Source organism: Megascapheus bottae, chromosome X (assembly GCF_031878675.1).
Source record: "Megascapheus bottae isolate mThoBot1 chromosome X, mThoBot2.hap1, whole genome shotgun sequence".
Lineage (NCBI taxonomy): Eukaryota > Metazoa > Chordata > Mammalia > Rodentia > Geomyidae > Megascapheus > Megascapheus bottae.
In genome coordinates, this window is record NC_143547.1 from 10,604,167 (window position 1) to 10,676,022 (window position 71,856).

The 71,856-nt window shown below is 42.4% G+C and overlaps 2 protein-coding genes and 1 pseudogene across 7 annotated transcripts in view; 2 read left to right on the forward strand and 1 right to left on the reverse strand.

Moving 5' to 3' along the window:
• The window catches only part of Prdx4 (peroxiredoxin 4), an 18,523-nt gene extending 13,437 nt beyond the window's left edge, over positions 1–5,086 (forward strand). For 2 of the 4 annotated variants that reach the window (XM_090325974.1, XM_090325971.1), the window contains exons 5-7: positions 1,015–1,145; positions 3,150–3,184; positions 4,973–5,086. In XM_090325974.1, coding sequence (XP_090182100.1) covers positions 1,015–1,145; positions 3,150–3,184; positions 4,973–5,023 — 217 coding nt within the window. In that variant the 3' untranslated portion in view covers positions 5,024–5,086. Of the gene's footprint in view, positions 1–1,014; positions 1,146–3,149; positions 3,185–4,671; positions 4,723–4,972 lie in introns of those variants that run through there. The other 2 variants (XM_090325972.1, XM_090325973.1) reach the window with 2 other exon arrangements.
• Positions 5,087–13,907: 8,821 nt separating this feature from the next.
• Acot9 (acyl-CoA thioesterase 9) lies at positions 13,908–46,629 on the reverse strand. 3 transcript variants are annotated; one of them, XM_090326860.1, is made up of 16 exons: positions 46,471–46,629; positions 39,939–40,033; positions 38,413–38,436; positions 37,468–37,513; positions 35,275–35,445; positions 35,001–35,038; positions 32,360–32,443; positions 31,658–31,761; positions 26,279–26,352; positions 17,781–17,848; positions 16,519–16,630; positions 16,300–16,390; positions 16,038–16,123; positions 15,032–15,119; positions 14,761–14,911; positions 13,908–14,195 (listed from the first exon to the last, which is right to left on the reverse strand). In XM_090326860.1, the coding sequence occupies exons 1-16, from the start codon at positions 46,488–46,490 to the stop codon at positions 14,113–14,115; spliced, it is 1,335 nt and encodes a 444-aa protein (XP_090182986.1). In that variant the 5' UTR covers positions 46,491–46,629; the 3' UTR covers positions 13,908–14,112. The 3 variants fall into 3 exon arrangements, with proteins under 3 accessions (XP_090182986.1, XP_090182985.1, XP_090182987.1); XM_090326859.1 differs by having other exon boundaries at positions 38,413–38,439; XM_090326861.1 differs by lacking the exon at positions 38,413–38,436.
• Positions 24,684–24,780, forward strand: LOC150040469 (U6 spliceosomal RNA; annotated as a pseudogene).
• Positions 46,630–71,856: the final 25,227 nt, after the last annotated feature.

Below are 71,856 nucleotides of genomic sequence, written 5' to 3' on the forward strand. Positions count from 1 at the left end.
GCTTTGAACTGCAATCCTCAGATCTCAACTTCCTGAGTAGCTAGGTTTACAGGCATGAGGCACTGTGCCCTGCTTGGATTTTTTTTCCCAGTCTGGGGTTTGATGACTCAGCCACCATGCCTGGCTAGAAGTAGCTATTATTTATGAGCTAGAAAATACAAGGTTTAGTCAAGAAATACTACATTGGCTCTAGTTTCCGAAATGTAGGTATTCTTTAATAATTCATGAGTGCCAACACTGTTAGAGCAAGAAGGTTTAGGTCAATCCAGTCTTTTACAGATAAAAGAGACTGAGAATTCTGTGAACTTAGACAAAGTTATACGATTAATGGCAGAGTCCCAAATTGTTAATCTTTTTTTCATCCCAGAAAGACTCCACTAATTGTTTTTCTAAATGCAAATACAATATTTAACAAACCTGTGTCTTTGGAGTGGATAAATTAAGGTAATGTCTTACTGCTAGTTGAATTCAGTTACTGCTAGTTGAATTCTTTTTAAAAAAAAGGCAATTTTGGTATAAAACGGTTGTGGAACAATAATCATGGAATGTTATCTACTAGTGTGGGAGCTATTTTATTTGAATTAGTATTTTCTTCTTTATTTTCAAAGTACTGTATACAGGAAGTAGAGCTATGGCTCAAATGGTAGAATGCCATCCTTGAGGGAAAAAGCTGAGGAACAGTACCCAGGCTCTGAGTTCAAGCCCCAGTCCTAGCACAAAAATAAAATAGTCTCTACAAATTAATTTTGAAGTCACATTATGTTAAGCAGCTATAAATAATACAATAGATTTCATAACAGCAGATTTTTCAGAGCTATCCTTTTAACAGTGATAGTCCCAAATTATATAATAGTTGAAGGGAAGAGTGAATATGTGTGCCTGTGTGTGTACCAGCAGAATTGGTGTCTAAAGGTAGGTATTGTTTGTTTTGCATTACATCCTTCTGTGTAGATGGCAGGTAGATTCACATTAACCAGTACTCAGGTTAACTGCCACTATTCTTGTGTTTCACAGAGGTCTCTTTATTATTGATGACAAAGGGATCCTAAGACAAATTACTCTGAATGATCTTCCTGTGGGGAGATCAGTGGATGAGACACTGCGCTTGGTTCAAGCATTTCAATATACCGACAAGCATGGAGAAGGTACCTTACTCATTAAAAACTTTTGGTTTTGTCCATGTGAGAACACGAGTTTAGTTTCTTAACCTAACAATAATTTGTACAGTTCCAAAGTTGAATTTGTTAGGTCCTTTTAAGAAACCAAATTACGTTTTACAGGGTTGAGTGGGTTTTTGGGCCAGTCTGACTGAGACTTGACCTCAGAACCTGGGCACTGTCCCTGCGCTTCTTTTGCTCAAGGATAGCACTCTACTAATTGAGCCACATTGCCATATCTAGCTTTTTACTGAGGAATCGAACCCAGGGGCTCATACATGCAACGCAAGTACTCTACCACTAAGCCACATTCCCAGCCCTACAGGCTTTGTTTTGGTGGGTTTTTGTTACTGTTTGTTTTGTTTGGTGATGTTCCTGAGTTTTTTTGTTTTGTTTCTTTTTTTTTGTTTTGCAGTCCCTCTTCCAGTTTTTGTGTGGTTAATTGGAGATGATAAGAGGATCACACTTTCCTTTTCTGGCTAGCTTAGAACCATGATCCTAAGACCTCAGCCTCTTGAGTAGCTAGGATTGCAGGTGTGAGCCATGAGCTTCCACCTTATGTACAGGGTTTAAACAAAAAATTGCTAACATATTCTGCTTATTTATAAGATGCAAAAATGTTCATTATTTGCAATGTTTTCAATAAACTCAAGAAAATCTTCTCTTGGTACTATTTTCCACATTGTTTCTGCAAACTTAAAATGGGCCATATAATATTTTAGATAATCCAGTACTGCACTGATAACCTTATCACTTCACCCATTCCAAGTTTTAGCAGTAGTGGAGCTAAAAATAGAACATGTTATGTGTTCCTTTAAAAATGTAATCCAGGCCAAGCTCTGGTGGCTCTTGCCTGTGATTCTAGCTACTCAGGAGGCTGAGATATAAGGATCACAGTTTGAAGCCAGCCTATCAGGAAAGTCTGAGATTCTTATCTTCAGTTAACCACCCAAAAATCAAAAGTGGAGCTGTGGCTCAAAGTTGGTAGAGTGCTAATTCTGAACAGAAGAACTCAGGGACAGCCAGCGCGCATACCTGAGTTCATGCTCCAACACCACCACCAAAAGTAATTTAGTCCTCAAATCAAGGAACTTTCTAAAGTTTTCTTGCTAACAACAAACGCTGGCATTAGTATGGAGCACTGTAGGATACAAAATAGGTAAGCTTAATACAAGTTTCTTTCTGCTCAGGCTCTTCTTTTTTTTCTTTTTCTTTTTTGGTGCGTTTTAGGGCTTGAACTCGGCCTAGGCTTTGTCCCTGAGCTCTTCAGCTCATGGCTACCGCCTTACCCCTGAGCCAAGCCCTACTTCCCATTTTCTAGAGGTTAATTGGAGATAAGAGTCTCAGGTCCTTTTGTGCCTTGGCTGGCTTTGAACTTTGATCCTCAGAGCTCAGCCTCCTGAGTAGCTAGGATTATAGGAAGAGCCACTGTGCCCAGCCATGCTCAGGCTTTTCTAAAAGTTCACCAGATCTCCAGACTTCCAACTTTCTTTTTTTTTTTTTTTTGGCCCCTTTCTCTTTCTGGCCCCGCTCGCTCCGGCCCCGCTCGCTCCGGCCCAGCTAGGCCCCCTTTCTAGCTCAGGCCCCGCTCGCTCCGGCCCCGCTCGCTCCGGCCACCACTCGGTTGGGCTCTGTTCACTTCAGCTCAGCTCGCTTCTTTCGCTCTCTGTCGCCGTCGCAGTCTTGTCTCTGCCACTTTTCCGGTTTGGTTGTGTCTCGTCTCTGCCACTTCCGGCTTGGTTGTGTATGTGGGATACCGAGGAATCGAACCCGGGTCTTTGTGCATGGTAGTCAAGCACTTTAACCGCTAGGCCAAACTCCCGGGCCCCAGACTTCCAACTTTCTTAGAGTAGAAGTAAGGGAAGGGGTGACATTATCCAAAAAGAAATATTTTTGTTAATATATTCTATTTTCACAGGGAAACAATACTAGGAGTTGCTAAAAACTAAAAACTGTTTTTAAACTGTCCTTTACCTATTTCGTTTCTTTTAGTGTGCCCTGCTGGCTGGAAACCTGGAAGTGAGACCGTAAGTCATCTTGATTTTCTGTTAAAGGAATGGCCCGGTCCAAAACATAGGCTAACCTTAGGATAGTCTTTCCTGTCCTTGTATAAATTGCCCTAATTCCATAAAGGAAGTAAACATTGCTGAGTAGAAATAATAGAATACAGATATTTTGAACATGAAATGTATCTAAAACTAGAGAAAGCAAACTGTAGGCTAAATATCTAGAGAAATGCACAGATTAAAGAAGTAAAAGCCAGGCAGGGAGCAATGGCTCACACCTGTAATCTTAGCTACTTAGGAAGCTGAGATCTGAGGATCAGGTCCAAAGCCAGCCCAGGCACTAAAGACTGAGAGACTCTTATCTCCAATTAACAACTAGAAAACCAGAAGTGGCGCTGTGGCTCAAAGGGTAGGGGATGGTAGCCTTGAGCTGAAGAGCTCAGGAACAGAACCCTGGTCCAGAGTTCAGGCTCCACGACTGACCCCCCCCAAAGCCAGTTTCATAATTTCTTCTGAGTCTAAAAGTCTGAGGACTTGGGAAATAAAATGTTATAATTTTTTCTTTTTTCCTTAATGCTAGGTTCTCTACCACTTTTAGCCACAGTTCCACGTTTGGTTTTTAGGTTGTTAATTGGAGATGGTTTTTAGGTTGTTAATTGGAGATAGTCTCAGACTTTTCTGCCAGAGCTGGCTTCAAATGGTGATCCTCAGATCTCAGCCTCTTCAGTAGCTAGGATTACAGATGTGATCCACTAGAACTCAACATGAAGGAGCACATGGGGTTTTGTTTGGTTTGGTTTCTGGTCATGGGGCTTGAAATCAGGGCTCCTGGACATTGTACCTGAGCTCCTTAGCTCCAAGCTAGTGCTCTACCACTTTGAGATACAGCTCCACTTCCAGTATAATGATGGTTAATTGGAGATAAAGAATTTCAGGGGCTTTCTTGACCTAGCTGGCTTGGAACTATGATTCTCAGATCTCAGCTTCCGGATTATAGGCATGAGCCACAGTGCCCAGCTCCGTGAAGGAGTACTGTTTTTTGGGGGGGCAAGTCCTGGGGTTTGACTTCAGGGCCTGAGCCCTGTGTCTGAGCCTCTTTATGTTCAAGGCTAGTACTCTACCACTTGAGCCACAGCACCACTTCCAGCTTTTTCTAAGTAGTTTATTAGAGATGAATCTCACAGACTTTCCTGGTCAGGTTGGCTTTAAACCACATCCTCCTGAGTAGCTAGGATTATAGGTATGAGCTACTGGTGTCCAGCAAAGAGTACTTTTAATTTCAGAGTATTTATTAAGTTTAGTGAAAGTAATACTTGTTTTTTTTAAACATTGGAAGCTTTAAAGTAAAACCTTGCTTCTTAGATACCCCAGAAATTCACCAAATAAATCCTCATTTGACACACTTCACCCTAGTCAGCTTATGGTGCCATTACCATCATTTAATCAGCAAATGATTGAAAAATACATTAACATCTGTAGCCTTGCTACCAATGTATTTGTTTAACTAGATCAAACCTGAAGATGCCATGAAAGCCTGGTGGCCAAGAGAAGAGCTGTAAGTAAATCTTGGATTGCTTGAGTACAGATGTTAATTTATTAAAAAATAAATTTTCTTCCCGTCAGGATAGCTGAGATTAGGGAAAAAGCTGAGTAGGGAAAAATGTAGTTTTTCCTCAGTATATAGGATGGAATTTGGTATACAAAAATCACCTTTTTAAGCCAAGAACACAAATCTAATGTCAACTAATATAAAATTACTCATGATGTACATTGGATTTAAAAATGAATAATGTTGTGTTTTTTTAACAGATAATCCCAGATCCAGCTGGAAAACTGAAGTATTTTGATAAACAAAACTGAAAAATACTTCATCAAGTTTTCATGCTTGAAAGTTCTCAATAAAGACAACACACTTGTGCCGTAGCAATTTCTTGAATATATAAATGCACATCATAATCCAAAGATGTTTAATACTCAAGGTGTATAGAGTAATGTCAATAAGCAGCTACTTAGGAGTTATTACCATTGGTGCCACACACACCGTCATCAAAGCAATGATAGAAGGCCTAAAATAGGTGGATATAGCTCAGGTACAAACCCAGGAGTGAAGTCCTTTGTGAGCTGTTAACTCTGCACAGTGGCTTACCCCTCCAAATCTCTGAGGGTAGCAATAAGAACAAGATACCACAGTCCCTTTCCACAGCACTTAGTAGAGATACTTAATGCCATAGCTCCCTATCACTCTTTGTTTCTTGAAATGGTGTCATGCTATATAGCCCATTTCAACTACTACCAAATTTATAAGTAGCAGGTTGATGTTTATTTTCTTTTTTGCCAGTCCTGGGGCTTGAACTGAGGGCCTGAGTGCTGTCTCATGATAGCAGTTGAGCCATAGCTCTACTTTTGGCTTTTTGTGTGTTTAGTGGGAGATAAGGGTCTCACAGAATTTCCTGCCTGGACTGGCTTTGATCCACTGGGACCCACAGATCTCAACCTCCTGAATACCTAAGATTAGGCATGATCGATCCACTGGCGCCTGACATGTTTAATTTTGTGTGTGCATGGACTGGGGCTAGAAAGCAGAGTCTCATGCTGTTGCTTAGCCTTGTGTGACTACATGGGTACTAGGGTTTGAACTCGGGTCTTTAAGGTTTTTCTTTTTATAAAGGTTGTTGCTCTTCCATTTGAGACACAGCTCCACTTTTGGCTTCTTTTTCTGGTTAAGGAGATTCATGGCCCCAGGCACTAATGGCTCATACCTGTAATACTAGCTACTCAGGAAGCTGAGATCTGAAGAGCAGGGTTCAGAGCCAGTCTAGGCAGGAAATTCAGTGAGAGCCTTATCTCCAATTTACCACCAGAAAATAAAAAAATGGAATTCTGGTTCAAAATGGTAGAGCTCTAGCCTTGAGCAATAGGTCTTGGGGACAGGGCCCAGCCAAACCCGAAATTCAAGCCCTAAGACTGACCAAAAAGTCTCCAAGATTTGTTTTGAGGCACAATACTCAGATCTAAACCTCTTCAGTAGCTGTGATTATAGGCATGACCTGCCAGTGCCTGACAGTATCCTTCTTTTATGGAGAAAAGATATTAATCCTCTACCCAACTCTCAGGTCTACATCGTTATAGACAAGCTGAGACCTCAAGTATGGATAGTTCAGCTAGCACTGCTTCTCAAATATACTGCCTGTCCAGAAAAAAGCATGCGAAAATAGATTACCCCTAAGTCTACTTAGACTTACTTGTCAGATCAAAATAATTTCATGACACATTAACTTCTTGTAGAAGCAATATGATTACTAAAGGATACTTAAATTTCCCCCAAATTTCATGGGAGGTGTTGGTGTTTTGTTTCATGCCCATCCTGGCACTTGAAAATTTAGACATGGTCCCTTGAGAGCATTTTTTTTTTGCTGAAAGCTAACACTATACCACTTGAGCCAAAACTCCGTTTCTATAATGGCTTTTTATAGTTAATTGGACATAAGAGTCATGAACTTTTCTGTGCAGGAAGCTTCAGAGTATGATCACTGGTGCCCAGCTATGTGGATTTTTTTTGTCAATTTTCTTTATTGTTCGGATAATGTATAGAGGGGTTACAGTTACATTTGTCAAGTGTAGGCGCATTATTTTGCATACATTGATACCGTTTCTCATGGTTGTTTTTTTTTATTTTTATTTTGTTCTATTTCTTTTTTTTGCCAGTCCTGGGCTTAAGCTCAGGGCCTGAGCACTGTCCTTGGACTTTCTCAAGGCTAGAGAGCTCTACCACTTGGGCCTCAGCACCACTTCTGGCTTTTTTCTATGTATGTGGTACCAAGGAATCGAACCTTGGTCCTTGTGCATGGTAGGCAAGCACTCTACCACTAGGCCAAACTCCCAGCCCCTCATGGTTGGTTTTTTAGTGTGTTTACTTTTTTTTTTGGCCAGTCCTGGGGCTTGAACTACAGGCCTAGAACTTTCTTTGAGCTTCCTCAAGGCTAGCACTCTGCCACTTGAGCCACAACACCACTTCTGGCTTTTTCTATGTATGTGGGATTTTGGACTAGTGGGAAGGTGCTTGTCTAGTATGAATTGAAACCCCCGATTCCGTTTCTCCATACCACATATATAGAAAAAGACGAAAGAGGTGCTGTGGCACAAGTGGCAGAGCGCTAGCCTTAAGAAAACCCAAGGACAGTGCTCAGGTTCTGAGTTCAAGCCCCAGGACTGGCAAAAAATAATGACAGGATCTCACAATAAAGCAATATGGCCTTCAATTCTCCTAAAATTATACTGTTCATGGGATTCAAAATGGCAGTCCCCACACAAGTTTTTGCTTTATTTTTGGACAGGCTCTAGATTTTGACTATAGCTCCTAGCAACCTTATATATAAATATTATAATGTATACCACCATACTTGTTTGCTGACACAGAATTTGGTTAACGTTTTCTAGGAGCTTCTATTTTGCTTGATCCTACTCATTTCAGCCTACCAAGTAGGTAGAATTAATGAGGCCTGAGGTACCATGCCTGGGCTTGAATAAAATACCATTAGCTTTATATCCCATAAAATTAAAAATTAGATAATGGGTGGATGGAACTCATAGTTGTAATGTATGCACTCCAAAGGCTGAGATCTTAATATAAACATTTCAAACCAACTTGGGGAAAAAAAGTGAGGGGCTCAATCATAAACATTAAAAAATAGAGCTGAACATCAAATACTAGAGCTCTGGCCATAAAGGAGGGATAGGGGACAGTTCTTGAGTTCAGGTTGCAGTAATTTCACACACACACACACAAATGAACAGGTTGATAATACTCCAAGTTATGAATTTGAGCCTGTTCTTAAGTTCAAAAGTTGGCGCCAACTGCCGGTGGTAAACAGACCCGAGAGGGGGAGGACTGAGAGGGCCCTTGAGGAGCACGGGGAGTGTGGAGGCGCCAGAGAGTCTGGGGTCAAAGGGGCAACGCTCTACTGCACCGGAAGGTCGCAAACGCCCACGCCCAGCGCTCCAATCAGCTGTTGTCACTAGGCAGCGCCTCAACGGTGGCCACGGCAGCGCCTCGGCAGCGCCTCAGCAGCCCGACAGCAGCTCCCCAGACCACCAGGGCCTCCGCAGTGCTGCCCAGCCCGCGCCCCCAGCACCTCAGCCACCCCACAGTGGCTCCGCGGACCCACAGGACCTTGACCGCCTTCCACTCTGGTCCACTCAGCTGAGCGCCCACCGCCACCCACACAGCGACGAAAGATGGCGCAAAGCGACCCGGCCACCCCGGCCCTGTCGGACTTCCAGTGTTTCATCTGTCTGGAGATCCTCGTGGAGCCCGTGACGCTGCCGTGCAAGCACACGCTGTGCAAGCCGTGCTTCCAGTCGTCCGTGGAGAAGGCGAGCTTGAGGTGCCCGTTCTGCCGTGCCTGGATCTCCTCGTGGGCTCGACACCACAGGCGCACGGACGCGCTGGTCAACGTGGAGCTGTGGCAGCGGATCCAGACCCACTACCCACGGGAGTGCCAGGACAGGCTCTCGGGCCAGGGCTCCGTGGACTGGGCCGAGCCCAGTCAGCCGGTGCGCGTGCTGAGCGAGCCCGGGGAGCTGAGGCGCGAGTATGAGGAGGAGCTGCGCAAGTTCGAGGCCGAGCTCCAGGCCAAGCGGGAGGCGGAGACCCGGGCCAGCCAAGATTACATCCAGAAGCTGCTGGCCTGCGAGCAGGAGAAGGTGGCGGAGGAGAAGGCGTGCGGCCACCAACTGCAGCTGGACGACAGGCTCCAGAAGTTAAGGAGGCGCAGCCCGGACCCCAGGCCCAGGGCAGCAGCCGCGGCCTCGGAGGAACCTTCTAGAAATGGGGAGCCCGTGGCCCCCCGGAAATGCAAGACCAAACGGAAGCACTTGGAAAACCTGCCCAAGGAGAAGCCGCGTCCACATGTTCAGCCACGAGGCAGCAGAGGCTGGGCCCCCGGGCCAGCGCCGCATCCCATGAGGGAAGCCGGCCGGTGCCTCGCAGGAGAAGCCATCCCGGGCCCCTCGAGGGAAGCCACCCCGGGCCCCTCGAGGGAAGTAACCCCGTGCCCTCTGAGGGAAGCTGGCCCTCGCCCCGAGAGGGAACCCCACCCGGGCCCCGTGAGGGATGCAAGCCCACATTCCGCCAGGTGGGAAAGCTCCCCTCGCCCCTCCATGGAAGCCGCTCCAAGACTGCAACTGCGAAAGCCGAGGGCAGATGCAGACCACCAGTCCAAGAGGCAGAGGCCAAGTCCATGGGCGCCTGTGCCAGGGGTGGCCGCAGGCCCCGCACGAAAACCGGACCCTCGACGCCAAGGCCAAGCCGCACCGAATACCTTCGTCAAGCAACTCTTCATCCTGTTGCACCGACTCGAGGCACAGGTCCCCAGCTCTGACCAGGAGGCCGCCATGGATCCTGGCAAGGACGGCAGCAGGCACAGCAAGCCAGCTGACACGTCAGGGGCGCCATCAGCGACAGAAATGCCAGAACCTGCTAATGCCACAGCTGACAGTGAGTGCCACCTGCGGTCCCCGCGTGAGAGCGACCACGTCGCCGCCACACCAACACACACATCTCCAGCCTCCAGTGAGCCAAGATCCTCGACAACAAGCCACATCGATCCCCAAACTTCCTCAGATCCACAGAAAACCATCACCGTCACCGCCATAACCCCCAACCAGTCAGCCTCAGACCAGGAACAGCAGGAACACGACAGGGCATTCGCCTTACAACTGCAGAGGCAGCTGGATCGCCAGATCACCAGGGATGAGTACCTGCTGCGACCCAGGTCTCCTCCCCTGCAGCCAGAGAATGCTGCCAGGAATCCAAGAAGGAGACCTTCTAGAAAGGCAACTCGTCGCACTTGAGAGATGACCATTCACAACTTTTCAGGTTCAGTTAGTAAACTTAACATGTTCCTTTGCTATCATTTCCAGTTCATACAGAAGTGTTTGCCAGAGGTTTCTCAGGCACACCAAGGAAAGCATGTGTGCCATATGACTCATTAAAACTGAATAGTGAAGCTGTCTTTCCTATCAGAGACAAAGCTTTAAAATTGGATCTAAAATGTTTAGAAAACTGCCATATGCTCTAGATTGCATTTATCTATTTTGGATGTTTTGCTTTTTTTTTTCTTTGTTTTTGAAGGGGATAAAATTTCACTGGTTTTGCTTAGTTCTTAGGAGTGTGTATGTGTGCGCTGGACCTGAGGCATGAACTCAAGGCCTAATCTCTGTCCCTGAGCTTTTGGCCTCAAGGCTAGTACACTAAGTTGAGCTATAACTCTACATCCATCATTTTGATGGTTGATTTGAAATGACATTCTCATGGACCTTCCTACCCTGGCTGGCTACAAACCTTGATCCTGATATAGCAGATTCCCCAGTAGCTAGGACTTCAGACATAAGCAACTGTTGTCAGGCCTTGTTTGGGGGGAGGGTGAAGGGGGACAAGGTTGGAGTTGCTGTTTTGGCCTTGCATGGCAAGGCCTCCTATAGCCCAGTGTGTGTGAGATCCTCCTGTCTCACCCTCTGGAATGCTGACATGACTTTGCAGGTGGGCCCCATCACACAGGGCTAAACTGAGTCATCTTTCAAGGACTATGTGAGTCCAGAAAAGAATATGTAAGTGTGTTCCTTTCCAGTGTTAATAGTTGTTCTGTGAATAGGTGGATTGAGCTAAGGTTGACCTTCGTTATACATTGAAAATGCTTTGGAGCACTACTTTTCTTCTATTTTTTTTCCTTTTTTTGTATCTTTGAGCAGTACTTCTTCAAAAGTCTCCTGCTCCCCAGATCATGGTTTGTTAATGTCTCAAATGGGTGTGCTAGAAGTATAACTTAGTGGTAAAGAACTTCCCTAGCATGTGCAAGGCCATGGGTCAGATTCCCATCATTGCCAATAATTTTTCTGAAGCACAATGTACCAGCCAGAATTTCCTATGGGTGAATTACAGCACATTATCTTGTGTTATAAAGCCAAAAACAACCACATATACTTCAAATTGTTTATATAGGCAATGACTTATTTTATTTTATTTGCAGGATATTGTATAGAAGGGTTATGGCAATGACTTTTGTAGGTACACATACTTCGGAACAGAGCAGGAGGGTGCATGCCTGCAATTCTAGGATTTTAGAGGCAGAGGCCAAAGGATTATAAATGCCAGCCCAGTCGACTGCAGTTTTACCCTGTCTCAATGAAGATAGACAGATAGAGATACATACATAACTTATATAGATAATCCATAGATGATAGATACATAGATAGATAATGGTAGAAATGCTAAGACAAAATTTATTTACATGGTAGATGATACATATAGAAATGATAGACATAGAACATGTAGATTAGAAAAGGAGATACACAGACATAGAGACAGATCAATTTGTTTTTTCCTGTCTCATCTGGAAAGTTAAATTAGAAGGCAGTGTCTTATTTTGTGAAATTAGTCAAAAGGCAGTTGGTCTTATTTAAGAGTAAGAATTTAGAGCAAGCAGGGGTTTTTTTTGTTTTTTCTTTTTTTGTTTTTCTTGTTTTTTTTTTTTTTTTTTTTTTTTTTTGAGTCATGGTCTTGAAGTCGGCCAGGGCACTGTGCCTGAGCTCTTCAGCTCAAGGCTACCACCCTACCCCTGGACCTGGGCACTGTCACTGAGCTCTGCATTGCAAGGCTACGGCCATACCCTTGAGCCAAGCCCTACTTCCTGTTTTCTAGCGGTTCATTGGAGATAAGAGTCTCAGGTCCTTTTGTGCCAGGGCTAGTTTTGCATCTTGGTCCTCAGGCCTCAGACTCCTGAGTAGCTAGGCAGCCACTGCCTGGCCTTAGCAAGCAGTTTTAAACCTTCTGTTGTGATGGCTACTCTTCCATTGAAGGTTGAAATAAGATTAAATGTCTGGGAGTGAATTCTAGCTGATAATGGTCAGTGTTTTACTTTACTGTCATGATGTCATTTTTCCCTGAACTTTGCCCCTGAAAGTGTTCATCATTGTGGACATAATGGAATCTATATAAATCTTGAGCAGGATATTTTGGAGTAAATTCTGATGCTACATATCTTGTAAAGCACAGATTTAAACTCAGAGCTTTTGCATATGCCAAGCAAGCCTTCCCCCACTAGGGCTAATTCAAAGTTTGGGTTGCCCTTGCTCTAGAAAAATTAATTGCCCTTGAATTAATGATTGGGGAGATATGACATATACGCACAAATTTACATTTGTTTAAAACAAAAAGTATTTTGTTCATTTTTTCATTGTTAGAATTCCTTATAAGTAATCATCCTGAAAGACAAAAATAGCCTATAATGCCAAGTACTTAAGATTTATTTAACTGGGAAGACTGACAAATTGATTTTGACATAAATTATCTTGATTAATCTTTTCCCTGATCCCATGACATATATGTTTCTGCAAAAACTATCAGCAAGCTGTGTATTTACTGTCAGAGAATCCTTTTTTTTTTCTCATATTGGTGGAAGAGCATGAAACTGTAGCCCCTCTGAAGGTACTAAAGCTGTACAAAGTTTGAGAATGTGAAAATAAAATTATTAAAAATATCAAATTGCCCATTTATTCTTTAAGGACATGGACAGAATTCAGTATACTAACAATCCAGAAATTGATTGTATACTATTGGTACTCATCCTCTTAATTTTTTTTGTGAGTCCTGGGCTTAAAGTCAGAGCCTGAGCACTTTCCTTGGATTTTTCTCAAGGCTAGTACACTATCACTTGAGCCTTAGCACCACTTATGCCTTTTTTTCTATGGATTTGGTACTGAGACATTGAACCCTGGTCTTTGTGCATGCTAGATAAGCACTCTAACATTAGGCCAAATTTCCGGTCAAACATCCTCTTCATTTTCTTAAATATTATTAAAAATAATATTGTTGCCTCATGCCTGCAATCCTAGCTACTCAAAGAAACTGAGACCTGAAAAACATGGTTTCAAAGCCAAACTGGACAGCAAAGTCTGGGAGAGTTCTGTCTCCAGTTAACCACCAGAAAACCTAGAGTGCTGCTGTGGCTCAAAGTGGTAGAGCTCTAGGCCTCAGCAAAAGAGATAAGGAATAGCACCCAAGCCTGGAGTTTAAGCCCCACAACTCACACACACACAAAAACTAAAATCACAGTCAAGTGCTAGTAGCTCACACTGCTAATCTTATCTATTTGGGAGACCAACATGTGGGAGACCATATTCAATGATCCAGGACCCCTTTTCAACTAATACTTGGATGTGGTGGTAGGTGCCTCTTTTCCTAGCTCCATGGGAGGCTGAGATGAAGATCACAGTTCCCAGCCTGCCAAGGCAGAAAAATCCATGAGACTTCATCTCAGTTGCAAAAGCTGGGAGTGCTGGTTTGTACCCATCATCCTACCTATATAGCTGGAAGCCTAAAATAGGTAAAACATAGTCCAGTTGTGTAACATCATAGAGCTAAGTTTTGGTGGCTAATGCTTATAATCTCAATGACTCAGGAAGCAGAGGCAGGTGATCTCAAATTTGAGGGCTTGACAGGTACGTTAGTTACCTATGACTCCAAAGCAAAAAATCACAAAGGGCATTCTGGGAACATGTTTTGAGGACCCCCAGCTCAATCCTAAGACCCGCTGGAAAAAAAAAAGTTAGCCAAACACTTTGATCTGAAACTCTGTATAGTGACAGTTGCAAAATAAGAAAAAAAAATGTGTCTGTATCAAGAGCCATTCCTCCATTATTTCTTGGCAAATGTAGGAGGGTCAACATGGGAGGTTCACCATTAAACTAGTTTGGAAGTTATTTATTTCTTTAATAGCTCATCCGCCCCTCAACCCATCCAGTCACTCTCTTTTCTGCCTTTCTGGTTATCCTACCAGCTGATACCTTCTTCTCTAGGGAGGATGCTAAAAGTAGCATGACTTGCTCAATCCTTTGGCAGGCATTAGAGGTCACTGCAAATGGAGTGCTGGTTTATAACAGGTGAGGTTTTCCTAGGGCTCCACAAGGTAGTCCTTTTTCACTGGGGCACTCATGGAGTGGAAATGCCGCTGCCCGTCCAAATACAACATGGATTCTGAAACACAGGAAAGACAATCCTAGAGAAACTCAAAGTATCTTAGAAAAATCATTCAAACTAACTTAACTATTTGGGACCACTGGGACAGCAGTGCACATGAAAAGCCAGCAATAGGAATGCAGTGCTGGGCTAGGGTCAGGGAGCCTTCCAGAGCAATCAAGTGTGGATTCCCATCATTGTCCTTTACCAGGCCTAGTCTTCCACCTCCCCTGGTTGCTTATAACTATAGTCTTTCTTGCCATAGCCAGGTGAGCAGAGCAGCGACAGCCAACTGAGGTCATATAACCTCATTATCCTTCAAGGCTCCACTTAACCACCAGAAACTAGAAGTAGTGCTGTGGCTCAAGTGGTATAATGCTAGCCTTGAGCTGAGGAGCTGAGGGACAAGCCCAGGCTCAAGAGTTCAAGCTCTGAAACTGACAAAAAAAATTTAAGAGAGGGTTGGATGTATAGTTCAATGGTAGAGCATGAGGCCTTGGGTTCCATTCTCTATATAACACAAAAGAAAAAAGAAAAAACCCAGTCTGCTCTATGTTAGAGAGAAGCTATAACTACTGCTTACCTCCATATGTTCTGGGGAAAACCAAGGGCACCTCATTTTGTGACACAAATGTAAAGTGAAAGACGTTGGTGGTCATGTGTTCTTTATTGTGAAGAGAGGCCACTTCACTATGTACTCGAACTTGAATGTAATTGTTCTGAGTAAAGCAGACCTAATAGATTGTATTAGGGAGGGGAAAAAGAGCTGTAAGTCAAACAGTGGCTTCAGAACATAAGACAACTTTCTTCTAAGCCCACAAGACAATAAACATCATTTCTTAGCGCACATTTACCTGAGAGGAAAGAAAGAGCAATGACCCTACTTCAACTGGCTTTTGGAACATGATGTCATCCACCGTTACAACAAATGGTCGGGAACCACTGTTGGAGAAGGAAATGAGAGAAGGTGGGGGAGACAGAGAGAGGGGGGAGGAGGGATAGAGAGGAGGGAGAAAGACGGGGGGAGAGGAGGGAGAAAGTAGGGGGGGAAGGAGGGGAGAGAGAGAAGAGGGAGGGAGGTAAAGAGGGAAGGAAGGAGAGAATGAATACATCACATCAGTAACAAGAGATGCCACTGTAGCCACATAGGGCCCCAAATCACTTAACACCCATCAATGTTTTTTTCTCAGTAGATTTTTGCTGGGAGAGGGGCTACATTGGGGTTTAGACTCTGAGCCTTGTACTTTCTAGAATGGTGTTCAATTACTTGATCCATACATCAGTCCCTCCCCCTTTTAAAGTTTACTTACTTTCTCAATAGAATCTTGTACTTTCTGCCTGGAGCCAAACTCAAACCATGATCCTTGTATCTATTTCTTCCAGGAACTGGGACCACAGCATGTACAACCATGCCTGTTTTTTGGGTTATGCAGGGAGGGGGCCACAATAACTTCATACCTAGGCTGGCCTTAGAATCATGATCTTCTAATTTCTGTTCCCAAGTATCTTGGATTATAGGCATGGGCCACCATGCCAAGACCTCAGTAGGTCTTTAGTGTACTAACTTACAAAGTCAAGGCAACAGTATTCAAAAATGAAAGTCAAACTTAGCTTGTATGGCAGGAGCTTAAAAAATAATATACTCCTAAGTGGGAGGATATCTCAGTGGTAGAAGACTAGTGTAAATTATATAAGGTCACTAGATGGATGAATGGGTAAATAGGATGGGTGGATGGAATGAAGATATAGACACAGAAATCCAAAGATGCACAAATAACACTATTTCTAAACACAACAAAGCACAAAGCTGGCTCTAAACATCAGTGGAATGAAACTAGCACTGCCTTAAATTTCACTCACCCAAAGCTACAAGCAGTAGCCCATGCAAGCTCATACGCTTTCCTCATAATAAAACCACCAAAGATCCGATTGAAAATGTTCCGCTCCTAGAGACAGAAGAAGTATTAATATATAGCAACTCAGGACTGTTCTAGAATACAGAATAAGAGAAATAATAATACCACAAAAAAAGATCAGTTTAAAGGTGCATTGAAATCTTGAGACAGATAATCATGAATGTGAGCTGTCCTATTCAAAAGATTTCCCACCAAGTCTCAATTACCTGAGGATGACAAATGTCCAAGCTCTTCAATTTTGTATCCTCCATCCACACTGCATTGGGGGGCAAAATGCGACTCTGAAAGCTTATAGTCCTGTATAATGGAGGTAAATGAAACCCTGTTAATAGTATAGTTTCAATGCGGAGAAGGAAAACATTTACAAACAATTCCCAGTATACTCAAGCAAGTCAACCTGCCAATCCTTTTCCATCCTCACTTACTTGGGATCCAGCGTGCTGAGAAACATGTCATGTATGGTGTTCCGCTCTTCAGCATCGGGAGCCATTTTCAGTAAAGAAATGGAGCTCATGGAGATCCTTCTCCCCTTGTTCACTGGCCCATGAGAGAATGAGACATGAGACTCCCAAAGGCTACAGTACCACCCAAAGGACCCGACCTGCAGTACCTTCCAGCCTACATAATCAGTACTTAGGAATTTTAAAAACCCACTATCACTTAGTTATCTGTCTAGGAGAAGGCTGCAGAAGCCACATCAGATTTCAGATTCAAGACTGTGGTGATAACTCAGACTGGGAGCACTTGCCTGGCAGGCTCCAGACCCTGGGTTCCAGCCTTTCTCAACTGAATTTCTCCTTTCTGATGGAAATTATTCAGTTTACTGTATGGCTGTTAGCTTGATCTAGAGCCCTGACCAACAGCCAAAATATTCTGATTATTTTTCCATTTCATTAAAAGTGAGATAACAGCCCAGTGCCTGTGGCTCACTCCTATATTGCTAGCTACTCAGGAAGCTGAGATTTAGGGATTAAGGTTCAAATCTAGTTTCAGTAGAAAAGTCTATGAAATTCTTTTCTCCACTTAAGTACCAAAAAAGCCAGAAGTGGAGCTGTGGCTAAAGTGGTAAAGCACTAGCCTTGAGCAAAAATGCTCAAGGACAGAGTCTAGGCCTGAGTTCAAGCTCTAGGACTAGGGGCTTACATGCCCGAGCACGTGTACACATACGCATGCATGTGCATACACGTGTACACACACACACACACACACACACACACACACACACACACACACGAGAAAATAAGCTGGGTGCTGGTGAGCCTGACCTGTAATCCTATCTACTTGGGAGGATGAGATCTGAGGATCATGGATCAAAGCCAGCCCAAGCAGAAAAACTACAACTAACCAAAAAACCAGAACTGAATGTGTGGCTCAGTTATTTTTCTTGGTCTGGAGGAAAACTGAGGGAAGGTCCAACACCTGAATTCAAGCCCCAATACTGGTATAAAAATGGAAACTGCTTCACTTAATCGATGTTGGCTGATCAAAAACATCATTCAAAAACATATATTCCAAGGTTCTAAAAATGAGGTATTTTCCAAGGTTCTAAAAATGAAGTATTTTTAATTTCAATAAATTCTGGGCATTAGACATTTGACATAAAGTCTACATAAAATCTTAAGTAATCTCTTCTACAGTATAAATAATATGCCTTTTCAATTTAATTAATATAAACAAGTTAATATACATTCTCCTTGTTTAAAGAGCTCTTCCTCTTCAGGGGTTTCAGGGAGGAGTGGATTCACAAATGCTGGCCTAGAAAAAAAAAGAATTCAGTTTAAGACATATTATCTAAATGTAGTATGATTACAAATTTAATTCCAGCAATAGGGAAATAGGGAAGTTAAGGCAGCAAGATCAGAAGCTCAAGGTACACTAGGGCTACATAATGAGTTCAAGGCCACCCTCAACTGTAAGGTGACACTCTGCATCAAAAAATGCTATTATGCTGGGTGTGTGCGGTGGCTCACACCTGTAATCCTAACTATTCAGGAGGCTGAGATCTGAGGATCACGGTTCAAAGCCATCGGGGCACAAAAGGACCTGAGATTCTTATCTCCAATGACCCTATAGAAAATGGGAAGTGGGGCTTGGCTCAAGGGTAGGGTGGTCTGTAAATCATGGAGATTGAACAACACATTGTTGAATCACCATTGGGTCATCAAGGAAATCAGAACAGAAATTCAACAGTTTATGAAATTTAACAAAAAGGAGCACACAAAATACCAGCTCCTTTGGGAAACAGCAAAGGCAATACTCAGAGAAAAATTTATAGCTCTGAGTGCTTAACAAATTGGAAAAAACGTAAACCAACAATTTAATGTCCCACCTTAAGCTCTTGGAAAAAGAGCAACAAACCAACCCTAATCCCAGTAGAATGAAACAAATTATTAAAACCAAAGCAGAACTAAATGAATTGGAGTCCAAAAAAACTATAGAAAGAATCAACAAAACAAGGAGTTGGTTCTTTGGAAAAAAAATTAACAAAATTGACAGACCCTTAGCAAATCTTACCCTCCCCAAAAAAGTGAGCACACCCAAATAAACAAAATCACAGGTCAGAATGGTAATATCATGATAGAAATTACCAAGATCCAGAGCAGCATGAGGGAATACTTTTCAAACCTTTATGCCAACAAATTTGAGAATCTTGAAGAAATTATACATTATGATCAAACAGGATTCATCACAGGGAGGCAAAGCTGGTTCAACATACGTAAATCAATTAATATAATTCAATACATCAACAGGAACAAGGACAAGAATCATATGATTGTCTCAATAGATGCAGAAAAGGCATTTGACAAGATCCAACACCTCTTTATGCTAAAAGCTCTGGAGAAACTAGGAATCCATGGAACATTCCTCAATGTAATAAAGGCTGTGTATGACAAATCCACAGCTAGTATTATACTTAATGGCAAAAAGCTAAAGCCATTCACTCTAAAATCAGGAACGAGACAAGGATGCCCACTCTCTCCACTCCTCTTTAACATAGTATTAGAATTCCTGGCCAGAGCAATAAGGCAAGAAGCAAGCTTTGGGATCCAAATAGGGAAAGAGGATTGAAACTTTCCCTCTTTGCAGATGACATGATTCTGTATTTAAAGAACCCTATAGACTTCACTACCAAGCTGCTTGAGCTGATTCAAAACTTTGGAAAGGTATAAAATTAACCCTCAAAAATCAACTGCCTTCCCATATGCCAACAATGAGAGGAATGAGGCAACAATCAAGAAAGCAACTCCTTTTGTAATAGCTTCAAAGAAAATAAAGTACATAGGAATTACCTTAACTAAGAATGTAAAGGTCCTTTTTGATGAAGACTTTAAAACCCTGAAAAATGAAATTAAAGCAGAACTGAGGGAAATGGAAAAGCCTCCCATGCTCCTGGATTGGAAGAATCAATATCATGAAAATGACAATCTTGCCAAGGGCTATCTACAAATTCAACGCAATACCCATCAATATCCCAATGTCATTCTTTAAAGAAATAGAAGAGGCAATCCAAAATTTCATATGGAATAATAAAAGACCCCATATAGCAAAAACAATTATTAGCAGAAAGAACAGTGCAGGAGGAATTTCAATGCCAAACTTTAGACCCTATTACAGAGCTATAGTGACCAAAACAGCTTGGTACTGGCACAAGAACAAGCCTGAACACCAATGGACTAGAACTGAGGACCCAGATATTAAACCACAGACCTATGGCCAACTAATCTCTGATAAGGGAGCCAAAAATAGAATGGAAGAAAGACAGCCTCTTCAACAAGTGGTGCTGTCAGAACTGGTTAAACACCTGCAGAAAACGAAAGTTGGATCCTTCTTTGTCACCCTGCACTAGAATTCACTCCAAATGGAACAGAGACCTTGAGGCAAAAGCAAATACACTGAAAACTTTACAAGAAAGAATAAGAGATACACCAGGTCTCCTTGGCATAGGTCGAAACTTTCTTAATTAGGACCAAGAAACACAACAAATCAGAGTAAGTCTGGATAAGTGGGACTGCATTAAACTGCAGAGCTTCTGTATGGGAAAGGACATAGCTAGCAAATTAACTAGAAAGCCTACAGAGTGGGAGAAGGTCTTCACTAACCATACAACAGACAAAGGCCTCATATCTAAATATATCAACAGCTCAAAAAATTGAATCACTCCAAAACTAATCTCCAAAGAAACAACCATCCCATTAAAAGATAGGCCAAAGACTTAAAGAGAGTCTTCTCTAAAGAAGAAAGAATGGCCTATAAACACATGAAGAAATGCTCAACATCTCTGGCCATAAAAGAAATGCAAATCAAAACAACTCTAAGATTCCACCTCACTCCAGTTAGAATGGCCAGGATCAAGAAAACTAATAACAACAGATGCTGGCAGGGATGTGGCCAGGAGGGATCACTACTACACTGCTGGTGGGAGTGTAAAGTTGTTCAATCACTATGGAAAGCATTATGGCAGTTCCACAAAAGACTAAACATAGAGCTCCCCTATGACCCAGCAATTCCACTATTTGGCATTTACCCAATTGTCCAGAAACAAGGAAATACTAAAGCCACTAGCACAATGATGTTCACTGTAGCACTATTTACCATAGCAAAGATATGGAACCAACGCAGATGCCCCTCAGTTGATAAGTGGATCAACAAAATGTGGTATTTGTACACAATGGAATTCTACGCTGCTGTCAGAAAGAACGACATCTCCCCATTTGTAAGGAAATGGAAAGACTTAGAAAAAATCATATTAAGTGAAGTAAGCCAGACTCAAAGAACATAGGCCCAATAATCAGTAGAAACCTTGGGCTCTCCTAGCAGAAATTTACAGTAGAATAAAACCTAGATACATAAGGCCATATAGGATGATGCTAAATGAAAGGACCTCCAGGATATTGAAACAAAAGCCATATAACAAGTGATTGTTTTCCTTAATGTACTATGTTATCTCTCATTCCTTTTCTGTTCCTTGGTTATCTCATATTGTTACAGTATTTCACCTTGTTATCTGATATATCGGATATATTTGTATTTGGTTATTTGAAATTGGATAGGGAAGGGGGGAAAACAAGATGAGGGGCGGGGTAGAGGGATGGAAATGGGGACCAAGACATGAGAAAGGATATCAATGTATGTGAAGTAATGTACCCTCCATCTGGTGAATATAATGCAACCCTTCTATTAGTTACAATAAAAATATATGGAAAAAAATAATATACACATTGAAAAAAAAGGGTAGGGTGGTAGCCTTGAGTTTAAGAGCTCAGGGACAGCACCCAGGCCAAGTCCAAGACCCATGACCCACATACACACAAATGCTATTATAAGCCAAGTATTTGTAGCTTGCACCTGTAGCCCTAGATACTCAAGAGGCTGACAAATGAAGATCCTGGTTCAAAGCCAGCCCCGGCAAGATATTCTATGAGACTCTTATTTCCAATTAATCACCAGGAAACTGGAAGTGGTACAGTGGCTCAAAGTGTAGAGCACTAGCCCTGAGCAGAAAGAGCTCACAGACAGCACCCAGGTCCTGAGTTCAAGCCCCACAACCAATAACAAAAAACAAGCTAATATGTAATTTTAGTAACTGCTTACTAGATTTTCTTTGCAGTCATGGAGCTTGAACTCAAGGTATCACAGGGCCTTTTCTGTCCAGGTTGGTTTCAAACCATGATCATCAGGTCTCAGCCTCCTGAGTAGCTAAGATTATAAGTGTGAGCCTCTGGCACCCTGCTGCACAGCAGTTATGCTACTTGATTTAGGTTCATTACACATGAACACTGAACAACATAAAAAAGCCTTCTTGCCATAAACACTAGAAAGTACACACTATAAAAAGGATTCTGGCAATTGCACAATATTTTAACTTGATTCTCATCATAAGGAAACAGTCAAATATGGGCTATGGAACATTTTGAGGGAGTCTCAAAATTTTCAATGCCTGACTTGGAAAAAAAATCATATTAAGTGAAGTAAACCAGACCCAACAGAACATAGGCTCAATGATTTCCCTCATTTGTAACTATTAGCACACACCTAGGTCTCTCCTAGCAGAGGATTACAATAGCTCAAAACCTAGATACATAAGGTCATATAGGATGAGACTAAGTGAAAGGAACTCTAGGATATGGAAACAAGAGGTTTATCTTGTGTGATTGTTGTTCTTACATGTTATTTCTCTTCTCTTTTGTTGCCCTTTGGTTAATCTCATATTGTTACTGTATCTGACTGTGTTACCTGGCATATTATATATATATATATATATGTTTATTTGTTTATTTGAAATAGGAAAGGGAAGGGGGGAAACGAGATGATTGGTCGGGGGTGGGGAGAGTGAAATGGGGACAAAAAGATGAGAAGGGGTATCAATGAGTGAGAAGCCTCACTGGGTATAAGTTGAGACACCATCTTGAAAATTACCAATACAAAAAGGGACAGAGAGTGGCTTCATTGGTAGGGGACCTGCTTAGCAAGCACAACTCCTGACTTCAAACGGCAATACCACCAAAAGTGAATGACAAATGTCTTAAAAGACAGAAAACAGTGCAAGGAGTGTAGCCTACTGATAAGAGTGCTTGCCTAGCATACATGAGCCTCTGGGTTTGATTCCTTGGTACCACATATACAGAAAAGCCTGGAAGTGATGCTGTGGTTCTAGCCCTGAGAAAGCCCAAGAGCAGTGCCCCAGCCCTGAGTTCAAGCACCAAGACTGGCAAAAAAAAACTTGGTAGCTTACAGCTATAATCCTTGCTTCTCAGGAGGCTCAGATGTGAGAATCATGGAGCAAACCCATGCCTGGACAGACAAATCCAAGAAAGTCCATTTCCAATTAACTAGCAAAATGCTGGAAGTAGATGTGTGGCTCAAATATTAGAGCACCAGCCTTGAGCCAAAAAAAGTTAGAGAAAAAGGTCCCAAGTTCAAGCCTCAGTAGCAGCACAGGAAATAGAAAATGAAAATGGCAGGGGACTTCTTGTAATCCAACATAATAATCAATGTAATATGATTCATTAGATCCTAAATCTAGAAAAAATGGTATTAAGGTTAGTTTAGGGTCATATAATGACCCATATTGCTTTACCAATATGCTTTTTTTTTTTTGGCAGTCAGAGGCTTGAACTCGGCCTAGGCATAGTCTCTGAGCTTATTTTTCTGTTTTTTTTTCCAGTTATGGGGCTTGAACTCAGGGACTGAGCACTATCCTTGGACTTTTCTCAAGGCGAGGTCTCTACCACTTGAGCCGCAGCACCACTTCCAGCTTTTTTCTATGTATGTGGTACCGAGGAATCGAACCCTGGTCTTCGTGCATGCTAGGCAAGAACTCTACCACTAGGCCAAACTCCCGGCCCTGTCTCTGAGCTTTTTGTTCAAGGCTTGTGCTCTACCACTTTGAGCCACAGATCCACTTCCAATTTTTAAATGGGTAATTGGAGATGGGTCTCACAGACTGTCCTGCCTGGGCTGTCTTCAAACCATGATCCTCAGATCTCATCAGCCTCCTAAGTAGCCAGATTTATAGGCACAAGCCACCAGTACCTGGCTATATTTCTTAGATGATTCAGAAAGTCATAGCAAGCTGGGAGCCAGTGGCTCACAGCAACTATCCCAGGTAAACAGGAGGCTGAGATCTGAGAATCATGGTTCAAGGACAGCATAGGGAGAAGTCCGAGATTCTTATCTCCAACTAACCAGCAAAAAAACAAACAAAAAATCTGAAATGGAGTTGTGGCTGAAACAATAGGGTGCTAGCCTTGAACAAAAAGACTAAGAAGACAGTGCTCAGGCCCTAAGTTCAAGCCTCAGGACTGGCAAAAAAAAAAGGAAAAGAAAGAAAAGAAAAGCAGCTTCTAGGAGCAGCAGAATTAGATGGGTGCTGGTCCTTTCTCAGATTCAAATTAATCAAGATTTTTCCTCCTCTTTATTTTAAAAATAATGTCAGGTACAGTATTGAGATTTGAATTCACAGATTCAAATTAAGATTTTTTTCTTCTCTTTTTTTTTAATAGGGGATTTGAACTCTTGGCATTTGAACTCATGACCTCATGCTTGCTAAGCATGCAGTCTACTGCTGAACCAAGCATTACTTGCTCTGGTTACTTTTGAGATAGAATGCCAGTTCCTTCCCAGTGCCATCACTTGGCTTCTGACCCATCTAGTTTAGGCTCTCATCAGGCCCAGCTTCTTCCCAGGCTGGAACCACAATCCTGCTGATATTAACATCCCACAGAGCTAGGGTGACAGGCATGTGCTACTGGTGATGACTAAAGTATTTTTTTTCTTTTTTTCTTCCTGTGAGAATAGGGTCTCGCTGTGTAACTCAGACAAGTCTCAAACATGAGAGGATCTTTCGTTAGCCGCCTCAGTGCCATACTATGTGTGACATGAGGTAACTGAACATTTCTACATAAAAAATGTCTCATTGATGATTCCTAAATCAAGTTCCCGATATACATAAAGACTTTCTACAGGCTGCCAAATGGTCCTGTCCAAAGAACAATCTAGTAGCATCCCCTCCTCTACCAAGAATACAGTTTTCTCAGTTTGACTGCTTTGGGCATAAATGTTGCTAGAAACCAAAACTGTATTGCTTGAGTATTCACTTTAGCAGCAATATACTAAAACTGGTGTGAAGATTAGCATGGTTCCTGAGCAAGGATGACACACACATACGTAAAGTGTTACATATGTCTTTAAGGAAAGAGAGGGAAAGGAGAGAGTTGGCCAGGAGGGGTAGGAATGTTCAAAGGGATTGAACAAAATGCATTGTTTTCATAAGCTGCTTTTGCTGAACGGCAACTCTTTTGTACAACTACTTAAAGATATTTTTTAATTCAATGCTTGAATAAGCACAGGGATCATGGCATCATCATTGAGGTAAAATATGCCTCCTGAAATGATACACCTGATACAGCTTGAATGCCACAATGATACTGTGCTGAAACAGAACTGTGCTTAAATAAGCTCACACGGGCTGCAGATCCAACTTCCATCAGTTAGTATTAGGCAGAGAGATCCACACAAGAACAAAAGCAAAGTCAGGTGCCACTGGCTCATGCCTATAATCCTAGCTACCAAAGAGGCTGAGATGTCATGACTGCAGTTTAAAGCCCAGGACAAATACAGGAAACTCATCTCCTATTAAACAGCAAAAATCTGGAAGTGGAGCTGTAGCTCAAGTGGTGGAGTACCAGGTATGAACAAGAAAGGGGAAATAGTATACAAAGCCCTGAGTTCAAGCTTCAGAACATGCATACACACACACATACACTGAAACATACACACACAGAGAAATACAATCAAGTGCGGCAACAGATAGAACTAGAGGATATTAAACTAAGGGAAGAACGCTAAACAAAATGAGAGCTTCTACATATGTAGAATCATATGTAGATTTTTTGAAAAGCTGACCTGAAAATAAAATGGTGATCCCTAGAGCCGGCAAATGTGTTGGATTTCATCCATGCTTATTGTGATTGTGTGGAAGCATTACAACAAACCCCAATAACATGAATGTGTTAACACATAAATGAATAGCCTCTTTTTTAAAAGATGCCTAAATTGGGCAAGGAGTATAGCTTTGTGGTAGCGTGCTTGCCTAGTATGCCTGAAGCCCTGGGTTCAATTCCCCCAGAACCACATATACAGAAAAAGCTGGAAGTGGCGCTGTGACTCAAGTGACAGAGTGTTAGCCTTGAGAAAAGTGTCCAAGGACAATGCCCAGGCACTGAGTTCTAGTCCCAGCACTGGCAAAAAAAATACCTAAATTATATACAAGTAAAATACTGTATCTGAGATTTGTTTTAAAATATTATACTATTTTTGAGGGAAGGCAGTACTGGAGGTTGAACTCAAGGCTTCACCCTTTTGGTTTATGGCAGGCACTATATCGCTTGAATCATGCCTTCCATTCTGGCTTTTTGCTGTTTAACTTGAGACAAGAGTCTCCTGGATCTGTCTGCCTGAGCTGACTTCCTCCAACTGCAATCCTCAGATTTCGCCTGAATAGCTTTGATTATAGGTATGAACTACCAGTGCCTGGTTTGTATGTTTTCTTGAAGAAATAGACAACAGATAAATCTGCCAAAAATGATATTGAAGATATTGAAGTCCAAGGGATGGGTATATGGAAATTCATTGTAGTCTTCTCTTTGAAATTCTTCAAAATAATTATGAAAAAATAGCAGTTACCCTTTATTTTCAGAATCACGAGCCACCATTACAAACGTTGCATCCAAAACAGGACAAAATGCACCATCTTGAAACTAAAGAATAAAGGAAAGAAAATAGAGATATAAGAACTGCATTCTTGAGGATCACCTACTAAAACTCTGAGGGCATGCCTGCTTTGTAAAAGTATGAAAATGGAAAGAGAGAGCAAGCAAGAGAGAGATGCATTCATTCCCCACCATTCACACAGGATCTGCCATAAGCCAAGACAGCATAAGGCTTAGAGAATGGCAAGATGACCATGGAGCCTTTCAGCCAGTGAAAGAGAAAGACAGCTTACAACCTAACCATGGCACTATGTGCCAAGTGCTAGGAAGGTCTTTGGAGATGGGATTAATGGGGGCTCACAGATAAAGGCCACAGAAGGCTCTTCAGAATCAGCGGCTCTGAACTTACCCACATCATGTGGACTCTGAGCTTCCTGCCAGGCTCCTGACAGCTTCCTCCTGACAGCATATCTACCAGCTGGACCTCCCACTGCACTCACAGACACTAACACTGTCAGATGGCTTGCATGCCCTCTATAATCCCACAGCCATACCTCCTCCTTAGCCCAGCATAGGAGCTCCCAAGAAACGGTGCGCCAGTGCTGGGAATGTAGCTTAGTGGTAGAATGCTTGCCTGACATGCATGAAGCCCTTGGTTTGATTCTTCAGTACCATATCAACAGAAAAATTTGGAAGTGGTGCTGTGGCTCAAGTGGTAGAGTGCTATCCTTGAGCAAAAGAAGCTCAAGGACAGTGCCTAGGCCGAGTTCAAGCCCCAGGATTGGCAAAGGAAAAGGTGGACCAGTGAGGAGTTTATGGATTAAGTTAAATATTTACAATGCATTTGCCTTGGACGTTCTTGAGTATTTGTTTCTAGAAGCCTGTACTTCTGAGAGGCATATCATAAAAATAAAATAGTGAGCCAGGTGCCAAGTATATGCCTATAATAATCCTAGCTACTCAGGAGGCTGACATCTGAGGTTCAAAACCACTCTGGGCAGACAAATCTAGACTCATTTCCACTTTATCAGAAAAAAAAAGCTGGGGGGCCAGGAGTTTGGCCTAGTGGTAGAGTGCTTGCCTAGCATGCAGGAAGACTCGGGTACCATATACATAGAAAAAAGCCAGAGCTGGTGCTGCAGCTAAAGTGGTAGAGCTCTAGCCTTGAGAAAGTCCAAGGACAGTGCTCAGGCCCTGAGTTCAAGCCCAGGACTGGCAAAAAAAAAGAAAGACAGAAAAAAATCTGGAAGTGGAGCTATGTCTTAAGTGGTAAAGCTCTACCCTTAAGCAAAAAGGCAAAACAAGAGCACAAAGCCATATTTCAAGCCTCAGTTGAAGCATACATGTGTATGCACACACGTACACATGGTAATTAAATAAACTACTTATAACCCAAAAATGTGTCACTTCCCTCCTCCGCAGGTGGTACAGGCCCTTATTGTGTTTCCCTTTGACAGTGGAAGTCTCACCTATGTCAGTATGCCTCTACCCTCAATCACAGCTTCCAAGAGGGCCTCATTTCTCCCAGCACCTGGGTTGCAAGTCTTCAACACAGTGCATGACTGCTTGCCAGCTATTCACAAACAATGCCTTCACGCCTCCTCCTGTCTTGCTATCTGGGCCAGTGAGATTATCTGGACGTGCAGGCTGTGGATCCACTCCCAGACATGCCTCTGCCTGATGCCCTTTCACTGGGCCTCATGCTTCCAGATACTGTATTTTCCCCCTGCTCCATGCCTGTTTTCAAGAGCTCACCAAGTCTACCCTTCACTGTGCTTCTCAATGGGAGAGGTAGACACTATCCATGTGGGAGGGATCCAGGTGTGTGCAGAGCGTTTAAGGGCACTATAGTGAGAACCAGAAAGCTCAAGTTTATAATGTAGAAGAAAAGCCTTCACAAACAAAGAACTTTCCTGTACAAAGTGCCAAGTGTCCTTGTTAGAAATGATGATGATTAAAAAAAAAAAAACAACTATTTTTTTGCTTGAACTCAGGGCCTGGGCACTGTCCTTGGACACTTTTTGCTCGAGGCTAGCACTTTGCCACTTGAGCCACAGTGCCACTTCTGGCTTTTTCTGTGTATGTAGTATGGAGGAATTAAACCAAGGTCTTCATATATGCTAGGCGAGCCCTTTACCACTAGGCCAAACTCCAGGCCCCCAAAAAACTATATTTTTATGCTGTTTCTAGGGCTTGAACTCAGGGCCTCACACTCTTGGTTTAGCTCTTATCGTAAGCCACTTCCTGCTTATTGGTGGCTAATTCCAAGAGTCTCAGAGACTTTCCTGCTCGGGCTGGCTTTGAACCACAGTTCTCAGATCTCAGCCACATGAGCAGCTAAGATTATAGTTGTGAGTCATAGGCACCTCGCTCATTATAATCATTGATGTGTAAGGCTACCTTGCTCTGTAAAATGAGCTCCTCAGAGACAAATACTAATTTTCTCCACACAGAAAAGACTGGCAGACAGCATATCTCCCAAATTGGCTGATGAATCAATAAAGTTGTACCAGAACATAAATTCCAAAAGAAAGCAAATTTTGTCTTGCTCACTGTCATGTACCCAGCACAGAATAGGTACTCAATAACTGCCAAATCAATGGGTGTCAAAAAGTAGGCTAGGTAACTTAAATTTGGGTCCTGGTATTAAGGATTCTATTGTCTAGAGGAAGAGAAATGATATGTTCATAACCTGTGGTGTGCGAAGGGGTCAAGCATGAAGCATATTGAGAATGCATATAGCAGGGTGCCAGGGCACAGGGAAATTCGGGCAAAGGCAAAAGCAGAAGAAAAAAGACTTATTTACTAAATTATGCTTTGTTTGGATTTTTTTTGTCATTTGTGGGGCTTGAATTCAGGGCTTGGGCACTGTCCCTGTGTTCTTTTTGCTCAAAGAAACCATTCTACTACTCTGGTTTTTTGGTGGTTAAATGGAGACAAGAGTCTCATGGACTTTCCTATTTGGCTGGCTTTGAACCATGATCCTCAGATCTCAACCCCTTAAGTAGCTAGAATCACAGGCATAAGTAACTAGCATCCAGTTTGAATTATGATTTATTATAATGAACTTACTAATGCTAAGCGCTGGGAATGTAAATACACATAATCACACCCTACTGCTAGTACTCAGAGGTGAGTACTAGGAAAGGTACATAAATAGTGAGGGGAAATGGCTGGAAAAGTAGATTGGACCTAGTTTATGGAGCACCTTGGGCTCTCACACATCAAAGGTTCAGACTTCATTCATAGATGATTGTCATAGATGGTTTCTGAGAAGGGTAATGATGGAATTCAAGATCAGCTTGGATGTTGGGTGCTGGTAGCTAATGTCTGTAATCCTAGCCACTTAAAAGGCTTAGATCTGAGGATAGAGGTTCAAAGCCAGTCTGAAGACACACCCAAGAGACTTTTATCCCCAAATAATCAGCCAAAAGTGGAGCTGTGGCTCAAGTGGCATAACACTAGCCTTGAGTGAAAAACAAAACAAAACAAAACAACTAAGTGACAGAGCTCAAGCCCTGAGTTCAAGCCCATGGATGGGCATGCACACACAGGTAGATGAGTAGATGTGTGTATACACGTATGTATACATACATACATACACACACACATACACACACACTCTACATGGGAATTCTGACCCTGACCCCAGATCTATAAGACTCATTTTCTTTGGAAACAGGGTCACTGCAGACATAATTTGTTCAAATGAGGTTATGCTGGAATAAGTTGGACCCCTAATTCAATGATTAACATCTTAATAAGAGACACACTGAGGAAATTGCAATGTGATGACAGAGGCAGTGAAAAGGCAATCTCTTACAGACTTCAAAGTCAACATGGCACCAATGACATCTTCATTTTGGACTTACAGTCTTCAAACTATGGTACAATAAATTTTAGGGGTGGGAGTTGTTTGATGCTACTAAGGTTTGAACTCAGGACCTTTGTGCTTGCTAAACAGGCACTCTACTACTTAAGCCATCCCCCTAATCATTTTTTGCTTTATTTTTCAGAGAAGGTCTTGTATTTTTGCCTAGGCCACAGCTAAAATTCCAGTTCATGTGCCACCATGCCTATCCTGTTTGTTGACATGAGAACTTAACTTTTTGCCCAGCCTGGCCTCAAACCTCAATCCTCCCAACTTCCACGTGCTCAATGCTTAGAATTTTAGGCGTTCACTATCATAGCCAGGAATTTCTGGGATTTATATATGTGTGTGCCGGTTATAGGGCTTGAACTCAGGGCCCAAGCACTGTCCTTGAGCTTTTTGCTCAAGACTAGCACTCTATCACAGCACCACTTCAGGCTTTTTCTGTTTATGTGGTACTGAGGGATCAAACCCAGGGCCTCATGCATGCTAGGCAAGCACTCTACCACTAAGTCGCCTTCCCAGCTTCCCTGAGCTCTTTTCACAGAAAGCTAGCACTCAATACCACTTGAGCCACAAGTCTACTTCCAACTCTTTGGTGATTAACTGGAAATAAGAGTCTCCCAGATTTTCCTGACTGGGCTGGCTTCAAACCACAGTACTCAGATCTTAGCATCCTGAATAGATTAAGTGAAAATCCCCTATGCCTGGAAATTTCTGGGATTTTTTTTCTAGTCTTGGGACTTGAACTCAGGACTTTTTGCTCAAGGCTAGCGCCCTGCCACTTGAGCCACAGCACCACTTCCGGCTTTTTCTGAGAATTTAGTACCAAGCAATCAAACCCAGGGCTTCCTGCATACGAGGTAAGCACTCTACACTAGGCTATGCTCCTGGTCCAATTTCTGTGATTTTTTTGGTCCACCAGTTTATGGTACTTTGTGGTACAGCATTCTTAGGAAAAATAATATAGCGAAACATATTTACATGTAACATAACTCAGACTTTTGAAATCTTCCTTGGTTAAAAAAACAGAAACATGGGGCTGGGAGTTTGGCCTACTGGTAGAGTGCTTGCCTTGCATGCACGAAGACCCAGGTTCAATTCCTCGGTACCACATACATAGAAAAAAAAAAGCTGGAAGTGGTGCTGAGGCTCAAGTAGTAGAGCTCTAGCCTTGAAAAAATCCAAGGACAGTGCTCAGGCCCTGAGCTGAAGCCCAAGACTGGCAAAAAAAACCCAGAAACAGGCATCTTGATGTTATATAGGATTACAAAGTAACAAATATTAAAGGTAAAACATCAAAGAATGTATCTATGTTTGTCCAAGAGGAAGATATTAACCCATAGTATATATGTCATGAACTGTCAGTTGTGTTATCTAGCTCTTATGAGCTACACATCTGTATATGGATAAATTTATTCTCTGCCACTAAGAATAGCTGCTTATATTTAAACAGGAGATAATCTTCAAGTGTATACATACCTGGAACATTTTCATCTTCACTTCCATGGATGTCTTCCCAACCCAGCTCACATGGCCACTTAACTTAATGTCCTGCTCTGGGCTTAAGCTCTGCTTACACATATCTGAAAAATAGAAAGTGAATTGACATGTAAACCCTATCAACATTTTTCTGTACTACAAATGAACACTTATCATTGGAAAAATTGGCAAATTCTAGTACATTCATTTCTGGTCTTCAACACTAAATTTTAGGACACATAAAATAAATGTTTTTAGAAACTGTGAATTAAAAGAGTAGAAAAATGAACCTGGAAGCCAGGCATGGTGGCTCATGCCTATAATCCTATTTACTCAGGTGGCTAAGATCTGAGGATCATGGTTCAAAGCCAGCCTGGGCACTAAAATCTGTGAAACTTTTATCTCCAATTAACCACTAGAAAACTGGAAGTGGTGCTGTGGCTCAAGGGGTAGGGAGGTAGCCTTGAGCTGAAGAGCTCAGGGACAGTGCCCAGGCCCAGAGTTTAAGCCCCAGGACCAAAAAAAACCCACTGGAATTATGCAAAACCCTTATAACTCATTATATAAATACCTTGCTATAATGTATTCGAAATATTTTCATACACACACACACATTCAAGTTCCCTGTAAGAGTACTTCCTCTCATCTCAAAACTATCTTCTAACTACTAAAACTTTTAGACTAGAAGTCAATACTACTTACCAATTTTATCCACGAGGGCGGTGACTATGGATAGAGGAGACATCTTAACAGAGTGATTTTTGGTGTGCATGTAGCAAATAAGAACTGTAGAAAAATAAAATATCATGTAAGATTAAGCAAAATTACTTATTTATACTACCATCTTTCTACCTGAAATCCATAAAAAGTCTTATGTTACTAAATGAAATCTTACCATGTTTTGAAAACTAATATTCCACTAATTATCTTATCATGAAGCACTTAGGATTACATGTGTTCACTACTAAGCCTGGCATCAGAGACTTTTATAAGCTTAAGAGATCTGGAAATACTCCAGTATGCCCCATCAATTTCAGATTCAGTGAAGAAACCCAAAGCCCAGCACCAAGTGGCTTGTTACCATTCAAGAAACAATGTGTAAAGTAAAGCACAGTAAGAACCTAGTATAAGCCTGGTGCAGGTGGCTCACACCTGTAATCCTACCTACTCAGGAGGCCGAGCTCTGAGGATCGAGATTCAAAACCAGCCAAGACAGAAAGATCGGTGAGACTCTCATCTCCTATTAGTCACCAAAAAGCCTGAAAAGGAGCTGTGGCTCAAGGGGCAATGGTAAGCTTGACAAGGGTAGTTTTGATGGCACAGGAAAGCAGAAGCCACAACACAAGAGGCCAAGAAATAACAAGTAAGGACTGTGAGAGCAATGACATCCAATTCTTTCTAGAAAGTCAGCAAAGAATTTGAGAATGTTGTGAAGGAAGGGAATTTTGCCTATTTTTCATTGTAAAATTGAGAACCTCACTGGGTACCGGTGGGTCATGCCTGTAATCCTAACTACTTCAAGAGGCTGATATCTGAGAATTGCAGTTCAAAGCTAGCCCAATCAGGAAAGTCTGTGAAACTCTATCTCCAATTAACCACCAGAAAGCTGGAAGTGGCACTGTGGCTCAAGAGGTAGAGTGCTAGCCTTGAGCTGAAGCGCTCAGGGACAGAGCCCAGACCCAGAATTCAAGCCTTACCATGAACAACACACCAAAAAAAGAGAACTTTGATATGTTTGTAACTTGAGGGAAAAAGTTGGGGAAAGGCTTGTGACATTTCTTGTTAGAAGAAATGGAAGTAACGGAATCAAGTGAACAGATAAAAAAGGACTGATCAGTCAGAGGTAATGAGAACAAAAAAGGCAAGAGCAGAGGAATTCCTACATATAGTCACATAAAGAGACCAAAGTAAGATATGCAAGTATAACTGTGTTTATAGTGTGAAGACCAATATGTTTTTTTTACTTCTCTAGAGAAAAAGGTAGTTATGTGTATGCATAACAATCGGTATTTCCAATGTCATGAGGGGTTCTTTCAAAATCTTTTCCAGAAGTTCAGTTAAAAAATCATTGTGTTGGAGCAAGCAAAGCAGCATAGAACAGGGTGTGGTAGCCCAAGCAGGGTAAGGAGAGTGCCTACAAGGGGTACTGGAGCAAAACCCAAAGTCAACTAATTAAAAGTGAGTGTGATGGTATGTGCCTGTCATCCCAGCTACTCAGCATAATCAGGAGGATGGTAGTCCAGGCCAGCCTAAGCAGAAACTTTGGACCCTATTCAAAAAACAACAACAACTAAAACCAAAAGGACTGCGGCCATGACTCAAGTTGTAGAGCGGCAGGCAGAATATCCTAAGTTCAAACAACAAAACAGGGGAGGAAATGAGGCACCTAAAAAAGAACTGGCTTGTAATCTCAGGGAACATTCCAAGCAACAACTACTAAGTACAAGATGTGATTCAGAGCACCATCTGTCATCTGTGAGCAAGCAAGCTGAGCCTAGGTTCAAATTCCAGTGGGGGGAGGAGGAGGGGGAGAGGGGGGAGGAGAGGGGGGAGCGGAGGGGGAGGGGGAGAGGGAGGGGGAGGGGGAGGCAGTAGCAGCAGCAACAACAACAACTACTACTGTTGGTTCATTTGAATGAGATCTAAGAATAGACAGTATAAGATATTAATTTCTTGATTTTGATGATTGAAGTGAGAGATTACTTTTTTAAATTGTTTGATTGGTCAGGGTGCTTGAACTCAGACCCAGGGCACTGTCCCTCAGTTCTTTCACTCAAAGCTAGTGCTGTAACAGTTTGAGCCACAGTGACACTTCTGGTTTTCAGGTCATTAATTGGCAGTAGAGAGTCTTACAGACTTTCCTGCCTGGGCTGGCCTCAAGCTGTGATCCTCAGATCTCAGGCTCCTGAGTAGCTAGGATTACATGTGTGAGCCACCAGTACCTGATGAGATTACACGTCTTCATAGGAAATACACTTGAAAATTTTGGGGGGTAATATAGCAATTCCTTCTCACAATTCAGGGAAAACACAATACTTAAACTTGGGCTATAGCTTAGTGGTAGAACTTCTTCTTAATATGGCTGAGGCCCTGAGTTCAATCCTTGACAATCAAAACAAATTTTAAAACAAAAATAAAAACTTATTAGGAAGAAGACTTATTCAAGTTATAATCTAGTAAATCGAAATCTTTATTTACAGTGGAAAATTATAACAATCCAAAGCAGTAGATACTTTTTTGTACTTTTAGAATATTTTAACTGTGCAAGTTGAGTCAAAAGACCATTCCAATCATATGAATTAATGTGCAATTATGTATTAAAATACTAAAATAATACCAGTACCTCCCAAGCTGTCAAGATCCTCAAGAATCCTGCCAAATCTGTGAAGTAAAGCAAAATAAATGTGATGAATAACAGGAGAATCTCTCTTTAAAAATGCACTCTGTGGCTATGAAAGAATTCTAAAATGGATGCCATGATGTCATGCAATTCGCTACGTATATTAAAGATCATAGGATTGTCCATTTCAAATAAATGAATTATAGTTGGTATATATGTCAAAGAAATTGCTTAAATGCAAATACAAACAATAGAAAGGAAGACATTGCCATGTTACCTTACTGTGTTCTGAACAGTCAAATATTTTTCTCGTAATTCAGGTTCACTGCCCAAAGGCAAGAGAACTTCAATATAACTGTCCTTCATTTTTCTAGGATGTAGTGCTTCCTGTGACTTAGCCAAAAAACCATGAAGTAACTTCCTCTCTTCCATTGCTCTCACGTGGTCTCTGAGAAGAAAAGGTGACATTCATAAACAAGGCCGGTCAATACCAGCAAAGGTGAGTAGAAGGCTCCAGAAGCCACTTCACCTTCTTCTTCCTTTCCCCCCCACAATATGCTGTAATTGTACTTGTCCCAATCAATATCTCCCTCCCTCTCCCTCTCCCTCTCCCTCTCCCTCTCTCTCTCCCTCCCTCCCTCCCTCCCTCGCTCTCTCTGCCTTGAATTACAGGTAAGAGAGACAGAAGAGGAAAAGTAGACTGTATATTCAAGCATATGTAGAAGGAAGAATAAACAGTAGAGGAAGATTGTTTTTAAAAGACAGAATAGCTGGGCACCAATGGCTCATGCCTGTAATCATACTCTGGAGGCTGAGATCTGAGGACTGCAGTGTGCAGCCAGCCCAGGCAAGAAAATGTCTGTGAGACTCTCATCTCCAGTTAACCACCTTTTAAAAACTGGAAGTGGAGATGTGGCTCAAAGTGCTCGAGTGCTAGCCTTGAGCTGAAGAGCTCAGGGACAGTGCCCAGGCTTTGAGTTTAAGGCCCCATGTATGAGAGAGTAAGGGGGGAAGAAAAGGAGGAGGAGTGGGAAGATTAGAGAAAAAAGAGAAACAGAGATAAAGTACTGAAATGACAGCATCATTAAGATGTCTTGTCTTTTTCTTTCTTTTTTTCCTTTTTTTTTTGGAGACAGTCTCTCTATATAGCCCAGTCTATACAATGGAAAACTCCATTGTATAGCCCACCTGACCTCAGTCTCCCAAGTACAAAGATTGCAGGTATGCCCCTCCACACCTTAGCACTGAAGTATCTTTCTAGTCTTGAGGAAGCAGGACAAGGGACAAATAAGGATGTATGCGGTGGAAGTGCTTTCTATTTAGATAAACTCAACAATGAAGCATTGTGGAGACAGTTTTACAATTAGGCAAGGGATAAAAGAATGCTGGAGGGGAATGAGATCCATTGGAATACATGTGTACATGTGCAGAAATGTCCCAATGAAATCTCTTGTTAGCTGGGCACGGTGGCTCACGCCTGTAATCCTAGCTACTCAGGAGGCTGAGATTTGAGGATCACGGCTCAAAGCCAGCCTGGGCACTAAAGGTCGTGAGACTCTTATCTCCTATTAATCACCAGAAACCCCCGGAAGTGGTGTGGCGCTGTGGCTGAAGAGCTCAGGGACAACACACAGGCCCAGGGGTAGGGTGGTAGCCTTGAGCTTTTTAAAAAGCTCAAGGACAGCGCCCAGGCCCAGAGTTCAAGCCCCAGAACTGGGGCGGGGCGGGGTGGAGGAAGAAATCTCTTGTGTAACTAATGTATATTAAGGCGTATGCTGTTACTTGCAGTATCTCTCAGTCATTTATCTTAAAGTTACCTCTGAAGCACACTCCTTTAAAAGTAAGTTATGCAGGGCACTGATGGCTCATGCCTATAAAACCCTAGCTACTCAGAGCTGAGATCTGAGGATTCCAGTATGAACCCAGCACAGGCAGGAAATTCCATGAGACTCTTCTCTACAATTAACAACCAAAAACAAAAGCTGGAAGTGGCAGTGTGACTCAAGTAGTGGAGTGCCAGCAAAAAAAGCTAAGGGACGATGCCCAGGCCCTAAATTCAAGCCACAGTAAAGACATACACATAAAATCCTGTAGTCAGGCAGTGGTGTCTCATGCTTATAATCTTAGCTACTCAGAAGGCTGAGATCTAAGGATAGCAGTTTGAAGCCAGCCAGGGCAGGAAAAGTCTTTGAGACCCTTCTCTCTAATTAAACACAAGAAAACAGGAAGTGGCGTTGTGGCTCAAAGTGGTAAAGCACTAGCCTTGAATGAAAAAGCTCAGAGACAGGGCCCTGCATTCAAGTTCCACAACTGAAAAAGAAAAGTTGATCTCTTCCTCCAAATAAAAAAAAAAGAAAAACACCTCTTAATGTATCTCCAAACAGGATCCTCATCCCACCAACACATGCATGTACAGAACCAAAAGATCACTGAACGTAATACCTTCCAGATGAAACACCAAAGGTCTTACCTCCAGTTTGTGGATACTCCTACTATCTCTCGCAACTTATCCCGAACTGAAACGAAAATAAAGAGGTCACTCTATAAAAAGGAGGTCACTCTATGAAACAGACCTATGAGAACTGGATTAGGGCAATGAACTTAAGAATTATAAAAAGCAATTCATGCACTGATTCAAAGACTCCTGAATTCCCATGTAACGCAGCTGCTCCCTGAAAAACCTGAAATAATGACAATGTCTTCTTAGTGCAGGTATGACTACCTTTGTGCCAATCGCTTGAGCTTATTTAGAAACAAAAAATAATTTTAAAGTATTCATCTCATGAGGCTTTCTCAACATCAGGGGTTTAGTTCATTCATTCATTCATTCATTCACTCACAGTGTTTACTGGACTGGCTTCAAACCACAATCTTCAGATCTCAGCCATTAGCACCCAGCTTCAGTCCCTTCATTCATTTTTATTGCCAGTCCTGGGGCTTGAACTCAGGGCCTGAGCAATGTTCTTGGGCATTCAAGGTTAGTGTTCTACCACTTGAGCCACAGCACCACTTCTGGCTTTTCTGTGCATGTGGTACTGAGGAATAAAACCCAGGTCTTCATGCATGCTAGGCAAGCACTCTACCACTAGGCCAAATTCCTGGCCCCTTTAGTCCTTTTATAATAGAGATATTACTACAGGATCTCCACCCATCTTCTTATAAGCATAGTACATAAAAAAACCTTAGTTCAAGGACTAATACTTGTATCTAAGTCTAATTACAATTGATTTCTCATATATTTATACTATCCAAATTGCTAGAACTACTTAAGCCAGAAGAGGAATAAAGGAGAAAAAAAGCAAAGTAAGGCCAAGAATGCAAGTGAATTTTAGTTCATGCTCGCCATGCAAGACAAAATTAATTTAAGACAGACAAGAAATGCTCAACAGAAAAGTTGATGCTAATTACCACGCACCATGATTCACATGTAGAGATGAACCTGCTATATGGATAAAGGGAAAATCAATTAGATATCATCAAAACTTCAAAACGAGAAAACAAACCTATAGTCTTCCAAATGTTTTTCTGTCATTTCAAAACATATCTCAGGCATGGGAAATTAACAACAGCTACCCTTAGTCCATCGATAACCATATGAGACAAACCAAATAGATTAACAAACTTTAGGCGACAAAGTTGATTTTCTACCAGACAATTATGTATACACCAAAAATTCAGTGTATTTGGTATAACTGGAGTTCCATCATAAAGAGCTGCAATAAAAGGAAAGTTAATGTCATTTCTGGTAAATTAGTCTTGCTAGTTTTTGTGTTTTAATAGTCTAATTTTACTTTCTGACTTCCTTGAATACAAGAAAGGATAGTTAAACAAAAAACCTCAGAGAATATACAAATAACAAAATGACAGTTATTCCTTTGCTTGTTTTGCTAATTCCGGTGTTTGAACTCACAGTCTGTATGCTGTCCTTTAGCTATTTCCACTCAAGGCTGGTGCTCTATCACTCAAACCACACCCCCACTTCTGGCTTTTGGGTGATTAATTGGAGAAAAGTGTCTCATGGACTCCCTGCCCAAACTGGCTTCAATCTATCATCCTCAGATCTCAGCCTCCTGAGTAGCTCAAATTACAGTATGAACTACAGATGTCCAGCTCTATTACAAGTTTAGGCAATATAAACAGAGGCAAATGTTATCAAGAAGGAAAGCAAAAGTTTTAATCTTATTTACATATATGTACTTATTTACGTGAACCCTTGGATGTAATGCTAAATGGATGAAGGAAATCCATTCATGTTAGTAAATGAAACAAACTTTAATTCAGCCTAAAAAATGCATTAGGAATATTTTGTTAGTACATCTTTTTGTTTGGTTGGTTTTGGTCATGGGGCTTGAATCCCAGGCATGGGCACAATCTCTAATCTCCTTTTCTCAAGGCTAGCACCCTACCACTTTGCACCACGGTACCACTTCTGGTTTATGAGTGGTTAATTGGAAATAAGAGTTTCATGAGACTTTTCTGCCCAAGCTAGCTTTTTTTTGGCTAGTCGTGGGGCTTGAACTCGGGGCTTGAGCACTGTCCTTGGTCTTTCTCAAGGCTAGAGCTCTACCATGAGCCACAGCACCAACTCTAGCTTTTTTCTATGTATGTGGCACTGAGGAATCGAACCCAGGTCTGGTACATGAGCTACCAGTGCTTGGCAAAGTACATACAACATCTCTTTTCCATGCCACTCCCATGTCTTCAGCAAGTGGGAACACCCTCACTGAAAGACTCAGGGCCCAAGGCTCCCAGAAAAGACAAACATTATGAAGGTAATTTTTTATCCAAAGTTATTAATCAACTATTCTAAGAAATTCTATCAATGTTTATGAAATGTCTACATTTCACTAGTTCAAAACTATCATTCTAGATAGACACTTCCCAAATAAAAAGGAAAACCAGATTTTTCTACATTGGCACAAAGTCAACATCCATGCTTGCCTTCATTCATGTAGATTCTCTGCTTGCTGGCACCCCAAGAGTCACTGTTCAGTCCTCTGCCAGGCATAAGCAGCCGCTTGCTCAAGGCACAAAGTCTGTAAAACAACATAAAACACACTTGAATGAGGGTCCATAGCCAAGCACCACTAGCTCACCACGCCTGTAATCCTAGCTACTCATGAGGCTGAGATCTAAGGATTGCAGTGTAAACCTAACTTACCCAACAAAGTCTGTGGGACTCATCTCCAAATAACCACCAAAAAGCCACAAGCAGAGCTGGAGGTCAAGTAGTAGAGTGCTAGTCTGAAGCAAAATGTTCAGGGACAGTGCTCAAGCCCTGAGTTCAAGTCCCAAAACTAAGGAACAAATAAGAAGGTCCAGGTGTATTTTCCTGGCAACCCCAAAGCCTTGCCTCATTTTCAGAGTATCTGGCCATGCCACCTCCTTCACAGACACTAAGAGACTGTTTTATAAGTGTGTTACAGCTGAAAATAAGGGGCTCCATGAATCATCTCTCCCCACCAAGTATTGCTTGGGAGTAAAAGCTAGTTATATAATTATCTCCAATATCTTACTTCAGCTTTGTCACAGTTTCAATTTCTATATTTTCACACATTTTAGTCTTTTTTCGTTTTATTCCTTTTTCCATCAGTCGTGGGGCTTGAATTCTGGGCCTGGGCATTGCCTCTGAGCTCTTCAGCTCAAGGCTACTGCCCTACCCCTGGAGCCACAGCTCCACTTCAGATTTTCTAGTGGTTAATTGGAGATGAGTCTCATGGACTTTAGTGCCTGGGCTGTCTTAGAACCAAGATTCTCAGATCTCAGCCTGGTAAGTAGCTAGGATTACAAGCATGAGCCACTGCGCCCAGCCACATTTTAGTCTTCTTGATCAACATTCTAATCTTCATTTTCTGAGTACATAATTTGAATTTTCTACACTTTTTTCACCATTTCATGTTATGCATCTTCTGTAGGTTCGAATCTTCCTGAAGGAAATGGGTTATATATTTCCTAAACATTCTGTATGTTAACACCTCCAGAAGAACACACTGGGGAAAAGTCAATCCTTTCCATGGCTACCATTAGCTGAAACAGGAAATCAAGCCAAAACTAACATAAGTTAGCAATCATAATAGAAACAGTGAGAGGAACCAGTGTAAGAAATGGACTCTTGGCTGTGAATGGCTAAATATTTTGAATTCAAGGTTGGAGGTGAAGTGTCCCTCAGGTAGTAAAGCATCAGTCAATGAAAAAGTAAGTATCAGATACCTTTGAGGGGGAAGGGCACAACAAATACTTTGAATTCTTACCACAAACTAACAAGAGCAATGTAATCAACTGCCCATAGTGGGATAAGTACAAATATGTCCAGCATTTTTGTCCTGTTATTATAATGAACAGCATGATCTGAACAGTATGAACACCATCTCTGCCTGGGAGAGGCCGTGTGGTAAAGTGACTAAGAGCCCACCCATGTTGCTTAAATGAATGACGTTCTCTAACCAACTTGAGCCTGTTTCTTCATCTATAAAACAGGAAATAATAGGTCCTATCCCATAGCACAATCATAGGAAAAAAGAAGGTAATGCATATTAAACTCTTAGGGTTGTCCAGTATATTTCCAAATCATCAAAAAGATTTAGTTACTATTATTCTAAAAATACTTTTTTTTTGCCAGTTCTGGGGGTTGAACTCAGGGCCTAGACACTGTCCTTGTACACTTTTTGCTCAAGGCTAGCACTCTCTCACTTGAGCTACAGCATCACTTCTGGCTTTTTCTGTGTATGTGGTACCAAGGAATTGAACCCAGAGCCTCGTGCATGCTGGGCGAGCACTCTTACCACTAGGCCGAACTCCTGGCCTCAGCTTTTTTAAACCAGTCCTGGTGCTTGAATTCAGGACCTGGGCTCTGTCCCTGAGCTTACTTTGCTTAAGGCTAGAAGTCTACCTGGAGCCATGGAGCAACTTCTGGCCTTTTCTGTTTATATGGTACTGAGGAATCAAACCTAGGGCTTCATGCATGCAAGGCACTCTACCATAGAGCCACATTTCCAGGCCTAGAAATTCATTTCTTTAAAAGTGGTTCTTTCTTAAAGCTTCCTCTAAAGACCAAAAGAACAGGGCTGAGGATGTAGCTCAGTGCTGTTTACCTAGCATGCACAAGGTCTAGATTTGATCACTAAAACGGTATTAAAAAAAACTAGAAATTTAGAAAGTAGGCCAGGTACTATTATGAACCACATCCAAATGCAAAACAGTGAAGCAGGGAGTTGATGAACACTGAGAAACACTGGGGCCAATTTATGTAGAAAACTATGGCACTGAAGCCCCATTTTTTTGCACAATTCCAGGTACTTTGACTCCCTAGGCAAGCCGCCATGGAGAGAGAGAAATTGGGAAATATACTCCTGTGGGACAACAAATATCTAATTTGAAAACATTTTTTAAAATCAAATATACTCTGATTATAATAAATTTCTAAATACTATAAACTTAACATTCAAGTAGTAATAGCTTTTTGTAACAATTTGGTATCCCATCTACAGATAATCTGGTAAAAACTACCGATGCTGAAGCCAGGAGTCACAGGAATACATCTCTGCTACACACACAAATGGTACATACTATCTCAAGAGTTTCATGGACCATGCCCTTTCAACAGTCCCAAGGGCCCTTATATTTCACTTTTGCTTTTCCTGGTGCCAGTATTTGGGCTTGAACTTAGGGCCTGCACAATGTCCTTCAGCTTTTTCACTCAAGTCTATCATTCTACCACTTGAACCACAGCTCCAAGTCTAGCTCTTCGGTAGTTAATTGAAGAATCTCGAAGATTCTCCTGCCTAGACTGGCTTGGAACTGCCATCCTTAGATCTCAGCCTCCTGAGCAGCTAGGATTATAAGCATGAGCCACTAGCACCTGCTTAATTATTTTTTCCCATCTTGGGGCTTGAACTCAGGGCCTGGGCCACCGAGCTTTTTTTTTTCTCTAGGACAGTGCTCTGCCTCCTAAGTAACTAGGATCATAGGCATGATCACCATTGCTCAGCTTTTATTTTATTTATTTTTTGCCAGTCTTGGGGCTTGAACTCAGGACCTGGTCACTGTCCTTGAGATTTTTTAAGCCTAGCACTTTACCACTTAAGCCATAGCACTACTTACAGCTTTTTCTCTGTATGTGGTCCCAAGGAATTGAACACAGAGCTTCATACATGCTAGGCAAGCATTCTACAGCTAGGCCATACTCCTGACCCAAATTCTTTTTAAAGCTCATTTGAAGAAATTGAGGTTTTTAAGACCAGAGGCATTGCTCAATGTAGCAAGCACAAGACCCTGAGTTCTATTCCCAATACCAAAGAAAAACACCTAGCCTTTAATTTCAGGTGATTTTTTCCCCATTGCCAATGAACAGGCACGGTGCAGAGGTGGAGGAAGTGTTAGAATGGTTTAATCAACACTCTGAGAAAACCAAAAGAACCTTACCACAAAACTCCAAATCTGCCATTAGCTCTTGAACACTTCCTACTAAAGGAGACCAAAATAGCCTGGAGTGTGGCCTAGTGGTAGAGTGCTCCCCTAGCATGCACAAAATCCTGGGTTCGATTCCTCAGTACCACATACATAGAAAAAAAGCTAGAAGTGGTTCTGTGGCTCAAGTGATAGAGTGCTCACCTTAAGAAAGCCCAAGGACAGTGCTAAGGCCCTGAGTTCAAGCCCCAGGACCAGCCAAAAAAAAAAGACCAAGAAGCCCAATCTCTCTCTCGATGGCTTGCCTAGAGAGTCAGAGTACATGGAATTTTGAACAGATATGGCTTGGTTCCACCTTGGGTCACAGGTTTAGAATGCACGGCAAGGTAGCCTTTATGTGTATAATAGGTAAAGTCCTTCACAAACCCTCCACCCTTTGGAAATCCCTCAGTTTACAGGCTAAACTAAGTCAGGTGACACTTGTGAGTCTTAAACAAAAGCAGCTTTATAGGTTGCACATGAGTCGAACAATCTTCTCATCTCAGCCTGTCTCATTAGACACAGACAGGGCACCTGTGCAAGGTTCCCCAAGCCTCACAAGAAAGGAGCAAAAGATTATGGGAGTTCAATGCAAAGAAGAGTGGAGGGACACAAGGTCTCTTGGCAAACCATAGTTTTTCACATATCTAATGCAACCTAGTTGCCTGTGCTCTTATTGTACTGACTTTCAACCTGTCTTCAAGTGCAGTAATAAAACTAGGTGTTGTGGCTCATGTGTTTAATCCTAGCTGCTTAGAAGGCAGATATTAGGAAGATTGAAGTTCAAGAGCAGCCCAGACAAAACGGAATCTCCCATCTTGGCAAAGAATCTGGGTGTGGTGATGTACTTGTGATTTCAGCCATTCAGGATGCCCTACTTAGGAGGATCAAAGTCTGAGTCTAGTCTTAGGAAAAAGCAAGATCCTACCTGAAAGATAACTTGAGGAAAAAGGAAAGGGTAAAGATCAAGTGACAGAGCACCTGCTTACCAAGCTCATGGTCCTGAGTTCAAATCCATTATTACAAAAGAAAAAACATGCAACACTCAAGGGGCTATGAGGAATACAATTAAGCCATGTAACTGATTGCAAGGATCCCAGGAGCAGGGAGAGATACAGGATCACCAAAAGATTGCTGACATGACAGTCAGAAACCTTCTGGTGGGCAGCACCAGAAAAGCAAGCACACAGGCAGAATCGAACACTCTAGAACCCAAAGAAGCAGTAAGAATTTGGAAAAATGGGTTGGGGACAGGCAGACAGCATCCAGGAGTCTAAAAGCCTCAGTCCAACCCAGTGAGCCAGTGGCTCATACTTGTCGTACTAGCTGATCTCAGGATCATGGTTCAAGGACAGCTCAGGCAAAAAAAGTCCATGAGACAGTCATCTCCAATTAACCACCAGAAAGCCAGATGTAGAACTGTAGCTCAAGTGGTAGAACACCAGCCATGGAGGGGTGTGTGTTGGGGGGACAAGTAATAGAGCCCAAGCCCTGGGTTGAAGCTCCAGAAAATAAAGTAAATCGTCTATTTTTAATGGTACCAGCTGGTACCAAAAGCGATCCTCCTTGCCCAAGTAGGTCCAACTAAAGCACTTCCCCTTCAAGGACCTTGCTCTCTTTAAGGTGAAGTTCCAGCTGGGTTAGAGTTCAAAGCCAGCCTTGGTTACATAGTGAAACTGTCTCAAAAAGAAGGAGGAGGAGGAGGAGGAGGAGGAGGAGGAGGACCAGGACGAGGACCATGACGAGGAAGAAGAGGAAGAAGAAAAAGGAGAAGGAGAAGAGGAAGAAGAGGAAGAAGAGGAAGAAGAGGGAGAAGAGGGAGAAGAGGGAGAAGAGGAGGAGGAGGAGGAGGAGGAGGAGGAAGAAGAAGAAGAAGAAGAAGAAGAAGAAGAAGAAGAAGAAGAAGAAGAAGAAGAAGAAGAAGAAGAAGAAGAAGAAGAAGAAGAGGAGGGCCTGGAGTTTGGCCTAGTGGTAAAGTGCTTGCCTAGCATGTACAAAGACCAGGGTTTGATTCCTCAGTACCACATACATAGAAAAAAGCTCAAGTAGTGTTGTGGCTCAAGTGATAGAAGTCTAGCCTTGAGAAAGTCCAAGAACATTGCTCCAGCCCTGAGTTCAAGCCCAGGACTGGGAAGGAAGGAGGAGGAGGAGAAGGAGGAGGAGGAGAAGGAGGAGGAGGAGAAGGAAAAAGAAAGAGGGCTGGCAGTCTTGCCTAGTGATAGAGTGCTTGCGTAGCATGCATGAAGACCCAGGTATGAGTCCTTGGTTCCACATATACATAGAAAAGCTGGAAGTGGTGTGGCTCAAGTGGTAGCACTCTAGCTTTGAGAAAGCCCAAGAAGAGTGCCCAGGCCCTGAGTTCAAGGCCCAGTACTGGCAGAAAGGGAGGAGAGAGAGAGAAGCGAGAGAATGGATAGAAAGGAGAGAAAGAGAGAGGAGAGGAAAAGAGAGGGAGAGAGAGAGGAGGAAGAAATTGTAATAAGTACCAAGGCTCTCGTTACTCAATCCTAAAGGCACTGAGGCCAAAGTTATCTTGCAATCGTTGCCCATGTGCTAACACTTAAGTCAGATTCCAAGTATGTCATACACTTAACCCTAAAAATGTTCTTCAAGAAGAGTAAAGGGCTGGCAAGGTCAGGAAGAACTCCAAATACTGTATTTCCGACAAGTGGCTACTCCAAAATAGCTTGCAGCCACACCCTAGATGAGCAAAGAGAAAAGAATCTCAGAGGGAAAACCCAACTTCCTCCCTTACAAGTACTATTTTGCCTTATTTTGCCTTTAACATCAGACTCCCCAGTAGACATTGCTTCATGTGAGCCAGCGTGCCCCTAATCTAGGTGGATGGGTCCAAGTCCAGGAGGGCTCATGGTGAACTGGCACACTTTATCTCCAAGCCCTAAGGCTCAACACGTTGGCTACTCTGCCCAGATCTGCTTCTTCCGCACAGCCGCCTCCCAGCTGGTACGGAGGGTGTGGGCACTCTGGGACAGCGTGTGGTCAGGCCCTCCCACGCCCTGCCACCTACCTCAGTGTTGCTCGCCTCATCTTGCTCCTGGCTGCAGAACAGCCGTGTGCTGCTCAGCGAAGGGAAACAGACCAGAGAAAAGCGCCACTACCTGCACGACCGCCGGAGCGAGCGCAGGCCCGCGAGCCAGACACTGAATCAGTTTCTCAAGACCGCGCCCTTGCAGAAGGCTGCCCCGGGGGCGGGGCCTCGCGCTGAGCAGGCGGAGCCTCACTCTTAGGAGGGCAGGACTACGTTGCTTAGGGGGCGGAACTACGTTGCTCAGGAGGCGGGACTACCACCCAGCGCCAGGCAGATCCTGCTTGTTCATTGGTGGAAAGCTGGAGCCTGGGTCTGTGAAACTTTCCATTCAATCAGCTACGTGAGGCACGTTGCTAACCAAAGGACCAGCCTCTTCGCTCCATTGTTGAGTAATTGAATCACGCAACACCCCCGCCGCGAGATGTAGAGGGGAGGCGGGGCTCCGCCCCGTTGAACTCCCCTTATCCTTCACTCCCACCCATTCTGTGGTTATTGCCCTTCACGCGTCTCCACGATGAAATTGCCTGAGCATCCTTCTGAAATAGTGATGTCTGGTTTTCGTCCTCTGAAGATTCTGATTTGGTCAAGGGTGCAACCTGGATTTTGGCACTTAAATCAGTGCACCTAGATGCCTATGTAACCCAAAGCTAAGAAACACTGACTTACTTGGGGGGGGGGAGGTTCCTCTTCTAATCTTTGCCTGCCCCCTAGTGTTTGACAGTTGCACATCTTGGCTGACGCTGAGTTTGAAGGCCACAGTTTTAAACCGAGTTCACCCTATGACCTTATTTTCCATTACATCCATTTAACTTTTACTGAACTGTTTGCCTTCTGCCAATAACTGCAGGTACAAAAAAAAAGACAAAAAAATTTAAACAAAAAAATCGAAGTACAATGTCAAATGCCTATCACTCCATCAACATAGAACATATAAATATGAGGTTCATAGGCAAAGCAAAAAGTGAGACCCTGTTGAAAAATATCTAAGGCAAAAAGTGTTGGGAGCATGGCTCAAGTGAAGAACACTTATGCTTTGTAACAAGTCCTGCGTCACACACAAGAGTTACAGGGCTGACTTTGGATTACATTTAATATGAAAGGGCATACAAATATTACAATTCTAAAAACAAAAATGAACACTTTTGTCATCACAACAATAGACACGAGAGTCCATGGCAAATAAAAGCTCTCATTATAAATACAAATTTTACAATGTGAAGGAAGGGCTGGGAATATGGATGTGTGGTAGAGTGCTTGCCTAGCATGCATGAAGCCCTGGGCTCCATTTCTTAGTACTACATAAACAGAAAGGGCCAGAAATGGTGCTGTGGCTCAAATGGAGTGCTAGACTTGAGCAAAAGAAGTTCAGGGACAGTGCACAGGCCCTGAGTTCAAGTCCCCACAACTGGCAAAAACAAAAGTGAGGGAAGTAGTGGGTTGGGTGGAATGGGTAAAAATGTTTAGATGAGGGCTGGGCGTGTGGCCTAGTGGTAGAGTATTTGCCTAGAATACACGAAAACCTGGGTTCGATTCCTCAGTACCACATACTTACAAAATGCTGGAAGTGGTGCTGTGGCTCAAGTGGTAGAGAGCTAGCCTTGAGAAAACCCAAGGACAATGCTCAGGCCTTGAGTTCAAGCCCCAGGACTGCCAAAAAAATGTTGAGATGACATTGACCAAAATGTAGTATATTCACAAACTCCTTTGTTAAATAGGCAACTCCTTTGTGCATCTGCTTAAATATAATAAAAATAAATTAGAACTATTAAGGGACCTGAATGTCATTTTTAAAAATATTTTTAAATGTTCTTTCTAATCTTCAAATGGTGCTTGGTTAACACTTAATATTAAGCACTCTCACTATTTATCCTTTTTAATGCCTCTTCTTCTTTTTTTTTTTTTTTGTCAGTCGTGGGGCTTGAAATCTGGGCCTGGGCGCTGTCTCTGAGCTCTTCAGCTCAAGGCTACTGCCCTACCCCTTGAGCCACAGCACCACTTCTGGTTTTATAGTGGTTAATTGGAGATGAGAGTCCCACAGTCTTTAGTGCCAGGGCTGGCTTTGAACCTCAATCATCAGATCTCAGCCTCCTGAGTTGCTAGGATTACAGGCATGAGCCACTGTGCCTGGTGCTGTCTATTCTTTTATAACAATTCGCCACTCTTCTTTTAGTAGTAATTTTTCTGTTATTAAGTATTTTAATAGAAATTGATACAGATTTGCTTTTTAGTGGTACTAAGGTTTGAACTCGGGGCCTTATGCATGCTAAGAAGGCATTCTAACATTTTGCATTGCTTTTTTGTGTGTGTATCTATTCTAGAGCTGAACTCCAGGTCCTGGATACTCAAGATAGTGCCTTGAGCCTCTGGCTTTTTGTTGGTTACTTGGAGATAAGAGTGTCACAGACCTTCCTGCCCAAGCTGGCTTGGAATCATGATCCTCAGATCTCAGCCTCCTGAGTAGTTAGCATTATAGATATGAGCCACTGGTACTTGGTTTGTAGTGGTTATTTTCAAGACGGAGACTCACTTTATACCCAGGCCAATCTGGACTTCAGTCCTCCCATTTGTGCTTTCTGTTTGTCACTGGAACGATAGGCATGTGCCACTGCACCCAGACATTGTGCTTTTCCCGTAGCTTAGGTTCACAGATACGTGCCAGCGTGCATGGCCAGTGGTTGAGATGGGAATCTCTAGAAGTTCTTTTTGCTGTGGCTGTCTTTGAATGGCACTTCCACAGTATTTGCTGAGATAATAGGATTCATAGGATTTAGCTACTGGGCCAGGAAAAAATTATTTTTTATGTTTTTTGTTTGTTTGTTGCCGGTCCTGAGGCTTGAATGAGCCTCTTTGTGCTCAAGGCTAGCACTCTACCACATGAGTCACAACTCAACATCTGACTTTTTCTTAGTAGTTTATTGCAGGTAAGAGTCTCACAGACTTTTCTTCTCAGGCTGGCTTCAAACCACCATCCTCAGCTCTCAGCCTCCTGATTAGCTAGGATTAGGGGTGTGAGCCACCAATGTCTGGCTTGATAAACAGATTTGAAGTTGCCCATATCTCTGGCTCCAAATGCTATAGAAAAGAAAGAAGCGAAATCTCCTCACCTCGCGCCCTAATGACCCAAATGAAGTGTTTCTCATCAAACAAAGGAAACAAACCTCAAAAAGATGTAAATCTAATAAAGGCAGAGAAAAAAATATGAGCCTACATCTTGGCTTCTGCTTCCTCGAAGACCCCTTCAGTTCCCCCCAAATCATCAAACTCATCTCCAAAGAAGTTGGATGAGCTGGGTCCTGGTGGGTCCACGCCTGTAATCCCAGCTACTCAGGTGGCTGAGCTCCCAGAATCTCAGTTTGAAGCCAGGCAGGGTAGGGAAGTCCAATAGAATCTCATCTCCAATTAACCACTGAAAAAGCTAGAAGTGGATCTATGGCTATATCACTAGCCTTAAGCACAAAAGCTCAGAGAGAGAAGCACTAGGCCCTAGGTCGAATCTCCAGGACAGGCACAAAAAACAAAATACCAGAAGCATCTAATGTTCTCATTTGATGTTTAGGGTCTCAAGTTTTCCCAACTAGAGACCTGACCTTAGCATTACCCATTAGTCTCCATTGACCATTCAAGTATCATTGAAGGTGGCTGACCCAACAATTACATCCTGAGTTTGCTCCCCTGTAGGGTTTACTCTCCCACTGAAGGAGAAAAGGGCATCTGGGGAAGCTACCAAAGAACTCCTCTGATTCTCACACCTACTGTTCAGCAGTCTATTAACTGCTCTCAGTTTCTCCTTGTAGTGGTTTTTAAGCACACTCACAAGGTATTTCATACTCCCTTTCCAAAGGAAGAGCTTAATTTCCCTCTTCCTGCCTATGAACTGGATTTAGTGACTCACTTCTAACCAACAAAATATGGTAGATGTGATGGTCAGTGATTTCCCAAACTATAAATGGCACTTCCTTCTTTTTATCTCTCTTGGATTGCTCACTCTTAGCGAAGCTAGTGGCCAGGTCAATTGAGTGTTCACACAGCACTATGGAGAAGCCCATGTCACAGAAAAGTAAGGCCTCCTGTCATCAGTTATGTGAACAAATCATCTTAGAAGTGGGTTCAGAAGTCCTCCTGAGCTGGGCACCCGTGGCTCACACCTGTAATCCAGGCTACTCAGGAGTCTGAGATCTCAGGATCTCAGTTTCAAGCCAGCCCAGGCAAGAAAACCTGAGACTCTTACCACTAGTTAACCACCTGAAAAGCCAGAAGTGGAGCTGTGGCTCATGTGGTAGAGCACTACCTAGAGCAGACAAAGCTCAAGGACAATGTCCAGAGCCTGAGTTCAAGACCCAGGACTGAAACAACAGCAAAACTGTCCTCCTGAAATGGATTTATCACATTCCCTATTCTTTTTTTTTTGCCGGCCATGGGGCTTGAACTCAGGGCGTAGGCACTGTCCCTGAGCTTTCTTGCTCAAGGTTAGCATTCTATCACTTAAGTGGCCTTTTCTGTTTATGTAGTACTGAAAAGGCAAACCCAGAGCTCCATGCATTCTAGGCAAGCACTCTACCACTAAGCCACATAGCCAGCTCTCCTGTTCTCTTAAAAGCAACTAAAGTAACATGTCAGCATACACACATATACACATCATTCAATATTACAGATCATGCTTTTTATATACACATATATACATACTGGCATTGAAGTTTGAACTCAGGAGCTTTGTACTTGCTAAGGAAGTGCTCTACCACTTAAATCACATGCCCAGGCCCCAGATCCTGATGTAAAGAAACAAAACTATGGGTCGGGAGTTTGGCCAAGTGGTAGAGTGCTTGCCTAGCATGCACTGGGTTCTATTCTTCCATACCACATACATAGAAAAAAAGCTGGAAGTGATGTTGTGGCTCAAGTGGTAGAGCTCTAGCCTTGAGAAACCCCAAGGACAGTGCTCAGGCCCTGAGTTCAAGGCCCAGGACTGGCAAAAAAAAACCTGTAGTATATTTCTCTGTAGAAAAAACCATTTTTTTCTGAAGAATGATGACTAATGCAGTAGACCACAAGTTACTCCTATATAGCCCCCTCCCTACATCCAAGCCAGAGTTCTCACACATGGAACAAGCAGTCTTTGAAGTCCATAGCGTGGAGCTCTGAATGTTCCTAAAGTTTCATTGAAAGCATACGTATAGCTACACTGCTTGCTGTAATGAGTGATAGCCATGAGCCAAGGCCAATCTCAAGAGTAATATGCCAAAAAGCAGTTCCGACAAAGAAAAACAAGCAAACAGCTAAATGAACACTTACTGGATCAACAATCTTAAATTAAAAATTGTTTCATAAACAGCCTCTTCGGGTGGCTCAGTTCATTTCAATGCAGTTTGCTAAAGTTTCATGTTAGGATATCTGATTATGTGACTCATACTTGCCCACCACTGTTGAAATTCTGTTCACCATCATTGGACTGGAGGTAGAGGTGGGAGGGAAGGAGGATTAAGACATGAGACAGCTCTGATTGATTCAGCTCAGCAATGAAAAGAAACATTAAATCCCAGATCTTTAAGCAACCTGGGAAACCATCCTATTCCATTGTCTCTTCATAGTCATACTTATACTGATATATTGATATTATAGTTCTAAATTAGATAAACATTTTACCAAAAAAATAATGTTTAAAAAGTTAAAAGACTAGTCGGGCATGGTGGCTCACACTTGTAATCCTAGCTACTCAGGAGACTGAGATCTGAAGATTACAATTCAAAGCCAGCCCAGGCACTAAAGTCTGTGAGACTGTTATTTCCAATTAACCACTAGAAAACTGGAAGTGGCACTGTGGATTAAGGCGTAGGGCAGTAGCCTTGAACTGAAGAGCTCAGGGACAACACCCAGGCTGAGTACAATCCCCGAAATAAAAAAAAAAAAAACATTAAAAGACTTGCCTAAGCCAACAATGGCAAGGCTGAAACTAGTCCAAGATTTCTAAGAACTAGATAAGGCATTTTTTCAGCCTTCTGCTCTCTCTCAAGGATTATTGGTATGCAAAACAGAATCTTAAGGACCTGCTATGGGGGAAGAGGAAACATTCTCCAATTAGTAAATGAAGCTGTGACATTTCAGAAAAGGGAGATATAATACAAAAAGAGAGAAATGCAGTCAAACTCCTCAGGATTATTTCAACAAATTTTCAATTATGATTTGGGACAGACAAAAGGAATAATTATCTCCTGTTTTCTCTCTACACTAACTCTGAGTGCTGATTCGGATAGATATGACTTGAGATACTGATGGTATATACAAAAAAAACCAAGTATTTTTGAAAGTGAATCTAGGAAGAAAAAACAAAATCTTGGATCTAGCAAAGACTTTTAAAAACAGGACATTCAGGAGGTTGAGACTTGGAGGATCATAACTCTAAGCCAGAAAAGTCCAAGAGACTCCATCTGATCTGGGCAAGTATTCATGTTTATAATCCCTAGCTACTCAGGAAACTGAAATCTAAGGATTCCAGTTTGAAGCCAACCTGGGTAGATAATTTGAAGAGACCTTTCTCTCCAATCAACCAGTAAAAAGCTGAAAATGGATATGCAGCTCAAGTGATAGAGCACCAGCCTTGTATGGGTTAAGCAAGCCTACATGGCCACGAGTTCAAGCTCCAGGATTCTATTCTCCTCCTTCTTCCCCTCCCCATACCTCACACACACACATGTGGGTTCAGTAACACTGCCATTTTGTAACTTGTTTTTTACACATGAAACTCTCTATCCTTTAGGGTAGTTTTGTTTTGGTTTGGTTTGGGGTTTGTTTGTTTGTTTGCCAGTCCTGGGGCTTGAACTTAGGGCCTGGGAGCTGTCCCTGAGCTTCTTTTGCTCAAGGTTAACAGTCTATCACTTGAGCCACAGCACCACTTCCAGCTTTTTCTGTGTATATGGTACTGAGGAATCAAACCCAGGGATTCATGCTTCCTAGGCAAGTCCTCCACTACTAAGCCACATTCCCAGCCCTTTAGGGGTAGTTCTTTAGGAGATTCTCATCCCTATCAAACTCTATCTAGAAAATAAGCTAAAGTTAAAAGAGTTGGGGGTATGGCTCCAATGATAGAGTGCTTATCTAGCTAGAGTAAGGACTTCCGTTCAACGCCCCCCCATTTTACCCACAAAATTAAAAGAGAGAAACACATAAAATGGACTAAAATATAATCATATGACTCTCCCACCTACACCTGGGTACTTCAAAGGCTTCCAGGTGTTCTGTGGATAAAGATCAGAACATTCAGTGTGGGCCACTGAACCCTACTAATCAGGCTCCGTCCCACCTTCCCCTCATTGGCAGCCACTGACCCTCCTCCTCCTCCTTGTTGATGCTCTAGAGAGCCTGACCTTCTCTGAGCTCTCACTTGACTAGGTTCTTCCTTAACTCAGGATTTCATATCTATTATTCTCTCCTTGGAAGCTCCTTCCCTCTTTCCTGGGCCAACATCTACCCCTGCTTCAAATAATTTCCTATAGACAGCCCACCCTGCCCACCCCTGACCCACATGCAACTGAACGGTTCGCCCTTTCCTGGCCAAGGTACTCCTCTGTGCTTTTCTTTTACAACACTTACAACAATCACTGGGTTCTAATTCCAGACATTCTTAAAAAGAATAAAAAATAAGCCTGAAAAAAATCCCATTTACCCATCTCCCATTTACCTTCCTTCTAACCACTACTCTTTCGGTATCTATGGGTTTGTCTACTTTGTCTAATTCATATAAACAGATTGTACAATATGCGATCTTCACAGCCAGTATCTTTCATTTAAGACCATGCTTTCACTGCTTATCAACATTAGGGCATGTGTCAATAACTCATTCCTTTTTACAGTGGAACCACATTCCATGGTAGGGATGTACCACATTTGGTTTATCCATCCATCAGCTGATAGGCACTTAGGTTGTTTCCACTTTGGAACTATTGTGAATAATGTTGCTATTAATATTAACGTGAAGGAGTAACTTACAGCTATCACTATGGTCCCAGCCAGTTCTAATATGCCATATTGGAGATGAAAGGAAAGGAAATTGGAGTTATTTCAGATTTTTTTGGTCATTTGTGGGGCTTGAATTCTGGGTCTGGACCCTGTCCCTGAGCTCTTCAGCTCAAGGCTACCACCCCACCACTTGAGCCACAGAACCACTTCTGGTTTTCTAGTGGTTAATTGGAGATAAGGTTCTCATGGACATTAATGCTGGGGCTGGCTTTGAACTTTGATCCTCAGATCTCAGCCTCCTGAGTAGCTAGGATTACAGGCCTGAGCCACCACGCCCAGTTTTATTTCAGAGTTTTAGCTCACCACTAAATCACACACTGTGTATTAAAACTAAGGTAAATCTTTTGATTATCTGTGCTAAAACTTATATATTGACAGAGTGCTTGTCTAGCATGCACAAAGCTAGCATACACAAAGCTAGCATGCACAGAGAAAGCTGGAAGTGGTGCTGTGACTCCAATGGTAGAACACTAGCCTTGAAAAAATTCAAGGACAGTGCCCAGGCCCTAAGTTCAAACTCCAGGACTAGTGGGGCAGGGGAGGAAGAACAAAAAAGCCAAGGTAGATGTGGTATAGCACATCTATGATCCCAGTACTCAGGAGGCTAAGGCAAGACAATAGAGTTCCTGATCACGTAAGATTCTCTCTCAGAAAAGATAGTTCGTTGATTGGATGGTAGCTGTTGAGTGGAAGGCAAGGCATAGTAAACAATGTTGCCACCTGCAAAGGTTTGGTCCTACCAAGTCTTCAGATACAACTGGCATGAATTTAAAGAGCTTCAACAAAAGCATACTACCAAAAAGCTTCACATTATAGCAATCCTATTCACGGTCCATCCAATAGAGAGTTGGGTTGCCAGGCTTTGGTGACTCACACCCAGTAAACAATCCTAGCTACTTAGAAGAAGCAAGCCTTGGCAGCAAAGTCTATAATCTCCAATTAACCACCAAAACCCAAAAAGAGAGCTGTGACTCAAGCAGTAGAGGATCAACTTTGAAGGGGGAAATCGGAGAGTGCCCAGACCCTTTGTTCAAGCCTCAGTATCACCGCGTGTGCATGCGCACACACAAAGTGAAAACAAAAACACCATCACAGACAGGAAGAAAGGACCATTTATTGTATAAAAATATATAACACGTCATTTGAAATATCATGTAAAAATCAACGTTAATAAATTCTTTAAATAATATATATACATATATATATATATATTAAAATCTGTGATGTGTTGACCTCAAAAGTTATCCTCCACAGACTTCTAAATTGAATTTATGGACTCTTCAAGATGCTTTTAAATGAGAAGTAACTTTTTCCTTTCTTTTTTTTTTAGAAGTAACTTTTTTCTTATTGCTATAAGGGGTTGTTTTTTTCCTAGTCTTGGACTCTGATGCTTCCTCCTAAATCTTGTTTAACAGAAGAGGTCTTTTAGTAGAGAAAAAGGACAGCAATCGCCAGTAGCATTCTAATGCATGAGAGAACATGAGTGTTGGCAGTAGGGCAGGTCCCAGCTTTTGCAGCTAGTCCACTCAGAGAAAGGACCATAAAGGCCCCTTTTTTCCCTTCTCTCTTGGACTCACTGGTAGGATTAAAGCCTAAGGAAATCCTCACTCCTTTTCTACTGCCTTAGCTAGTCTCATTCAGAAAGAATTAGATGACTGACATCCTGCTCAAGGCCATGGAGAGGAACAAGTCCAAAGGCTGGGTTTCCCTGTGCACTAGAAAAAGACAAATCTCAATTTTCCTGGTGTCTGAAGGGAAGCCTAGAAGTCTGTGTTAGATCTATGTATTTTTTTCCCTCTTGTTACAGAAGATTTCAGTCTAGTACTTCAGCAGAAATATGTCCCCATAGCCGGGTACGGTGTCTTATGCCTGTAATCCTAGCTACTCAGGAGGCTGAGATCTGAGGACTGCAGCTCAAAGCCAGCCTGGACAACAAAGGCCATGAGACTCTTATTTCCAGTTAACCACTAGAAAATCGGAAGTGGCACTGTGGCTCAAGGGGCAGGGTGGTAGACTTCAGCTGAAGAGCTCAGGGACAGCACCTGAGGAGCATAGAAAATATCTATATATTTTCTATAAACCTATGTTAGCCATTTATATTTTCATACTTGTATTCATTTGGATGGTTATACTTGTATTTCCTTAACTGGCCTTTCTGCTTCTGTATGTCTGCTTGCTAAAACCCTGAGAAATGCAACTGCTGTCCTTGTGGCTAAACTACAACCACCCATTTGTCCTTGGGTCCCAGACACTGAGCTACACTCTAGCAGGGAGTATACACATTCCAAGCCGGGAGCTGGAGATAGTGGCCATCTGGTACCTACAAGTTTGGACTTGCGAGGGCCAGCAAACTAGGGCAAATGTCAACCAATTACAAGCCCGTTACCATGAAGATCCCCCTAGACTCATATCTGGCCTAAAACCATCCTCCTAGAATGACAGCCAGCTAGACTGACCAATGATTAGTCACGTCCCCTTTCCTGCTTTATATTGCACCAATCATTTAATGAAATTATAGTATAAATTTCCCGCGTGGTGTATTGATTTGTTGCTATTACTTGCTGGGGCCTTCCCCCTACCAAAGTATGTATAAAAGGTGCTGTAATCTTGGGCTCGGGGCCTCTGGTCTGCACTCCACTATCAGTGCGCAGAGACCCATGCTTGAGCTCGTCAATAAACGACTCATTGCAATTTGCATTGACCCTTGGTCTCTGGCGATCCTTTGGGGGGGGGCTTCAATTTTCTGGGCACTATACACCCAGGCCTAGAGTTCAAGCCCCATGACCGACAAAAGAAAAAAAAGAAAGAAATATATCTCCAGGCAAAGGCACACTAGGTTCTTGTAAAAAAAAAAAAGGGGGGGGGGAGTTTGGCCTAGTGGTAGAGTGCTTGCCTAGCATGCACGAACACCCGAGTTCAATTCCTTGGTACCCCACATGCATAGCAAAAAGCCGGAAGTGGTGCTGAGGCTCAAGTGGTAGAATGCTAGCCTTAAGAAAGTCCAAGGACAGTACTCAAGCCCTGAGCTCAAGCCCAGGACTGGCAAAAAAAAAAGAAGCAAAAGAAAAACACTCAAAGAATGACATCCAAACAGTATTTCTTTCCTTCATTTGAGGAGATTTATTTATTTGAAAAAGTGGACCTTCATTTTGACTTCTATAATTGGCAGTGCAATTTTCAAATAGATCATAAACGTTCCTTGCTTTAGACTGATTCCCATCCCTCTTATTCCCTTTGTCATGAAGGGAAAAATATTTTTAATCACATGTATATGAACAGAGAAAGAACAGATTGTGAGTTCCCATCTAGACAGCCTTATTTTCTAATGGAAACCACATTGTATCATTTACATGTTGAACAAACAATAAATAGTCAAAATATTTTAAAAAGCATCTTATCTCCAATCCATTTAACATAGGGCATAAGCTTTTTAGATTTGATAGCAACCTTCTACCTTTTAGTAAGCTAGAACTTGGTATAATGTAGGAAATCAGCAGACTCTGATCTCTATCACTGAAATGTTTTGGAGTGTGTGTGTGTGTGTGTGTGTGTGTGTGTGTGTGTGTGTGTGTGTTGCTGAAGATAAAACCCAGGGCCTCCCAATCAAGGTAAGTGCTTTGTCTCTGAGCTACCCGCCCCCAAGTTCTTGTTTTCTTTAATACAAAGTCTCATTATATATCCCTGCATGGCTTTGAATTGATGATTTTCGCCTCTACCTTCTGAGTGGTGGGGTTATGGGCAGATGACACCACATCTAGTGTTTTCTTCTTTATTTTATGACGGCTTTTGCATATCAGGTAGTCCTAGCCCAAAGAGAAGATATCACTAAAGAGGTCAAACCAGTTAGTATGGTAGGAGAGGTTTCTAGTGGTAGAACCATAATGTGTATTCACAGACTAAAGGTTCAGTTTTATTTAGCCTGTGGTTTCCATTCCTGGCACTGTGTCTGTAATTACACAATGGATTGACCAAATGCCTAAATAGCAGTAGTAATAGCTCCTACACATTTGATGCTTACCTCAGTGCATAATGTGTTGAAGATTCATAATAAATGATATGCCAAAAAATGAGAAAAGAGCCATACAGGCAGTATTATTCATTGAGCACTTATTGCTCAATTATCTTATTTAATCTTCACCAAAAAAAAAAAACGAGGGAAGTGGAACTGTGATTCAAAGTGCTAGAGTGTTAGCCTTGAGAAAGCCCAAGGACAGTGTCCAGGCTCTGAGTTCAAGCCCTAGGACTGGCAAAAAAAACCTTCCTCCCCCCCAAACCAGGCACCAATGGTGCCTGCAAATTCTACTTAATCCAGAGACTGAGTTCTAAGGAGCTTGGTGGGAAGCCTGTTGGAAGCCATCCCAGGCAGAGAAATTCAAGAATCTTATCTCGAATGAACTAGCAAAAAGAAAAAGCCAAAAGTAGATGTGTAGCTCAAGTAGAACAGCACAAGCCTTGGGTGAAAAAGCTAAATAAGAGCATGAGACTCTGAGTTCAGGCTCCAGTCTTGGTGAATGCACATATGCATGCACATATTCATGCACATACCCGCCCCCCCACTGCACACACACACAGAAAACACATAACTAGAGAAGATCAATATTTCCATATTACATTACTAACGTTTAGGAATGTTACTTAATATCTCTGAAGACAATTTTCCCAAATGTCCATATGGCCAGTAAGCAAATGTGAATATGGCCAGTTAGTCACCTGACTCCTTTCTCCTGCAGGGCTAGTCGTGTACCCCAGACTTGCTTCAGAAAAACTATTGCTGAAGAAGTAAATTCATGATTCTAGTGATCTATAGCAGCCATCATTGTAGGGATTTGTGTGTGTGTGTGTGTGTGTGTGTGTGTGTGTGTGTGTGTGTGTGATTCCAGAGTCAGCAGAACCAAACTGGGAAACAAGAATTTTTTTAGAAACCTGAAAGATCAGGAGGCCTCAAACTGTAATCCTGAAGTTCCCCTCTCATATGAATACTCATACTCAGTATTTTCCAAGCCCTCAGCCAATTTTTCTCTTATTTGGCTTGTTTTTGCATTTTAACTATGGTAAATTACGAATGTAATACATGGACCATATGACAATAGATTGATTCATGGGTTATTATATACTTGAATGTCTTGAAAACTGTCCAAATCAACCCCTATGAGTCCATTTACATTTTTCTAATCTAGGATTTTTCCTCATTTTAAAACCCAACAATTTGTCTCCACTTGGCACCCAGTAACCAGGATGATTTTTTTCTTTCATAAAAGAACACACAGGTTGGGAGTTTGGCCTAGTGGTAGAGTGCTTGCATAGAATGCACAAAGACCTGGGTTCAATTCCTCAATACCACTACCTAGAAAAAAGCCGGAAGTGGTGCTGAGGCTCAAGTGGTAGAACTCTATCCTTGAGAAAGTCCAAGGACAGTGCTCAAGCCCTGAGTTCAAGCCCAGGACTGGCAAAAATAAATACATGGCCATCTACCCATGTATAACATTTACAGTTAGGTAATGGTCATTGTCCAGCACCCCACCCGCCCTGGGATTCTAGGCATAAATGTGGTATTGGTGTCACTTGCTCAGTCTCTCAATGGCCTCCTCAATCATTCTCCTCAATCATTCTCCTCCTGCATGGCTTTGGTGCTAAAGTTGGTATGGAAGCCTGTACCATTCCAGCTCTAAGGAATGGGCTTAGGGTCAAAGGTTTCTATCACATCACAGTCTCCACACACACAATGCAAGATGAAATGGGCCACTCAGAGATGATCTCTGATGTGGATTCCATCACTGGGGCCAATTTGGAATTCCCATTGGGCAAGCATGACGTCAGTATTTGCCCCTATAATCTTCATTCCAGCATACAAGCCGTCCTAGTAAAGCACCTCACAATATCCCTACCATGTGCTTTGTCTTGCCCCGCACCACAATGTTAAGGATGACAGAGCCCAGGAAGCCATTGGAAGGCCAAACAAAGGGGTATCCGTCTATGCTCATGACAGTATATTCCTGCTCCATATTACCACATTATCATATCATATGTGCTCTTTGATCTCATATAACAAGTGCAAATGCTCCAAATTGAACATGCTCAACCACATGATTCCTGTATTCACTGGAGAAGGCTGTGGGGCTCTTTGTCTCCCACAAGGGCTTGCAGAATTGAAATGCCTTGTTGAGTTTATTGTGGGTCTGGTATAGGTCTTCAGATCAGCAAGTCAAGAACCTGATGTGTTACTTCACTCACGGTGAATCTGTATGCCTAGGAATAGTCACACAAGCTAAAAGGCTGATGGGTGAAATCAGAGCATCTATCTCATTTTTTCTCCTTAGGGCCAGCAACAGCTCTACTTTTATGCATGCTACAGGCTACAGTGGGCAGAGTTCCTGATTTCTAGGAATACTACTGTCATACCTATATAAAACTTGCAAGAAACGAGGTGCATCACTTTACTTTTTTTTCTTTTCTTCCTTTTTTTGTGTGTGTGGGGGTGCCAGTCCTGAGGCTTGAGCTCAGGGTCTGAGCACTATCCTTGGGCTTTCTCAAGGTTGGAGCTCTACCACGTGAGCCACAGCACCACTTCCAGCCTTTTCTATGTATGTGGTACCGAGGAATCGAATCCAGGTCTTTGTACATGCTAAGCAAGCACTTTAACCACTAGGCCAAACTCCTGGCACTCTTATTCCTTTTTTTGTCAGTCATGGGGCTAAAATGCAGGTCCTGGACACTGTCCTTGGGCAATTTTTGCTCAAGGTTGGAACTCTACCACTTTGAGCCACAGCGACATTTCCAGTGTTTTGATGGTTAATTGGAAATAAGAGTCTTACGGGGGCTTTTCCTCTGAGGGCTGGCTTTAAACCTTCCGGAATAGCTAGGATTGCAGGCATGAACCACCAGAACCTGGTATGCATCCATTTCTTAATTCAAAATATGATGCAGGACTGCTCGGGGAGGAGCATAAGAAACCTCATTATAATCAGAAGGTTTACTGAAGAATATGCACTTCTTGAGCTGAAGAGCTCAGTCTCAGCGCTCAGGCTCAGAGTTCAAGCCCCACAACCAACCCTCTCCCATCAAAAAATTATGAATGGCTGATAATAGAAAATTGCTTAATTTAGTCATTCATTGTTCTCTAGGCTATTGCTCTACCACTTGAGCCACAGTGCCACTTCTGGTTTTCTAGAGGTTAATTGGAGATAAGAGTCTCACAGACTTCCATGCCGGGGCTGGCTTTGAATCGCAATCCTCACATCTCAGCCTCCTGAGTAGTTAGGATTACAGGTCTGAGCCACCAGCGCCCGGCCATAATTTTGTTTTTAGAAGCCTGGAAAAAAATGTCTTTGAGTTGAATTGTTCTGATAAATGTGATATTTTCAATTTCTTCAGTATCACCTTATATAGCTAAAAGGAATGGCTCTAAAGAATGAAAGTTCTATCTATTACATGTCTGTAATCCCAGGAAGTAGGGACAGGAGGATCATAGTTCAAACCAATTCAGCCAAAAGCCTGACCCTATCTCAAAACCAGTTTTTAAGGGTTACAGAAGAAATCATACCTCAAGCAGCATAATGTTTGCCTAGCAGGCACAGTATCTTGAATTGAAATCTCAACATTGCCTGTCTCCCAAAAAAATTAACTTTCTTTTTCTGGTCTAAGACAGCTAACAATAGCCATGTTATGAGTTTTCTCTTTTGCCTTCTAATTTAATAGAATCTAGATGATAAAGTTGGACATACAGAAAGTAACAATACATAGAAATTAAAGCTTAATCACATGTTAAAATGCCAAGTAAAACATACCATTCATGATAGGGTCTAAGTAATTCAGCTTGGTAAGTGGCTCAGTGGTGGAGCACATGCCTAGAAGGCATGCTACTAAGTTTGGTCCCCAGTTCCTCAAAAATAAATAAATCATAAAATAAAACAAAAGAAGCCAGGTGCCAGGGGCTCAAATCTATAGTCCTAGGTACTCAGAAGGAGGCTTAGATCTGAGGATCAAGGTTCAAAGCCAGTCTTAGCAAACAAATCTATGAGACTATTATTTCCAATTTAACAGCAAAAGGCCAGATGTAGAGTTCTGGCTCAAGTAGTAGAGCACCAATCTTGAAAAAAACGCCATGCAAGAGCATAAGGCCCTGACTTCAAGTCCTAATACTGGCACAAATGCACACACATTTGCGCACAAGTATGCATGTGCACGCACACACACACGCATACACACACACACACACACACACACAAGTGCTAGAGTGTCAATACTGAGTGAAAAAGCTCAGTAAGAGAACAAAGCCCTGAGTTCAAGCCCCAATACCAGCAGAAAGCAGACAGATTAGAAGAGACAGAAACGGAGATAGAGAGATAGAGAGACAGAGCGAGAAATGAAACACTCGTTGCACATCTGCGTTTGCCCCCTGCCATGGACTCCACAAATGAATCATCTTTGAAGGTAACCTTATGACATTGCTATGCTCTCAATATCAGGGTCTTGTGTCTCCCTTTCATCTTCCTGTAACTTTTCTCCCTCCATCATTCTACCAAAAGGGTGATTTCTCAGGCAATAGCCTGAGATTTTCAGCAATGTGCCAACCTTCACTCAGAGCAGGGCAGAAAATAGGATCATGCCAAATAGGACCATTCCTGGTTATTTAAGCCAAACAGGGACTGGTTTGGGTGGCGTTTACTCTCTTGCATGTCTATCTTTGAAGTATTCTCTGTTTTCTTGGATTCTCTGTTAACCCATAATTACTACTTTGCACATGGTACAAAGATTCACAAGCTGGATTCTGAACTTTAAAATCTATTGCATGTACCCAGAGGCCATAGGGAAAAGTGGGGGTGTCTTAAACCTAGAGCACTAATGGGTAATTATTTTCTATGATCTTCTGATTGAGTAACCTCCATTCCCAGATTCAAAGTTCAGGAAGCCTGAGGTGGTTGATTGCAGTTTTTAGATCTCCCAAGTATTTATGGGAGTTAGAGCCTTGATCCCTGAAATGATGGATGGGTGGCAAGAAGTCCTGTAGTACATCACATCCAAAATAGGTCACACTGAATAGGTTAAGCACTGTGTATCTAGCTTCAGTTCTGATTGTACCTGTCCTTTTTCTCTGGGAGACTGGGTCCCAACAATCCAGAACCAGAACCTTTAGGGCCTATAATATAAGACTTAATGTTCCCAGACAATGAGTACTCTACACTCTACTAATCCAATTTCTTGACAGCATTGACATATGGCTTTGGGGATTAAACTCCTGAAGGAGTGTTAGGGAACAAATAATACTCAAACCACGGCATAAGTCATCTTTATTTCAATATTCTCCAAATACAATACTTGATATGTAGTTGTTAAATACTGGATAAGTAATAGGCTTTTTTGTTGTTGTTGGTCGGTCTTGCACTCTGGGCTTGGGTGCTGGCTCTGAGCTCTTCAGCTCAAGGCTAGTGCTCTGCCACTTGAGCCACAGCGCCACTTCTGGTTTTCTGGTGGTTAATTGGAGATGAGTCTCACGGACTTTCGTGCCCACGCTGGCTTTGAACTGTGATCCTCAGATCTCAGCCTCCTGAGTAGCGAGGATTACAGATGTGAGCCACCGGTTCTCTGCACGTAATAAGCTTTTAACTGCCTTTTTAAAAGGCCGCAGATGGTGGTACACACATATAATTCTACCACTCAGGAGATGGAAGCCAGCCTGGTAAAAAGACCCTGTCTCAAAACCAAAATCAGAGTCAGGCACTAATGGCTCACACTTGTAATCGCAGCTACTTAGGAAGCTGAGATATGAGAGCAGAGGTTCTGAGCCAGCTAGGAAAAAAATGTCCATGAGAGTCTTGTGTTCAATTAACCAATATGGAACTATGGCTCAAGTAGTACAGTACCATTCTTGATCACAAAACCCAAGCGAGAGCCCAAGACCCCTAGTTCAATCTCCAGTACTAGCATGTATGCATACATACACACACACACACACGCACACACACACACACACACACACACACACACACACACACACACACACACTCACGGCTGAAAAGTAGCTCAGATGATAGAGTGCCTACCAAACAAGTGTAAGGCTCTGAGTTCAATCCCTAATACCACAAAAAAAGAGAAAAAAATGGTAGATGGATTCCCCAGTGGCCTCTATGATCCTACCTTCAAACTCTCATGATTTTTTTTATCTTCCCCCCTTGGATATGGGTGGAATCACTGACTTCCTCTTAACCAGTAGAATATGACAGACAATAGCCTCACAATTATGATATGTTACATAGGATTATCATGACAGAAAAAAACCAACAACAGCAAAAAAAGCAATACTATATCAAACTTAAAAAAAAAAACTTCTGCTTACCAAAGGAAACAATCAGTGAAAATAGAATACAAGAAAATGCTTGTGTGTCATCAACCTTTATAGTTACTATCAAAAAGTAAAAGAAAATGACCAGGGCTAGTGAGATGTGGCCCAGTTGTAACTAGTGTATATTCCTGGTGGAAGTAAAATGGTAGAGCCATTGTGGAAAACAGGGTACAGAATCCACGTGAAAAAAATGTAAACACAGAATTACTTTTTGATACAAAATACCACATCTTGGAAAATTATCAAAAAGGAACTAAAAACAGGGTCTTGAAGATTTGCTTTCACACCCATGAACAACACTATTCACTATTCACATTAGTCAAGAGATTGAAACAACCTATATGTCCATCAAAAGATGAATGGATAAATAAGACATGGCAAACATACACAACCCAACCTCAGAAAGGAAGAATATCAGCCAGGCTGGGCAGCTCATGCCTGTAATCCTAGCTACTCAGGAGGCTGAGATCTGAGGATCAAGGTTCAAAGCCAGTCCAGGCACTAAAGTCCAAGAGACTCTTATCTCCAATTAACCACCAGAGAATGAGAAGTGGGGCTTGGCTCAAGGGGTAGGGTGGTAGCCTTGAGCTGAAGAGCTCAGGGACAGTACCTAGGCCCAGAGTTCAAATCCCATGACTGACAAAAAAGAAAAGAAGAATATCTTTTCTTGTATTACAATATGAGTGAACTCTGAGGATATTATGCTAAGTGAAATATGTCACTCTCCCCCCCAAAAACCCCACAAAATCCCCACATAAATTCCAAACGATTCAACTCACACGAGGTATTAAAAGGTCAAACTCGGCAACAGAAATAATTTGGCTCCCTGGACCTGAGGAGGCTTCAGTTTTGCAAGATGAAAAAGTTCCAGAGCTGCTGCACAGTGTACATACAAACAATACTAAACTATACTTTAAAAATAGTTGGGATAAAGCTGTACCTGGTGGTACACATCTATAATCACAGCACAGGGGGAAACAGAGGCAGGAGAATCAAGGCTAGCCTGTGCTACATAGCAAGTCCCTGTCTTAAGCAAAATAAATATTTAAGATAATAAATTTTGGCTGGGAATGTGGCTTAGTGGTGGAGTGCTTGCCTAGCATGCATGAAGCCCTGGGTTCGATTCCTCAGTACCACATACACAGAAAAGCAGGAAGTGGCACTGTGACTCAAGTGATAGAGTGCTAGCCTTGAGTACAAAGAGACTCAGGTACAGCATGCAGGCCTGAGTTTAAACTGTAAGACCAGCTGAAAAAAATAGCCATGCATCTCTTGTGTGGATACTGAGTCCAAGTTTCAGTACCCACACAAGAAAGAAGGGAAGAAAGCAATTTGGTCAAGGTCAACAACTTAAATGAACTTGGAAGGAGGCAGTTCCCAATGAGAATTGCCCACCTTGAATAGAGGACATAACTAGACTTGTGATCCCCAAAGACTGCAATAATAAATGCATGGCATTTTTATTAAAGAATTTCACATTCACATTGATTTTTACATCATATTTCAAATGACGTGTTTAATAAACAAGTATTCAAGAAGGGAATCTCTATATACAATTACAGGCACTTAGTTTTTAGAACATAATCAAAATTAGGCTAAGGGTTTGTATATCATAGATATGTATTAATCAATGTAATAAAACATTTTGTCTATAGAGTCATAAGTTTTTATGTCTATGTAGTTGTGTTTATATTTCCCGTACCATGTAATGCATGTTATTTTAAGCCATGGAGTTTTGGGTAATCTGTTAGGTGGCTATAGATAACACACAAAGGATGGGATAAAATAATCTATGGTTAAATAACTCACTTCTGGAATAGCAAAGAAACACATGAGGAAATACTCATCATCCCTGGCTGTAAAGGAAATGCAAATCAAATCAACCCTGAGATACCACCTTACCCCAGTTAGACTGGCCAATATTCTGAATTCAGACAACAGCAAATGCTGGTGGGGATGTGGAGAAAAAGGAACCCTACTGCACTGCTGGTGAGAAGGTAAACTGATACAACTACATTGGAAAGCAGTCTTGAGGTTCCTCAAAAAATAAAACATAGACCTTCCCTATGACCTAGCCATACCACTCCTGGGCATCTACCCTGATCATCATAACCCAGGACATGACGAGGACACCTGCTCAGCTATGTTCATTGCTGCACTATTCACAAAACAACCCAGATGTCCCACAATAGATGAGTGGGTCCAAACAAGCAGTATTTATATACAATGGAATTTTACACATCCATAAGAAAGAATAAAATAATGGCATTTGCCGGGAAATGGATGGACCTGGGAAAAATCATGTTGAGCAAGGCAAGCCAAGATCAGAGAGACAGGGGCTGGGAGTTTGGCCTAGTAGTTAAAGTGCTTGCCTAGCATGCATGAAGACCCGGGTTCGATTCCTCGGTACCACATATATAAGAAAGCCGGAAGTGGTGCTGAGGCTCAAGTGGTAGAGCTCTAGCCTTGAGAAAGTCCAAGGACAGGGCTCAGGCCCTGAGCTCAAGCCCAGGACTGGCAAAAAAAAAAAGATCAGAGAGACAGAAGCACACATTCTTCCTACTATGAGGAGGTAACATTTAAAATGCAACAGAGGGGCGGGCAGTTTGGCCTAGTGGGACCTCGGTTTGATTCCTCAGTACCACATACATAGAAAAAAGCCAGAAGTGGTGCTGAGGCTCAAGTGGTAGAGCTCTAGCCTTGAGAAAGTCCAAGGACAGTGCTCAAGCCCAGGACTGGCAAAAAAAGACATCTCTTTCTCAAAAATCAACTGTAATAAAGTAGAAACACATTTCTAAAAGAAAATTGTGCACCTGCAAGGCTACTTACAAAATTTGGTAAGTTTCAAATGTAAGACTCAATACATATTTCATGTCGATTCATTAACCAAATTAAAGTTGACCAAATGGAAGGATGTTTTGCTGTTCTAAAAAAAAAATCCAAAGCAATCAAGCAGGGCACTGGTGCCTCATACCTCTAATCCCAGCTACTCAGGAGACTGAGATCTGAGGATTGAGGCTCAAAGCTAGCCCAGGCAGAAGACTCTTATCTCCAGTTAACTATCAAAAACCTCAAGTGGGTGCCCAGAGTTTGATGTAGTGGTAAAGTGCTTGCCTGGGGTTTGATTCCCCAGTACCACATACATAGAAATATCCAGAAAAGGTGCTGTGGCTCAAATGGTAGAGCTCTAGCCTTGTGAAAGCCCAAGGACAGTGCTCAGGCCCTGAGTTCAAGCCCCAGGACTGGCAAAAAAAGCCTCAATTGGAGCTGTGGTTCAAGTGGCAAAGCACCAACGTTCAATGGAAAAAGTTAAGGGACAGTGCCCAGGCTGAGTTCAAACCCCAGTACTGGCACTGGCACACAAACACACACGGAAAAACAATCCAAATAGAATTTTCTACTTGTTTTTGTTTCAAGGAGGCAGCCATGCATCACTGGTGCTTAGATCTCCTCAGTGCACTAGGTGTCAAAAAGGCACTACTAGCAGTAACTTAGACAGCTTGGAATCAATGCTATTTTTAAAATTCTTTAAAAAAGACCTTGCATAAATTCCCATGGTGACTCACTATGCACTGACTCCCAGAAGAGTAGGAGGAGTAACAAAGAACACACTCCTGCATACAGGATATTGCTTAAAAAAAGGCCTAGTCACTTGTGGAATATTAGGAGTGGTCATTTGGTAATAGTCCCACCCCTCAGTCTACACGTTAAAGCTGTTGCAGGCCCCTTTTGCATTTTCTCTCACCATGGAAAAACATCCTGTGACTCACTAGGGAATCCAGGCAGGGTCATTACAAAAAGAGCCTTAGCAGGGTCTATCTGGGAAAATTAGTTATAAAAGAATAGTCAGCTGATCTTTGGGGCAAATGCACATAATCCCAACTACTTGGGAGGCAGAGGTAGGAGGATCCTGGATCCAAGGCAGTCTGGGCTAAGTTAGCACAAAACCTTATCTGAAACACAAAATAAACAAGCTGGGTGAAGTGGCTCATGCCTGTAATCCTAGCTACTCAGGAGGCTGAGATCTGAGGATCGAGGTTCAAAGCCATCCTGAGTACTAAAGACTGTGAGACTCTTATCCCCAATTAACCATTACAAAACAGGAAGTAGTGCTGTGGCTCAAGGGGTAGGGAGGTAGCCTTGAGCTGAAGAGCGCTCAGGGACAACGCCCAGGTCCAGAGTTCAAGCCTCTTGACCAACCAAAAGAAAAAACCCAAAAACTAAAGGGATCAGGAGTATGGCCTAGTAGTAGACTACTTTCCTAGCATGCATGAAGCCCTGGGTTCTGTTCCTCTGTACCACATATACAGAAAAAGCTGGAAGTGATGCTGTGGCTCAATCGGCAGAGTGCTTGCCTTGATCAAAATGTGTCCAAGAACAGTGCCTAGCCCCTGAGTCATAAAGCCCCAGACTGGCAAAAAAAAATCCAAGCCAGGTACGGTGGCTAACACCTGTAATCTTAGCTACTCAAGGAGGCTGAGATCTGAGGATTGTGGTTCAAAACCAACCTGGGCACTAAAGTCAGTAAGACTCGTATCTCCAATTAACCACCAGAAAACCAGAAGTGGTGCTGTGGCTCAGGTGCTAGGGTGGTAGCCTTGAGCTGAAGAGCTCAGGGACAACACCCAGGCCCAGAGTTCAAGTCCCACAATCAACAAAAAAAAATCCAAATGGTCTGTGTTTGTGGCTCAAGTGGTAGAATCCTTGCCTGTCTTTCAATTGTGAGGCCCTGAGTTTAATTCCTAGTACCACAGGAAGAATGGAGGGATAGAGCTGGGTTGTTGGCTCACACCTGTAATCTTAGCCACTCAGTAGGTTAAGATCCGACAAAGGTTCAAGCCAGCCGGGGTAGGGAAATCTATGAGGCTTTCATCTCCAATTAACCAGTAAAAAGCTGCAAGTGATTAGGGCCAGGAGTTTGGCCTAGTGATAGAGTGCTTAGCATGCACAAAGACCCAGGTTTAATTCCTGCAAATGATTTGTGGCACAAAGTGGTAGAGTGCCAGTCTTGAGAGAAAAACTCAAGTGAGAGTATGAAGCCCTTAGTTCAAGCCCCATTACAAGTACTAAAAAATAAAATAAAATAAAAACGAGGGAAGGCAAGAAAAGAGACAAGAAGGAGAAGGAAGAGAAGGAAAAGAAAAAAAAAGAAAAGAACAATCATTCCTTAGAGGCTTGAATACTTGTCCCAGCAGGTACAAGTAGGAATAGATATACTCTAATCCAACTTTTCCAAACATGTTAAACTTAAGACACTTAAGGTATTGGATTTGATCAATTTTATCTTTCAATAGTCTAGGAAACATAACACACACTCGTATATTCTTTGAGTCATCAGAGCAATGACTTCACTGCACATCATGTGAATGATTATGTAATCATTTCAAAATAAAAAGTTAGCTGGGCTCCGGTGGCTCACACCTGTAATCCCATCTACTCATGAGGCTGAGATGTAAGGATAACAGTTCAAAGCCAGCTGGGCAGCAAAGTCCCTGAGATGCTTATCTCCAATTTATAACCAGAACACTGGATGTGATGCTGTGGTTTAAAATGGTAGAGCACTAGCCTTGAGCAAAAAAGCTCAAGACAGTGTCCCAATCTTGTAGTTTAAGCCCCACTACCAACCAAAACAATTTTAAAAAAAGTTAAAGGAACTAAAAGTATCTTGAGGGTGTGATAAAATAGAATTACAACTTCTTTTTTTTTTTTTTTTGCAATTCCTGGGGCTTGAACTCAGGGCCTGAGCACTGTCCTTGGGCTTTTTTAAGGCTAGCACTCTACCACTTGAGCCACAGCACCACTTCTGGCTTTTTCTATGTGTGTGGTACTGAGAAATCGAACCAGGGCTTTGTACATGTTAGGCAAACACTCTACTACTAGACCATACTCCCAGCCCCAGATTACAACTTTTTTTGTTTGTTTTTTTGCCAGTCCTGGGCTTGAGCTCGGGGCCTGAGCACTGTCCTTGGACTTTCTCAAGGCTAGAGCTCTACCATTTGAACCTCAGCACCACTTCTGGCTTCTTTTTCTATGTATGTGGTACCGAGGAATCAAACCCGGGTCTTCATGCATGCTAGGCTAGCACTCAACCACTAGGCCAAACTCCCGGCCCCTAAATTAATGGGTTTTGTTTTGTTTAGTTTTGCCAGTCCTCGGACTTGAACTCAGGGCCTGAGCACTGTCCCTATGCTTTCTCCAGGCTAGAACTCTACCACTTGAGCCTCAGCATCACTTCTGGCTTTTTCTAAGTATGTGGTACCAAGGAATCGAACCCAGGTCTTCATGCATGCTAGGCAAGCACTTTACCACTAGGCCAAACTCCAGGCCCCATGGCCCTACAACTTTTAACAGCCAAAGGAAGCCAGCAGATAGTCACATGACAATGCGCTGAAGGTAAATTCAAAATCTCAAAGTCTATAAGCAGTGAAATAAGTTCAAGAATTTTCACATAAAGCTCATACCTATTATCCTAGCTACTCAAGAGGCTGAAATCTAAGGATTGAGGTACAAACACATACCATGCAGAAAAAGTCCTTGAGATTCCAGTTCATCCTCACACACATATACAAACAGACCATGCCAGAAGTGGAGCTCATGTGAAAGAGTCCCAGTTTTGAATGGGGGAAAACAATGAAAGGAGGGGCGGGGAGTTTGGCCTAGTGGTAGAGTGCTTGCCTAGCATGCATAAAGACCCGGGTTCGGTTCTTTGATACCACATCCATAGAAAAAAAAGCCGGAAATGGTGCTGAGGCTCAAGTGGTAGAGCTCTAGCCTTGAGAAAAGTCCAAGGACAGTGCTCAGGCCCTGAGCTCAAGCCCAGGACTGGCAAAAAAAAAATGAAAGTACTGTGCCCTGGCCCTGAGGTTAAGACCTAGTATTACAGTATTTGCACTAAAAAAGAAAAAGAACAAGAAATTTTAGATACATTAGAGACAAAAAGATAAATCTTGAAAGCAAATCTTCAGCAAAGAGCAACAGGAAGAATGTCACTCTGCTAGAAGGAAAGTATTTTCATG

What these genes read in the sequence shown, in the direction of transcription:
- Acot9 (XM_090326859.1), bottom strand. Translation starts at nt 46,490, where the DNA reads ATGAGGCGAGCAACACTGAG. An exon ending in GGATCTTGACAGCTTGGGAG is followed by an intron (nt 32,444 to 35,000) that starts GTACTGGTATTA and finishes ATTTTTCTACAG; the next exon opens with TTCTTATTTGCTACATGCAC. An exon ending in GCTCTTTAAACAAGGAGAAT is followed by an intron (nt 16,631 to 17,780) that starts GTATATTAACTT and finishes CTCATGGGCCAG; the next exon opens with TGAACAAGGGGAGAAGGATC.